This window comes from Benincasa hispida, chromosome 11, assembly GCF_027475165.1.
Source record: "Benincasa hispida cultivar pf3 chromosome 11, pf3_genome.v1.1, whole genome shotgun sequence".
Lineage (NCBI taxonomy): Eukaryota > Viridiplantae > Streptophyta > Magnoliopsida > Cucurbitales > Cucurbitaceae > Benincasa > Benincasa hispida.
In genome coordinates, this window is record NC_143488.1 from 37,914,897 (window position 1) to 37,986,985 (window position 72,089).

The 72,089-nt window shown below is 34.4% G+C and overlaps 3 protein-coding genes across 15 annotated transcripts in view; all 3 read left to right on the forward strand.

Annotated features, from left to right (window-relative positions):
- Positions 1–20,624: 20,624 nt before the first annotated feature.
- On the forward strand, positions 20,625–21,095 carry LOC120090663 (uncharacterized). Its single transcript, XM_039048381.2, has one exon. It carries the CDS (start codon positions 20,625–20,627, stop codon positions 21,093–21,095), a length of 471 nt encoding a protein of 156 aa, XP_038904309.2.
- Positions 21,096–32,411: 11,316 nt separating this feature from the next.
- Positions 32,412–49,711, forward strand: LOC120090056 (uncharacterized). 11 transcript variants are annotated; one of them, XM_090306570.1, is made up of 5 exons: positions 32,433–32,658; positions 33,050–33,063; positions 34,464–34,580; positions 45,133–45,834; positions 45,972–47,316. In XM_090306570.1, exons 4-5 carry the CDS (start codon positions 45,625–45,627, stop codon positions 46,110–46,112), a joined length of 351 nt encoding a protein of 116 aa, XP_090162696.1. In that variant the 5' UTR covers positions 32,433–32,658; positions 33,050–33,063; positions 34,464–34,580; positions 45,133–45,624; the 3' UTR covers positions 46,113–47,316. The 11 variants fall into 11 exon arrangements, 4 of the variants coding, with proteins under 4 accessions (XP_090162696.1, XP_090162694.1, XP_090162693.1 ...); XR_016524270.1 differs by lacking the exons at positions 33,050–33,063; positions 45,972–47,316 and adding an exon at positions 49,376–49,711 and having other exon boundaries at positions 34,483–34,580; positions 45,133–45,207; XM_090306568.1 differs by lacking the exon at positions 33,050–33,063.
- Positions 49,712–71,373: 21,662 nt separating this feature from the next.
- LOC120091286 (Magnesium transporter CorA-like family protein) overlaps positions 71,374–72,089 on the forward strand; it is a 4,385-nt gene continuing 3,669 nt past the window's right edge. Inside the window, exons 1-2 of one of the 3 annotated variants that reach the window (XM_039049253.2) lie at positions 71,374–71,561; positions 71,714–71,946. Coding sequence is in view for 1 of the 3 variants with exons in the window: in XM_039049252.2 (XP_038905180.1) it covers positions 71,804–71,827 (24 nt within the window). In the remaining 2 variants the exon portion in view is untranslated. Of the gene's footprint in view, positions 71,562–71,636; positions 71,947–72,089 lie in introns of those variants that run through there. The other 2 variants (XM_039049252.2, XM_039049254.2) reach the window with 2 other exon arrangements.

Genomic DNA, 72,089 nt, shown 5'->3' on the forward strand with positions numbered 1-72,089 from the left:
AACAAGAAGTTTTGGTAAATGGATGTCAAGACTACTTTTCTAAATGGCAATCTTGAGGAGACCATTTATCTGAAGCAACCTATGGGATTCATATCCCAAGGTTAAGAGTAAAAGGTTTGCAGGCTTAATCGATCCATCTATGGATTGAAGCAAGTTTCTCAATCTTAGAATATAATATTTGATACTGTGATCAAATCTTATGGCTTTGATCAAAATGTTGATGAGCCTTGTGTTTACAAGAGAATCATCAATAGTTCAGTAGCTTTTCTAGTGATGTATATAGATGATATCCTACTCATTGGGAATGATGTAGGTCTACTGACTGAAATTAAGAATTGGCTAGCGAACTAATTCCAAATGAAAGTTTTGGGAGAGGCGCAGTTTGTTTTGGACATTCAGATCTTTAGAGATCGAAAGAACAAAATGCTAGCTCTGTCTCAGGCATCGTATATTGACAAAATGCTTGTCAAGTTTTTGATGTAGAATTCCAAGAGGGGTTTACTCTCTTTCAGGCATGAAGTTATATTGTTTAAGGAACAGTATCCTAAGACACCTAAAGAAGTTGAGGAAATGAGACGAATCCCCTATGCATCGGTTGTTGGCAGCCTGATGTATATGATGTTATGTATTAGACCTAACATCTACTATGCGGTAGGGATAATTAGTAGATATCAATCTAATATAGGATATGATCATTGGATCGTTGTTAAGAACATTCTCAAGTATCTATGGAGAACGAGGGACTACATACTTGTGTATGGTTCTAAGGATTTGATCCTTACTGGATACACAGACTTTGATTTCTAGACTGATAAGGATTCTAGGAAATTCACTTCAAGATCAGTATTCACTCTTAATGGAGGGGCAGTAGTTTGGAGGAGCACCAAGCAAGGGTGCATTGCTTACTCCACCATGAAGGCTGAGTACCTAGCGGCTTATGAAGTTGTATAGCTGGGGAAATTCCTGACTGATCTAAAAGTGGTTCCAGACATGTCAAGGCCCATCACCCTTTATTGTGATAATAGTGGTGTTGTGGCTAATTCTCGAGAGCCTCCGGTCACAAACGCGAGAAACACATAACACGGAAATATCATCTCATATGAGAGATTGTACATCGAGGGGATGTGATCGTCATGCATATAGCTTCAGAGCACAACGTTGCTAATCCATTTACAAAGGCCCTCACGACTAGGGTGTTTGAGGGTCACCTGCAGAGTATGGGTCTACAGAACAAGCCACATATAGTCTAGGAGAAGTAGGAGATTTTGTACTAGGTACATTTTATGCCCTAGTTTTTTTTTTTTTTTTGTGCTTATATATTAGTGTAAATTGTATATTGTACACCCCACTAGCTTTAGGACAAATAGGAGATTGTTGGAGTTAATGCCCTAAATCTCACAAAGTTCTGTAATTTGTAATTGTATTGTCCAAACATTTTATTTATTTAATAAAATATGAAATGTTTTATTTGACATTTAGTAGCATTAAATCCACAAACCAATAAACTAACATCCAAGGTTATCTTTTGTAGCATAAACATGTATTTAGAGTCATACAGATGGATCATATTTAAGTGATAACCTAAATGGTTTGTAGTTGATGGATAACGTTGTATACCTTGTTCTAGTGAGACTACGACTACAACTCGCTTTGTAGATGTTATAATTATTTTAAAGTGCTACAAATTTTCTGACCCTAATCATTCATGTGAAGACATATTAGTGGGGGTATTCTATAAAAAAGAGTTTGTATAAGACCGGACCACGAAATGACTAGTCTCATTCTATAACACTGTTCATAATAGAGACTTATATTTCACCAGGATGACCATAGGTGGCATGACCTGATCTTGAATGAGCTGTGAATTCATGCCTATGAAGGTGATCCTTTGATTGGTATGGATGAGAGTGGCTAGATCGCTGACTCAAACAAGCCTACCATTTTGAAGATTCATCTGATTGGGGAGCTGGGAATGCAGCTACAGAAAACGAAATTCACTTATTCCCCAAGGTTGGGGTAAGTAGATAAATTACCCTCTTAAGGTTTGATTCCAGGGCTTGAACAATGTGGTGTCACACTCTCTTCTGGCCCGAGAGGGTTTGGTCATAGTTGGACTATGACTTATTATTCATTAGAGGGCTAAGTGGTACTTAAGGAGTTAGATGTAACTATAGGGGTAAAATGGTAGTTTTGGCCTAGCTGTACATACGAGCAATTTATGAAGGGTCATCGCGTTGTTGACTGGTTATATCCAATGGACATAGAAATATATCTATAGTGCGAAGAATGTAGCTGTCAATCGTTAGTGGAGTGCCCGACAGCTAATGGATGTTGAATAATATAATTTAAGAAGTTTAATTAATTATTCAAGTACCATTGGAGCTTCAAGCTACAAGTCCATAAGGTCCCCTCTGTAGCTCAACGGGGATTGAATGAGAATCGATTTTGGATTAATTTAGATTGTTCAAATTAATTGAGCGAATTTATTATATGTGATATAATTAATTTATTTTAATTATATATGATATAATTACTATAATGTATTTGATACATTATAATATAAAGTTTATTTGAGAGAGAATAAATATTTGAATATGATTCAAATATTAATTATATGAATTTGATTCATATAATTAAATTTAATATAAATGGGATTTATATTAATGTCATTGGTAAGAGAATTGAAACTATAGGTTATATGTTATATGTGATATAACATATAGTTATGTATATATGTATAATAAATTATATATATATATATATATATATATATATACTAACTAATTAAGATTAAATTAATTATAATTTTATTTTATTTTATTTAAATTAATGGGACGGAAATAATTTCCCTCCCCTATTCTCTCTCAACCCACGTATTGTGAGTGGGTGGTTTTTTAGGGTTTTTTTTTTTTTTATTCTTCTTCTTCGTTTGAGAGATTAAGAATACACAAAAAAGTTTTATAGAAATTTGCTCTCCATATCTCTCATCTCCTCTCTCTCAATTTTTTCCTTTCCCTCTCCAAAAATCACAAAGCCCACAAAACTCCTGTGATCCTCATCCCAGAGAATACAGAGGAAATCAAGTGATGGTGGCCATTTGGAGATCATGTTTGTTCATAACCATTCTTGGAGAGGAAATACGTGAAGAAGGATTCTTTAAAGGTAATGATCTCTTGAAATCCTAAATTTCTCTTTTCTAATTTATTTAAGCATGTTGTATTTTTTGTGATTAAATGCATAATGTTCTGCTCATTTCTCTAAACTGTTTGATTCTATAAAATTTGGGATTTGGGTCTGATCCCCATTTTCGCTCAAGGACCTTCACCGGATCCTTCAAAATCATGCAGTCAGATACGGTGAGCTTGTTAGCCACCCTGATGGCTACCGTCAGTTCCCTTCTACAGACCATAGCCATAAATCAAGGTGCTTTGAACAAGAACATTGCTCAGCTTAACATCATGACTCAGGTTGTGGCGGTAAGTTGTTTACAATACAAAGAACCTCACTCTGTTGAAGTCTGCCCACATGACACTCAGGTTGTTTTCTCCATTCATAATAACCCGTTTAGCAATATGTATAATCTTGGTTGGAAGAATCACCCCAACTTCTCTTAGGGAGGAAATAAAGAATAGTCTGGACAGAAAAATGTACATCAATAGCAAGCACATAGAGGCCATCCACCTGGATTCAATCAGCACAATCAGGGCTTCCAACATAATCAAAATCGTTCTCATTATAATCACAACCATGCATCAAGTTCTAACGCATCATCATCGTTAGATATGTTTCTAAAAGAATACATTTATAAGAACGATGCATTGATCCAATCTCAAGCTTCCTCAATTAGGAACCTAAAAGTTTAAGTAGGGTAGATTGCTAATGATCTAAAGAACAAGCAACCAGGCACCATGCCTATAACACTGAAGCTCCGTGCGGAAATGGTAAGGAGTAGCGTTAAGCTATGACATTGCGCAACGGAAGAAAAATGACCAATCCGACAGCTGAAACTCGAGAAGCTAGACCAGCGAAACCACAGACTCCAACAAGACAAGAATTGAAACTTCAACTACTACAAACAGACCCATTAACCATGAATCAGCTATCCCTGAATCAATGAGAAATCTTCTAACTACTTCTTCTCAACCCTCTGACCAAACTCCAACAAATATGAACTTTCATGATAAAAACTCCTCTCAAACAACAAATCCAGAACCTTTGTCACGGACACTAGATGTGGCAAAAGAGAAAAACCAAGCAAGCAAAGTCTTGCATGTGCCGCCTCCTTTTCCAAGCAAACTAAGAAAGAAGGATGATAGTCGGCAATTCAAGAGATTCTTGGATGTATTAAAACAGCTTCACATCAACATTCCCCTGGGTAGAAGCTCTTGAAAAAATGTCGAGCTATGTGAAGTTCCTGAAGGACATTCTATTGAATAAACGCAGATTGGGCGAATTTGAAACCGTTGCACTAATACATGAGTGCAGCGCATTGTTCAAGAATAACATTCTTGCGTAAATGAAGGATCCAAGAAGCTTCACTCTACCCTGTTCTATTAGAGGCAAGAAATTCGGCCATGTGTTATGTGATTTGGGCCCAAGCATCAACCTGATGCCTTTATCTATTTTTAAAAAGTTGGGAATTGGTAAGGCCAGGCCCACCACAGTGACCCAACAGCTCGTCGATAGATCCATAACGTACCCTGAAGGGAAAATTGAGAACGTGCTTGTTTAAGTTGATAATTTCATCTTCCCTACCGATTTCATTATCCTAGACTATCAGGCTGACATTGAAATTTCCATCATCCTTAAACGCCCATTCCTGTCCACTGGGCGTGCGTGATCAACGTGCAAAAAGGTAAACTGACCATCCACATGGATGATCAACAAGTTAATTTCAATGTGTTTAACATATTGAATTACCCAGATGAGCTGGAAACATGTCAGCGCATAATTGATATGGGAGTTGGTTGTTGGGAAGTGTTGAAAGAGGAATTGAAAGAAGAATAAGGAAGTGACTTGGTTGTGGAGGAAGTCCATGTCGTGACGAAACCGGATTCTGGTTTTGAATCCTTGAATCTAAACGAAAAGGAAACTACAAAAATTAAACTGTCCTTAGAAGAGCCCCTATCTTAAAGCTAAAGGCTTTACCTGCACACCTAAAGTATGCATACTTAAGTGATAATGACACCATGCTTGTCATTATCTCTGTGGCGTTAAAAACGGAGGATGAGGTGGCTCTGTTGCAAGTGTTGAAGAAGTATATGAAGGCCATTGGTTGGACTCTAGCAGAGATACAGGGGATTAGTTGTTCGTATTGCATGCCCAAGATTAGGCTAGAGGAGGGAAAAAAGGCTTTATTGAGAGGCAACGCAGGTTCAACCCAGCTATGTGCGAAGTGGTGAAGAAAGAGATAATTAAATGGCTCGATTCTGGAGTCATTCATTCGATCTCTGATAGCAGTTGGGTGAGCCAGTACAATACGTGCCTAAGAAAGGTGGTATGACTATTGTGGCTAACAATAAAAAAGAATTGATCCCCACTAAAACTGTCACCGAGTGGTGGATCTGTACGGATTATCACAAGTTGAATTAGGCGACTAAGAAGGATCATTTCCCTCTTCCCTTTATTGATCAGATGTTAGATAGACTTACGAGGAATGAATTTTTCTGCTTTCTGGATGAGTACTCTAGGTATAACCAGACTGCGATAGTGCTTAAAGATTAGGAAAAGACAACATTCACGTCTCTTTGGCATGTTTGCCTTCCGACGCATGCCCTTTGGGCTCTACAATGCATCTAAGACTTTCCAACGATGTATGATGACTATATTTTTGGATTTTTTTAATAGTCTGTGGAGGTTTTTATGGATGAATTCTTTGTCTTTGGTAATTCATACAATGGCTATCTCTCCAACTTGGAAAACGTACTGAAGAGATGTAAGGAAACCAACCTTGTCTTGAAAATGCCATTTTATGGTGACTGAGGGCATTGTGTTGGGACACAAAATTTCCAAGGCAGGATTAGAAATGGATTAGGCGAAGATTGACACAATCTCTAAGCTACTAGAACCTGTGAATATCAAAACATTAAGAAGTTTTTTGGGATACTTCGGGTTCTATCGGAGATTCATTAAAAGTTTCTCCCAAATTGCCAAACCTTTGAGTGCACTTTTGGAAACCGACAGACCTACATGTTTAATGATGCTTGCACCCAAGCATTCAACATGCTTAGGAATGTGTTCATCTCTGTGCCTATCCTGGTGGTACCAGATTGGTCGTAGCCTTTTGAGTTGATGTGTGATGCAAGCAATTATACGGTAGGAGCTATGTTAGGTCAGCGCAAGAAAGAATCCTGCATCCAATCTTTTATGCCAGTAAAACTTTGAATGATTCCCATGAGAATTATAGAACTACGAAGAAAGAGATGGTTGTCGTTGTCTTTGTGATTGATAAAATCAGACAATATCTGGTGGGATCAAAGATAGTGATATATACTTATCATTCTGCGATCAGATATCTTATGGAAAATTAGGATGCAAAACCTAGATTGATCAAATGAGTGTTGTTGCTGCAAGAATTTAACCTTAAGATTAAGGGCAGAAAAGGGATAAAGAATCATGTGGCTGACCATCTATCACGGAGAGAGTAAAAAAATTTAGAGAAAAGAGAAGAAGATTGAAGACTGCTTAACGGATGAGAAGCTGATGAGTTTGAGTGATAAATAACCGTGGTATGGGACATTGTTAATTATTTGGTTTGCACTCAAACACCGGAAGACTATACATATCAATAGAAGAAGAAGAAGCTTATGCATGAGACTAAATTTTAACATTGGGATGGCCCATTCTTATACAGACTTCGACCAATCATATTTTGAGAAGATGCATTCCCGAGACGAAAGTTCAACACATCATTGAGCAATGTCATGAATCCCCTTATGATGGACATTTTGGGGGGCATAGGACCGCTACTAAGGTTCTCCATTGCGCTTACTTTTGGCCCACTTTGTTCAAAGATGCCCACAACCATGTTATCAGTTACAATCGGTGTCAAAGAACAGTCAACATATCAAACAAAAATGAGATGTCACTGACTTTAATCCTAGAAGTAGAACTGTTTGATGTGTATGGCGTTGACTTCATGGGTCCCTTCCTAGCTTCTTCTGGTCATCAGTACATCTTGGTGGTAGTTGATTACGTCTTTAAATGGGTGGAAGCAATCTCTTGTTTGAAGAATGATGCGGTCATGATGGTCTAGTTTTTTAAGAAGAAAATATTTTCCCACTTCGGGATGCCCCATGCATTAATTAGTGATGAAGGTACGTATTTCATTAATCGCATCATTTCTAACATGTTGCCTAAATTTAATGTCAAACATAGAGTAGTGACTGCATACCACCGGCAGAACAACGATCAAGTGAAAGTTTCAAACCGGGAGATCAAGTCCATATTGGAAAAGGTGGTCAACACCTCTCGAAAGGATTAGACGCAAAGGTTGGATGAAGCCCTCTAGGCCTACTAAACTACATATAAGATGCCCATTGGCATGTACCCCTATGTTTTGGTATTTGAGAATGCATGCCATCTCCCATTGAAACTTGAGCATAAGACATACTCGGCCCTGAAGAAGTTGAACCTTAACTTGAAAAGCTCAAGGGAGGCAAGAAAACTTCAACTAAATAAATTGAGAGAATGGCGAATCACCACATATGAAAATGTCGGGCTTTACAAAGAAAATACCAAGCAATGGCATGATAGTTAGATCTATAAGAAAGATCTTATTGTTGGGCAAAGAGTGTTTCTTTTTAACTCTCATCTTCGTCTTTTTTCAGGAAAGCTAAAGCCCAATGGTACAACCATTCATCGTGCGAGAACTTTTCTCTCATAAAGTCGTGGATCTGGTGAATGAAGATGGCAGCAATGCCTTTAAGGTCAATGGTCAACATGTGAAGCCTTACTATGGAGGCTCAATTGATCGAGATAAGAAAACCATTAACCTAAGCGGGCAAGCTTGATCGTCCGTGTTGGGGGCTCCCTGTGGTGATCTCACTCCAATCTTTTCAGGGATGTCTTCTCTATCTTTGTTATGTTTTTTAGGTAACTACTTGATTTTATTTGTTTGACTTTTGCTATTTTGGATTTTTTTTTCCTGATATCTTAACTTGACTATATTTGAAATTGAATTCTTGTCCATGCGATAATTGATGAATGTTGCGATTGCTTGGCATATGCGATAATCTTGAACATTATGCGATAGTTTTAAGATCAGTCAAGCTAAACTCATGGAATGTGCAAGGTTTTTAGGTTAAGTTCCTAAGGGCCATTAAGAACGACCCCAGACGAAACATCCTTTTGTCTGTCCTACATTTAATGGGATGTTAGTAATTGACATCATTACCCTCATCGTTTGTGTTTTCCAAGTCCAACATCTATAAAAACCCTACCCATTCCTCATTTCAATATTTTATCACCTTCATCTAAACCCTAAACCCTTCAACCTCTTCGAGCACTCACCTTCTCCATAAATTTCGATCACCTTATTCTTAAGTTCTTTACCTTTTCTTGTCGGATTTTATGGCTTCCCAAAAACCCAACAATACTAGTCGGATAGGAACAAATGCCTAGCTACCTAGTTACAAGAAGACCCAAAGTCCATCTTTGAAAGCGTTGGAAGCCAATTCGGCCAGCCAGGCTTTTCAACACCACCAACAAGCTGATGGAACGAACACATGCACAGCAAAAGAAATAAAGGATCGAAAGTACTCTAATTAGGTTAATTTCAAAGAATAAGCGTGCAATTAAATTAATTACAATTGAGTACTTTAAACATGCTCTGATACCAATTGATGGAACGAGCACATGTGCAACGGAAGAAAAATGGATCTAAAGTAATCTAATTAGGTTAGTTTCAAAGAATAAGCATGCAATCTAATTAGGTTAGGGAAAAAAGAAATACAACCTTTATAGCCTCGAAACTTCTCCAAATTAGCTCCAATCTCCTCACAAATGGTTCGTAGACTACCACCACGAGTCTTTCCAACTATTCTCCAACCTTAGAACGGGATGGTGGGATCCGGTGAGTGACTAATTTGGAGAGGAAAAGGCTAAGTATTTTAGAGAAAATAAAGGTTGAGATTATCAAATAATCTCATAAAATCTCACTTGGCCAAGAGTCTTAAAAATAAAAAATCGACCAAGAGTCTTAAAAATAAAAAATCTCTTATTTTTATAGGTCATCTCATGTAAAACATGCAACTTTAAGTTTGATGCGAATTTGACTCTAAAAATACACTAACTCAAAGTGGGATTAGTGGGGCAAGTGTCTTTATATGAAGACAACACTTAGCAATGTAAATGTTAGAATTTCCCACTCACAATTATTGGTATTTCCACTAACTTGATCAAAGGTCAAAGTTTGGCTCTCAAAGTCCAAAGCAACAATTGACTTTTTGACTTTCAAAGTCAAAAGTCAACATCTTGACTTTCATTGTATTTTGACACAAATCAATAATTTTGACTTTTGATGCAATTTTGACCTAGTCAACTATTTTGACTTTTATTGTAATTTTGACCAATTCCATTTAATTTCATAATTAAGTATAATAATTAATTTTTAAATTAAATAATTAATTAAATAATTTAATTAATTTAATTTAATATTATATCCAACACTAATTTAATATTATATTCAACACTAATCCCAATCAATATGAATCCCTATTCGTAATCTTGATATTTAAATCTTATTTAAATATCTCCTATTTTTTCACTTTTTATATTTACTTCACTATTAAGCATTAGGTTAAATATATCGTATATATTTAACGCTTTGCTCCAAAAACCAAATTTGAACACTTCAAATTTATTCATCACATTGTTGTAAGGTTTAACCCGATATAAGCTAGTAGGGGGATCTCATACACCTGCAGATCATGGGCTCTAACGATCTGAGATTAACCGGCTAAACTCTTTAACCTAATTAACCATCATTCGTTAACTATCGGATCACTCCACTAAAGCTCAGTAGTTTCACTTCCCTCACTGTAGATATATTGTGTCCACTCGATATAATCATGATTAGTAAGTTAACCCTTCACAAGTTGTTCGTAATAACGGCTAGGTCAAAATCTATTTTACCCCTGAGATTACATCTTGCTCCTTAAGTCCCACTGATCCCCTAATGGACAATTGGTTTGTGATCCAATCACTAAACTGAGTCCCTCTCAGGTCAATGAGAGGGTAGGGCCCCTTGTTTGAGATCTAGAGTCATCACTTAAGGGAATAACCTTTCTATTATCCCTAAAAGCGGGTATGAGTGAATTCTGTCTTGTACCCTATGTTCTTAGTTATCTATCCGATCTTATCCCTAAAATGGGAGGCTTATTAAGCCAGTGTTATTGAGTCAACCCTCACCCATGCAAATTTAAAGATAACTCCAAATAAACAGGAGTTCATAGTTAGCTCAGAATTAAGGTCAAGTTACCTAGGTCATCACTTTTAAATAGTCACTCTTAAATAGTAAACAACGTTATAAAATAAGAGTGACTTATTTCTTGGTCTGATCTTATGAAAACTCATTGCATAGGACGCCATCACTCCTCATTTCAATACATGAATGAATTAGGATCATTTTTTTGTAGCACTTTACAACAAATTGTAACAACTACAAAGTGGGTCGCATCCGATAGTGTTACCAGAATAAAACACCCAACCTTATTCATATACTATAGACCATTTTGGCTATTTACTCAAACTTGATTCATCTTTATATCGCCACATAAAGTTCAAGTATTCATATAATAGCCATGGATTTTTAGTTTATTGGATTTAGATTCTTTCTAAAATAAAATGAGCAATGCATACATTCAATAACAACTTTATTAAATAAAACATCAATAACATCTTTATTGATAACAAAATAAGTTTATTGTTTACAAACCACGAGTTTTAGGACATAAAACCCAATACACGCAACCCCATTTTGATGAAGGAAGCAACGTTCTTGGCTACAAGCCAGTAAGCTCTCACCCAACCTAAACTTCCCCACCACCCATCCGTCTAAAAAACATCACCCGAAAACCAAATTCATCTCCTACTGCTTCATCATCTTCTGCCAGTCGTGAGGAACCGCGCAAGAAAAGAGTTCCTGCCATCAGACTTAAGGTGGTCGCACCCAATCTTCCCACTGCAAGTGAAATGCAAAGAAATGATGATATGGAGGTTTTTGGGAGCATTCTGAGCAACATGAAGAAGGATAGGGGATTGACTAAAGTCGGAGTAGTTAACCAGCCTATGTGGCAAGAAGAAAGCTAGGCTGGAGTGATGGTGGTATCGTAAAGGGAAACCCTTGCAATCATGGATCCTAAGAAGAAAGCACCAGTGGACTACAATGAGGGTTTCATTAAATACGTGATAGATGAGGTGGCTACAAAGAAAAAAGAAGAGCGGGAGAAAGCTAAGAAAGAAAGAGAAAGAAAGAAAGAGAAGCAAATAAGAGAGAGGAGAAAGAAAAGAGGAAAAAATAGAAGAAACAAAGAAAAAAAGAAGAAAAAAGGATGAGGAAGGAGAAACGATGTTGGCACAGAGCTGAGTGCCTGGCGATTGAGGGATAGTCCACCACCACTAGGGTGGAAAACCCATTGGCGATGAAGCCATCTGAGCCAACAGAACAACAAGAGGTAGAGCTCCCTGGCAAATGGGTGGCCGCATCTGTGGCCACACTTAGGGACATAGAAGAAGGCAATGATGCGAAAAATGAACTTTTAGTTCGTCAGTCAAGAAGTTAAGGAAAGAAGCGATTGACTGCTGGATTAACGATCAATGAGCAAGTGACTAGTCCTATGGTCACCTTGCTCAAGTCTTTTGTGGATTGGGCATAAGTGCTATTGGTAAAGCACCAAGAAAATGAGAAGAAGAGGAAGGTTGAGTTGATGGAAAAGGCTTGCCAAATTATTGCCTCCGATGAGTTAGCTAGGAGGATGCATGAAGAAGAGGTCCGTCGTGATTCTACGGCTAAAAAAGTGGAGATGAAAAGGAAACAAGAAGAAGATGAGCGCATCCCAGCGTTCGCTGATTCGATGGTCAGAGAATTGGAGGAAGAAAAAGAGGGAGAGAGGAGGAAAAATGAAGAAGAAGAAGCGCGAAGGAGAGAGAAAATTAGGCAAAACAAAGAGCTAAAAAGATTAGATATAGAACAATGGAAGAAAGAGAAAGAAAAAGAGCAAGAAGAAAAGGGGAAGAAGAGACAGCATGTCAGACTCATAGCGGCTTAAGGCAAAGGAAAAGAGAAGGTGGTTGAGTCATCTCCCACAAAAGGGGCACCCAAGGCAGGAAAGAAAAAGAATGATGGCCTACTGATGGAGATGGGATTCTTTCCAGCACCCGCACCTCTGCCTGACTTTGTGACAAGCATCATCTTAGAGCTAAGATGGGAAGCATTTTGTCAATATTCATCCATAGTTATGCCCAGTGTTGTGCAGACCTTCTATCATGACAACCTACACGAGATTGAAGATGCAGTGACAATTGAGGGTCGTGTTGTGCCGTTCAGTGCCCATGACATCAACGAGCTCTACTAGTTAAAAGATGATCCTAATGTAATGGGCAACAGGCTGATCAAGGTTTCAGACGAAGAACACCTAGTGGATGCATTAAGAGTTCTAGCAAGGCTAAACTCTCAGTGGAAAATTTCTGTCACTGGCCTCTGGACCTTGGCATCTAATCATCTACTTCTAGAGGCAAGATTATGGGTATACTTGGTTGAGAAGCGATTGATCCCAACAACACATGATATGACCATCTCAAGGGAACGTTTGATGGCTGCCTATTGCATTGCAAGAGGCATTCCTATGGATGTTGGACGCATCATCGTAAAGCAGATCAGGGGGATTGTTGGCAAGCCTCGAGGTTAGCTCTTCTTTCTGTGGACCGTTACTAGCTTTTGCCTTTGCACAAGCATTGGCGTTGATGATAAGCCCCATGGCAGAAGTGCACAGGGTGATCATAAACAAGATACCACTGATTCTACTGTGAAATTCCTCACACTGCACCGAACCAGTGCAAGCCCCATCCTAATTAACCTCAATTCTCCACAGCATCCAAGAGCCAAATAGCATAGAAACTTTGTATTCGCAGACCGATCTTACGTAAACTCATTGCATAGGATACCCCATTCGCGTGTCACCTACACGAGTGCGTTGGATCATTGCGTTTGTATCAAATACATGTTGGGAATGTCGACGAACTCGTAGTTCGTGTTAAACATTCTATTTTATCAATAATAATGACTTGTTGATTTTGCATCTTATTATGAAAATCCAATAAACGCATGCTTGACTATAGTCTGAATATTGTAACTTTATGTTGTGACATAAATAGGATCAAGTTGATAGTACATAGCCTAAATGGTCTAATAAGTATATGGATGAAATTGGGTATCTCATCCTGGTAACACTATTGGATGTGGCCCACTCTATAGTTGTTACAAGAAGTTGTAAGGTGCTACAAACGATGTGATCCACAAATCGTTCATGTTGAGACATGAGAGTGGGGACATCAAATGCAATGAGTTTGCATATAGACTAGACTATGAAAATAGTTACTTTTCTTTACAATGACCGTTTACTGTTAAAACTAACTATTTCATTTATTATATAACGTAGGTTAACTCGATCTTAATCCTGAGCTAGCTATGAACTTCTGTTTGTTCGGGATTATCCTTTGATCTGAAAACGGTGAGAGTAATCCAACAGCACTGCTTAATAAACTTACCATTTTGGGGATAAGACCGGATGAATAATTGGGAACATAGTCTTGCAAGATGGAATTCACTCCTACCCTATTTATGGTTAGTAGATAGGTTGTTCTCTTAAGTACTGACTCCAGGTCTCGAACAATCGGGGCCCCACCTTCTCATGATAGAGAAAGGATTTGCTTCATAGAGATTATGAAACAAAATTTTTCATTAGAGGATCGGTAGGAACTTAAGGAACAAGATGTATTCACAGGGATAAAACGGTATTTTTGACCTAACTATGATTACGAACAACCTGTGAAGAATCGACTTACTGATTATGGTTATTAAGTAGACACAATATATCTACAGTGAGGAGAGTTCAACTATGGGCTATAGTGGAGTGTCTCATTAGTTAACGAACGAAGGTTAGATCGGACTAATGAGTCTAGCCTATTAATCTCGAATCGTTGGAGCCCATGATCTGTAGGTCCGCGAGGTCCCCCTACTAGCTCGTAAATGGATAAGCTTTAGGGTAGCTTGAGAAATTAACTTGAAACATTTAAATTAAACGGAACAAGAGAATATATATTTAAATATGATTTAAATATATGAAGATGATTATTGTACAAAAATTAATTTAATATTTGATATTAAATTAATTTAAGAAAATCAATTTTCAATTAAAATGGTTTTGAAATCATTTATGTTTTAAAGGAAAAATGGAAATTCATTTTGCATGTTGCACAAAATGGAGATTGAATTTTCTTCCATTACCTCTATCTTCATGCTCACACAAAGGCCATTATTTTCTCTTCATTGATTCACCAAGCATGAGCTGCAAGCCATGCACTTCACTTCTTTGCATGTTCATCTGCAATATATAAAGAAGATTGGAGTCATTTGAGAAGAATTACTACATAATTTTCTAGAGAAAAATTATTGTGAGAAGAAACTGTTCTTCTTATCGGCTGTTGTGAGTTCTTCTTTGTTATTCACCTTTTCAAGCTGTTCTTGAGTCCCACAACTCTGCCTAAAGCTCCAAGAGCATAGTAGGGAAGGTTTTGAGGTGGTTCACGGTGATATCAAGTGAAGACTGTTGTTGTACACTCGGTTTCTTGGAGAGTTCATCAAAGGTATGATCTTAAAACCCTGTTTTTAGAAAAGCATACTTTAGTTTTTATCAAAATTAATGAATTTGAATGCTTATGGATCCTTGATACTCCCGCTGCATGTTATTTAACTCTTCCAATACAAATTAGATTGTATCCATAGTATCACCAAGATAAGGTACCCAACCTTATCCCTAGACTATAGACCCTTTAAGTTGTATCTTGAACATTGATCTCTATATATCTCCACATACAGTTCAAGACTCATAAGACAACCTTGAATGTTAGTTTATTAGATTTAGGGTTATTAAGACAAAATGGAATACAACACAATCGATAACATTTATTGAATTAACATCGATAACTCTTTATTGATGACGGTCAATTAGTAACATTTACTATCTATGAGTTTTAGGACATAAAACCCAAAAACATTTACTTTGAACTTTAGGAGACATATCACAAAACACTAATAATAACTTTTTTACGTTCAATCATGCTATAGTACTTTTTATTTTTCAATTTTATTTCCACTTTTTCTCCTAAAATGTAAGAATTCTCCTTTATAATGTAAATAAGTGAAAAAGAAGTAAAAATTTCATTGGTTATTGAAAATTTTCTTTAAAAAGTAATTCTTTGACTCCATTTTGCCGACATTCTAAAAAAATAAAAGACTATTTTTCAACATACTAGTCTCTTCTGGAACTCTAAAAAATGAAAGAAATTGTTCCTCTGAACTTGAGACCCTCTAAAAAGGATTATTCCTCTAAAGTTAGGACCCTTTGAAAAGGATTACTCCTTTGAAGTTGGGATTCTCACATACAGCATTTCTATATTGAAAACAAAATGTGAAACTGAAGAGTGAAGTTTCTAATTTAAGATATGTGAGTTAGGTAAGTTTGGTGATTTCATATTAAAAACAATTGAATGACCATTTATTGAGGGGCAAAATTGTATTTTTACGTGATGGATCCCTCAACTTAAAGTCTGAAAAATTGGAAAAGAGATTAAAAAAATTCATTTTATCAATAGGTTGCTTTTGAATAGGAAAAACTCTTTAGGTCAAAACTAACCATTTTCCAAGATGTAACTAGCCTTTGTCAAGACAAAATTGCCAAATATTGGGTCTTAGCCAAACACGAAGTTTACTGCAAAGAATAAGCAACTAATTAGATATCCATAAATATACTAAAATTGATCATATTTTTACGGTAAATTAAGATATAATATTAAATTTCTAAACTTTTTTAGTCCATTAGTAATTTTTTAGTCAATAATAATTTGACATCATAATTTTGTTGTTAGTTTTATATTTTTGAAACTTGATTTTTATTTTTTTTATTTTTTTTATTTTTATTTTTTTTAATTTTTACATTTCTTAAAGAAAATATATGAACTCGATCAAATTCTAAAAACAAAAACTACTTCTTTTTAGTTTTCAAAACTTTTTTTACTTGATTCTTAAAAGCAAGTAGAAAATGGACAACAAATGGAAACGTATAGGATGAAATTAGTATTTATAACCTACATTTTCAAATACAAAAAATCAAATAGTTAACAAAAACAAAACCTAAATTATACAAAATACTAGTAAACTTTTGGCTAAGTTTCAACTATACATTTTTTTAATTGAACACATTACAAAGTTAAGCCAAAGCAAACATATTAGAGAAAACCAAATCAGAAATAAAATTGGGTACAAATTCAAGCCAAACTTCTTCCAATTGATTTGCAACCTATGAAGTACAGACACAGATACGGCTATATAATACGAATACGATCGGATACGGCGATTCGTCAATTTCTAAAAAACTAAGATACGGATACGTCTAACGATGCGTCATTTTTTTATATATTTTTTTAATATATATATATATATATATTCTAAAAAAAGAGGATACTAATACGTTGAAGATATATTTTTTTTCTTTAAAAAATATAGGATATAGATAAATTTAGCATACAAGTTAATAGCAATACACAAAATAGAATACAAACACCGAAATATAATGCAAACAAAGCAACATCTAAGATGTTGAAGTACAATAGTTAACAAAATGCAATAGAAAAGTGACTCATATTGCAAAGAAGAAGAAGAAGATTAGAGGGAGAAGTATGAAGATAAACGAAGAACTTATTGTTGAAGATATCCAAATGGTTTATATTTTGGTGGACTTTGTGGGGACTCAAATGTGAAGATGAAGAATGAATGATTCTAGTCTAGGGTTTGGTTCATTGTATGTTTTTTTCTTTCAGTTTTGGACTCGAGTAGTGAGCTTTTTAAATAGGTTGCCTAAATTTAGATTGAGAAAGATTAGATGAGTTACTTGTCTTTTTTCTTTAAAAAAAAAGTACGCATAAAAATAGATACGTCAAATCATCTGTCAGATACGTATCTGGGAAGTATCTGGAAGTATAGATATGTCAAATCGTGTGTCAAATACGTATCTAGAAAGTATTTGGAAGTATCGGTATCCGATACGTGTCTGATACTGATTCTTTGTCTCATATGAAGTATCTGTGCTTCATAGTTTGCAACCGTCATTGTAGCGAGTCAATGAACCACAACATTTTCTTCACGACAAGAGAAGCAAAATTGCACTGTTGAAGTAGAAGACAACACTAACTATTTTAGAAATTTCTTGAAGTATCTACCATATGAGTAAACATGTAAATTGAGCTTTTCTAGAATTATGTTGAAGTATGCAATTACGGAAATAAATATCTTAAAGAAAAGATCTAGAAATATCCTAGGTTTTCTTTAGGCTCCAAGGAATTCTAAAATTCCTTTAGATAAGAATAAACCAATAAATATCTTAGAATATTTAGAATCCAAGAACAACCTAGAGAGGTCCTTTACTTAAGCTCCAAGGATCTCGTGCCTATGAATAAGAGGTGTGGCCACATATGTGAGCCAAGCAAAAAGCAAGAAACCAAAGCAAGAGAGTTAGAGAGAAACTTAGTGTGAAAAGTGAGTGGTATTGAGATAGTAAAAACGTATTCTCTCAAAAGTGTCCATCTCCATACATTTTTAATAAAAGTTCGTTCTTCCAAGAGATTGTCTCCCTTCGTTTTGTGTCAATTTCTTTGACCTTTCAACAATATGCAAAAATTTCATTCGCACAAATTGGTGTGACATTTAATGTATATAAATTGATCATGTAAATGATTTTAGTGATATCTTTTGAGATGAAACAGAGTAACAATGACCCTAATCTCCTACATAGTTATAAATAATACTGTATTTTCATTTAAATTTTACCCATAAGCTACCATCTCAATTTTCATAGTTTATTCTAACAAAAATATATTATTGTAATAATTTTAAAATTCAAAAGTAATAACAAATTTCGAAGTTCAAACACATAAGTAAATAAAAAAAATAAAATTTATTATTATTGAAGAGTGGATTTTGGCCTAACGAAATAAAACAAAAAGATCAAGATAATATGAGATTTGATCTTAGCTAGATAAAATCGTGGATGAAATCCCCTATGAATAGACCGTTCTGATTTAACATGAGGTAACTTAAACTTCTAATTCTTCATTCTATAATTCTCTTACTAACTTAGGCATCAGAGTCATTTTTTTTTTAGAAATCTTCTCTTTTTTGAATCACAAATTCAATTGCTCATATCAAGTGTGCATTCTCGTGTTCCAGATTTTGCATCAACAATTATTGTTTTATATAATTATATATATATAAAGTCCGCATTAATTCCATGAAAGTGAGAAGCTTGATATTTCAATACATTAATGAAGAAAAAGAAAAGGACGATAGTAGGAGTTGAGAAAGGAGGTGTTATGAATGAAGTTGCATAATCCTCCAAAGTCAAGAGTTTCAAAGTTAAGAGTTGCATAATCCCATTATTATCCCGTGACTATAGGCTCTCTCTCGCTTATTCCATTTTTTTAATACGTAAGGTGGGACCCAACTTTGTATCTGGAGATTAATAGTATAAATTTATGCTTTATATCGCAGTTTATTCCAATCTTTGTTAAGTAAATATCATAAGAGTAGTATTAAACACACATAATATTGCTAATATGAACATTATTTTATTAACATAAAACTTGTATTATTGACCTTTAGGTCAAAAGTTTGATTCTCCCTATCCATATATATTTATTTTTAAGTCGAATTGATATAACCTATTGGATTTTTTTTTTTAATTTTAAATTTTTGAAAATTAAGCTTATAAACAATATTTTCATAAGTTTCAACCGGTTTAGGTTTTGAAAACTTAAAAAAGTAATTTATACTTTTAACATTTAAATACAAATTTATGTGTTTATTTGACAAAGATGAAAGTTATAATTGAAAATTTGAGAAGAAATAAGTATAAATATAAAAATACAAAAACTAAAAAACCAATTATTATCCAATGGAATTTTAATTTTAAATATAAATTTAGGGTTTTAAATGTAAAACGTGTGAGTTGGTGACATATGATTTAAAAGTTAACCAAATTTGAATATATTCAGTTTCACACAAGTTATATTATCAATTTAGTTTTTATAATTTAAGCGTAACCCTATATTTCAAAAGTTTTAATTTGAGTACTTCTATGATTTGAGCTAATTTAAGTTTTCTTTGATTTCTGTGAATTGGTCAGATTTCATCAATCATTTTTATCAATAACATGTCATGTTTGTCATTTTCCTAAAAATTGATGTGACAATGAATTAATATTATCTATTGAACTAATTATGCTACTTGATTGTTTTTTTGACTTAGAGAGAGAAAAAAAATGGTGGGCACAACGTAAGGAAATGATGATTTGTGAGGTTGGACTAAATCATGAGAGTATTGACTAACAAAATTGTGTACATTTTCATCTCATTTATTATTATTATTATTATTATTATTTTGGTAGTTCAACTTTATACTGACTCGACATAACTCAATTGTATACCTTTTTCCTAAAAAAAAAAAAAAGAATGGCCACTTGTAGAAAAACCAATAGAAAGTGGCTTCTCTGCTGACGTCATCCATGTTTGATTTTATTGTTTTGCCCCTGAGATGTATCCCGCACGCCTGTCAACTCAATCCTTGATGACTTGTCATTCGACCCTTGTTTGCTCGTCACACAATCCTCGATGCACAGTTACTTGATATCCAGATGCATGGTCACTCGATACGGTTGCAATCGACACGTATATACTCAATTATAGCCACGCCATACTCGATACTCGATTAATGTATACTCGATCATTTTGAAACTTTTGAATTCTTAACCTATTTGAAGTCCATTAATTCACCACTTTAACTTGTTTCTCAGACTATTCTATCTTGTCTTTTGATTTTATACCCCTCGACGACTGCACCTTTACACTCGAAACTCTTTGTGCATCAAGTAACATTATTCTCATTATTTATATTTTGGCATCATTCATCTCTTTGTTTGTTATATTTTGGCATCATATTCCTATATGCTCGACTGGTACAGTTTTCATTTCGGTTTTCATATCTTGCATGTTTGGCTAGAGCTCAAATTTTTTTCATTTCCATTTTCATATTTTTCGCATTTCAGATTGTGTCTAGAGTTTAAGGTTTGAGTAGGATAAGTCATGAAGGCAGAAAATCAAACTAAATGCTCGATAATCAACCATCTAGTCACATGTGATGTAGCGAGTAAGGGACAATATGTAGCATGTATAGTGTATTTGGTATCGAGCAATCGTGTATCGTGTATCGAGTATCGAGTATCATGTATCGTGCATCGAGTATTGAGTATTGAACAAAATGCTTACTTTCTGGTATTTTTGTTATTTTGTGCAGTATGGCTAGACAATTCAAGATTCCTCCCCAGTATCATTTCCCAGGCCAAGCGACCAACTTATCCTCTCACATTAGCATGGCTAACAAGATAGTGAAAGAGAAGCTTACTCCCATTCAGCTTGCCCTCTTCAAAAAGATGGTATTTGGGCGATTCATCGACACGAACATTATCTTCAACAGTCCATTGGTCCACTACATTCTATTGAGGGAGGTTGTAGACGATAGGAAGGATGCAATGACCTTCAATTTGAATGGTACGGTTGTAACATTCTCCAAAGAAGACTTCTTGTTAGTGATGGGATTGTGGCGATCACCTAATCCAATAGTTGTGAAGAGGGTTGAAGCACTTGGATCACTGCATGGTAGGTACTTCAAGAATGATTTTGCGGGAGATATTTACATTGGTACCTTAGAGACAGTGTATAAAGAGATGGAGTTTGAGAACGACATGGATGCTGTGAAGATGATATAGGTCTATTACATTGAATTGGGTATGATGGGGTGGGAGAAAACGAGGGCCAATGTCGACAAGACCTCATTAATTGATGTGGAGGATTTGGATGACCTCAATTCCATGGATTGGGGAAACGTGCTATGGGAGAAGACATTACTTGGACTACAAATAGGATTGAGTGGTAAGACAGATAACTACAAAAAAAAAAGTCCAAGAACAATAAGACTACATTGTTAAGTACAATCTACCGGGGTTTCTTCATCCATTCCAACTAATATCCATTCATTGGCCATACGAGATCTACTTATTTTAGTTACAATATCACTTACTATTTATTCTTATTCTATAATCGTTTATGAATTATGGTAGGTGTGGGCATAAGAGATCATATCAACAGTTGTCAGAAAAGTTGCAATCCGACTAAATAGACATGTTGTACCTCGATTCCTAAGGTGGGAGTGTACATATTCACTACCGACCAGAACAATACAGCGAGACATGTTTGAGTCCAGCGAGATTAGTGTATTACATCAATATTTACTCGGATTTAAGGTGAATGTCAAATATAAATAACAAATTCTTCGTTGTTTTATACTGACAAGGATCACACCACTGATCATGTCAGATAGGGAGAGGCGGTATAGGGACACTAGGGTTGATGAATGACCTATATACAAGCGCATTGATGCTAAAACGAGCTTCTTAGAAACACATAGATCATACCATGATGAGGATGCTCATAGTCACTCCAGTGACTACGAGAGTCACGAGTATCGATCCCACGATCAAAACTTGATGAGCATTAATCTCACGAGCTCCCTACTAACGAGCGTGAGACTCACCCTCCTCATAATGAGTCTCACGAGCTCCCTACTGATGAGCATATGCCTCTAATTGAGAAGCAAGTGTTGCCTCGTCTGAATATATCCCATTCGGAGCCCATGAGGAGTGTGTACATTCGTAAATCACTCTGTGACATAGACCAAAAAGTGTCTATGGTGGAGATTAAATTGGACGATTTGTAGTCAGACTTAAAAGATGTGAAGTCTAACTTGAGTGTCCTTCTTATATTTCAGACTTGAAAGATCATAGTGTCAAATCTTATATTCTAGGATCGAGATGCTTGTTTCAATCCATAAATGGATCATTTGAGCTTGCAAACCTTTTGCTTTTGACCCTATTCAATGAATCCCTATGGTTGAGACGTATAGATACTCTCTTCAAGATAGTCATTTAGAAAGATTGTCTTGACATCCATTTTTCAATTTCATAACCACAAAGGCAGCAATGGACAAGAGTATTCTAATTGACTTGATCATGGTAACCAGAAAAAAGGTTTCTTCATAGTCCACCCCCCTTCTCTTTAGATAAGCCCTTTTGCCATGAATCGTGCTTTGTAGGTCTGTACCTTAACAGTTTGGTCTCGTTTTCTCTTGTAGATCCATTTGCAACCAATAGGTTTACCCCATCAGGTTGATCTACAAGTTCCCAAATAGAATTGAAGTACATAGACTCCATTTCGAGGTTCATGGCTTTTATCCACTGGTTCAATCAACATCTTTCATTTCCTGTTTAAAGGCCAATGGATCCACTAAGCCATCATCAGGTATGATGACCTGAGTTTCTGTTAAACCCATGTAACGGTCAAGCTGTTGAACAACCCTCCCATGATGTCGAGGCACTCTTAACTCTTGAAAAGGACGTGATTGACCAAACATATCAGTTTCATCAACAACCCTTATTGAAGGATCAGCTTGATCAATAACCCTTGTTGATCCATTTGTAGCCTCTATAGAAATTTCATTCTATACTAGCTTACTGCGAGGTTGATGATTTCTTACATGGTTCTCCTCTAAGAATATAGCATTTGTCGATATAAATACTTTGTCATCTTGAAGATCATAAAATAAACCACCTTTTGTTTCTTTGGGGTATCCTACAAATAGGCATACTTTTGAACAGTGTTCGAACTTCTTTGGATTATGTGCCAAAACAGGTGTCAGGTATCCTCAAATCTTTAAGTGACATAAACTACCTTTATATCCTCTCTATAACTCATAAGGTATTTTAGAAATACTTTTTTAAGGAACCATGTTCAAAATATAAACAGTAGTCTCTAGTGCATGTCCCCAAAATGAATTAGACAATTAAGCATAACTCATCATTGAACGAACCATGTCTAACAGGGTTCTATTTCTTCATCTACTACCATTCTGTTGGGGTGTATTGGGTGCTGTGAGTTGAGACTGAATTTTGTGTTTTATCAAATAGTCCTGGAATCTCAAGTCTATATACTTTTTACCTCGATCTGATCGAAGTGTTTTAATCTTTTTACCTAACTGGTTCTCAACCTCTGCCTTATACTCCTTGAAATTTCAAGGGTTTCAGACTTATAATGCATTAGGTAAATATAGTCATATCTAGAATAATCATCAATAAAACTGATGAAATATTCATACTCTCCTTATGTCTTGACATTCATCGAATCACAAAGGTCTGAATGTACAAGCTCTAAGACCTATTAAGATCTTTTGGTTAACCTTACTTTTAGTTCAAGACTCACACGGAGGTAAAGAGTTGTCTTCTAACTGATTTAGGAGTCCACTCTTAACCAATCTCCCAATCCTATTGAGGTTTATGTGGCCAAGTCTAAAATGTCAAAGATACACATTAGGAAATATGCATTAGGAGAAATTTTTCGCTTCTTATTTTGTGTTTCGGCTGTTTTAAACATCTCTATGTTCAAAACAGTTTTTTAATCAGTTGGTTTTAACACATATAAGTTGTTTTCTAGTTTTGCATAACATATTTTAATAATTTTGAAATAATGAACAATTCATTAACTTTAAAAGAAACTTTAAACTTTTGTTCTAGCAAACATGAGATAGATATTAAATCCCCCTAGTAGCAAGAACATAAAATACATTTTTAAGCAAAATGAATCTATCTTCAACAAACAGCTTCATATCTCCCACTACTTTAGTTGAGACAATCTCTCCGGTCCCAACCTTAAAGGTTGTCTCACCTTATGTAAGCTGTCTCCAGGAACTGATTTCCTGTGCGAAAGCGCAAATATGATTAGTGACCTCTGAATCTAATATCCAGGTTAATTTATTATTTTCCACTAAACATTCAACAACGAGTAAATCATATTTTCTTTGTTATGTTTTCTCAGCTTTCTCATCTATGACAGTACTGTTTACTTTCAACATATCTAGATCATTTTTTCTAATAGAGGTTCCATCCTTTATAAAGTAGTCATAAACATTATGGAGAATATCGTTCCTGACAGATTGACCAAACGACGTCTGTAGCTAGTATATCGGATATACTTGTTAAGATATGGATTTAGGTCTTATCATTTGCCTTAATCCATCTGTCATAAGCAGTCCAAACATTTTGGTTTGCGTATGAGCTGGAAGTTAGAGGACATTCCTCTGTTAAAACAAACTTTAAACCATTATTTGCTAGTATTGTGTTTATATTCGATTTCCATGTTGAATAATTATGACTATTAAACTTATCGAAGAAGAGTATTTGTATAGAAGAGTTCGACATGCTAAAAATATAAACAATTTCTATTAGTAAATTGCTTTTAAATGCAATCAAAATTTTAGCAAAAGTAAGTAATAATGCACCCAGATTTCATTATTTATTTGCAACGATATTTTACTGAATCAGAATAGATGCTACCGAGGAGCAGTCAAATACTCTTTTGCTGAAGCAAGACAATCTTGACTAAATACTAGTACCAGAATAACTCTTTATTCCTATAGTCATTTAGTTGCCGTTTTAGGTCAAGAACTTACTAACGGTTAGTAACTCTTGTAAGTGTAACCTTCGATTTTTATATCCCAGAAATTAGTATCAACAAGCTCCCGGATTGGAAGACAATTGTTGATAATAGACCTAAGAGATCCTATGCATTTCTGAAGTTTGAGGTGTTCTAATCCCCACGAAACAACACTCTGAATGGGTGGTCACTCTTAGGGCAACTCACAGATAATAAAATCTCACGATGCAACCTCATGGAAGAAACCGTAGGATACATTGACACACATTCTTCACCTACTTACTATGAACTACTTCCCCTATTCACCTTGCTATTGACCCATGAAAACACTTTTCAATTGGAGGTCACTCCCAGAGTGACTTGAAGTCGATTATGAATCTCACAGTGTGATTTCTTAGAGACATGAGAGCCAAAAATAATATATCGTATATATTATTAATCTCCCAATAAAGTGTTCTATTTATTTTAGATAAATATTTACTTAGGTATATTCCGGCTAATAAATACAATATAAGTCTAGGTGTTTATCCAAGTATAACGTTTATATTTGGATTTAACGTATAATGTCTAAGTGATAAACCAATTTATTACCTCATGTCGCTCACGCATGCTCCTAAAATCGGGTTAACAACACTCAAGGAAGGCTAAAATCCCTAAGTAGCAGGTGTTCTGTAAACCGTCAACTTAAGTATCTCTAGCCTTAGACAAGATTTAACCCAGGTGAATTTATAACCAAATTTTTACAAGATAACGACCTATTTTATTCATTTAAAATAAGTTGTCATTTGTTAACCCTAGGTGAGCATGCATGTTATCTTTGTTATAGATTTTTAAAAGTCTAATTGATTTTATAACTTTTAGCATTCATCCATAACATATATCATGCATTTCATAATTTAATACAACAACTTATATTAGAACTCATGAAATTCTAAGCATGCAAATTATATTATAACAACGTACAACATACTTTCCATATATTAATATAACAACTTATATTAATACTCGTGAAATTCTAAGCATGCAAATTATATTATAACACTTATAACATATTTTTTTAATGTATGCAACATGTTTGGTTTTAAATCTACATGGCATACTTTATGCACAATGAAGATTAATATAATTAATACATACATTCATAATGCATAATAATTAAAAACACACTAAAGTTGATCGATTTTGGCATCTTTAGCAAATAAACAACTCAATTATTACAATAATAATTCAAAATTAGCTCTGAACCACTCCCGAACATTTTGAACCAGCTCGAACCAGCTTAAAAAACCTTGAACTGGACCTTCAAAGCTTGAAACCAAGCTGAACCGGTCGAAAAAATCGAACCGGTCCAAATCGATCTGCATAGTCCAAAAAACAGCTTGCGTCTTGCTCTGATTTCTTCAAATTATAGCCTAATATAAACTCTAATGACTCTGACAAAATTACAGACTTTTCTTCACACATTAAAACCCATAAACAATTGGAAAATTATAATAATTACAACCAAGTCGAAGCTTTAAAAAATGTCAAACCCGTAATATATCCACTTTAGCCACCATACTTTCATCTCATGAAATAATACCCACCAAGCTAATATTAATGCAAATTGAGTATTTAAAACCTGGCTCTGATATTAATTGTAAGAATAAACAACGTGGTGAAAATTTTTTGGATCTTAAGCATTCTACATTTCATTCATTTTAAAGATAAAACATGCATGCAAATAACTTCGAAATTAGGGTTTGAGTTACAACCTTTGTAACTCCAAATTGACCACCAATTTTGCTTCAATCTTCTCACAAACCGACTGTGAACCACACGAGGGTCTTTCCAACTATTCCCCAGCCTTAAAACGAGATGGTGGAATTCGGTGAGTGACTAAACTAGGGATGAATTTAGAATAGAAATTGAGAGAGAATTAAAAAGTTAAATTCTAAAACTCTTTTAGAATCTCTAAATGGCCCAGAAGAATTTGTTTTTCAACTAACTTGAAAATAATCAAAATGGCCAAGAAGTTTAATCTTTATCAAAGCATCCTATTTATAGAGAAATTATATGCAATTCATGCAAAATTGGGTTAACCAAAATTTGATACTTCAAAATATACTCAATTTAGTGGGATAAGTGGCATTTTGTGGAATCAATACTTTGCCAAATGAATTACTCACTAATTCACTAAAAGTTGGATTTTTCCACTAAAAATCATTTTTAGATCTTTCTATGAAGTGAAGTCAACATTTTGACTTTTGACTATCGAAGTCAAGATTTGTCTTTAGTCAAATTTTTAATTAAATACAATTTTAATTCAAAATTAATTCAAAATTAATTTTGAAATTTCCCACTCAGTGAAGTTAACGTTTGATCTTTAACCTTCAAAGCTTTAGAGATTATATATGAAGTTCTATCAAACCATAGGAATTAGAATCTAAATTTTAAAACCATATGGATTAATTTTTAACTTTATCCTAACTATAGGGCCAAATTTGAAATTTAACCTGATTTATAATATATTACCTAATAAATATTTAAACTTTTTTAAAATTGAATTTGAGTTTATAACATGAAATATACTATATTTCTAAATGTTTTTAATATTATTTAATATAATATGCATTTTAAATTTTAAAATTCAAATTCTGGATACAATGAAAATATAAAAATATTATTTTCAAAACTTACACCATTTGGATCACAGAATTCAGAAACAATTTTCAAAAACAGAATTCGGATTGTCTGTCAAACACATATTCACTTGATTCAGTAAATCTAAAAAATATAAAACAGAATTTCGACTACCAATCAAATAGGTCCTAAAGTTTTTGGTCACACCTCCATTACAAAGAATTACGCAAATAAATGATGAAATACAATTGAATTTAAGAACAGTCACCTTTAATATGTGGATTGTGCACTATCCAAAAATTGGAAATACAAAGTAAATTCCGATGTATACTTATTGGAAGTTTGTGTCGTGGTACTCCATCTCAAGAATTACCTGGGCCCTGTTTAATAATTATATCATTTTTTTTAGTTTTTGAAAATTAATTCTATTTTTTTTCAATTTTTACAATGATTTCAGAATCAAATTTTTAACCAATTTTCAAAACAGAATTAAGTTTTTAAAAATTATATATATATTTTTTAGCTTTCATGATTTAGCTAAGCTTTTTAAAAAAACAATGAAAATAAGAAAACAAATTGAGAAATTGAGAAGTACAAAGAGTATTTATAAGCTTAGTTTTTAAAAATCAAAACTAAAAAATTGATTACCAAATAGGATCATAACTTTGTCCGTGTTTAATCGTTAAATACATTTAGGGGCTATTTGGGACGCTAAGTTGAGATAAGATGTCTAAAGTTCATATATCTGTGAGTTCATATGCCTATGTTTGGAATACAGAGTTATTTAGTCTAAGTTATATATCTGTGTTTGGGGTGAAGAGTTGAGTTCATATATCTGATATCTGATACAGTTTTTTGAACTTTAAATAATATGCTTTTAATAATTACTATTTTTGTTTTGAAACTTTTTTATTCAATAATTCTCATATTTGTTTTAATAAAATATGGATTGCAAATTTTTCTTTTAATTTTTAAAATTTTTCTTACTTTTTTTTTCTTTTTTGGACAATGAATGACAATTAACCTATTACATTTCTTATATTTCTTAAATAAAATGAGAAACTAAAATGAAATCAAAACATTTGATTCTAGCTAATTTTTTTTCCATGAATTTCATTATTATCTTCTTTTTTTCTTCATCTTTCTATTGTTGCTCTATATTTTTACTATGTCGTAATTTTTTTTAATTAAATCTCCCCCATCATCGTAATAGCCAATAGAATGTCACCACATTTTTTCAACAGTTTCACTTTCATTTCTTCTAAATTTGGAGGATCATCAAAGAACAAATCTCTATTTTTTACTAGTTCATGCTGAAAAATGTTCTAGAAAAAAAATTTCATTTTATAGTTTTTTTTGTTATATGTTACATACTTTTCAACTACATACATACTCTTTGTCTAAATATTCTCAATACTCATTTGATATGTGAATTCATTACGTATAAATATTGCATTTATTATAGACAAAATAATACTTTTTATATAATCAACAACCATACAATATACTTTAACAGTCATCAGTCTTATAGTAGTCGAAAATGATTGTCGAAGTTGATTATCGAAGATGATTTTTGCTAGAGTTTGTAGTCAGAGATGGTTGTCAGAGCCTGAAGTTGGTCACATGAAAGTGTATTGGAGTTGGTTGTCAAAGTTTTTCATCAAAGGTGGTTTTTAGATCTCAGAGTTTGTCGGGCAAAAGTGGTCATCGAAGTTGATCATCAAATATGATTTTCGCTGGAGATTGTAGTCGGAGGTGACTGTCGGAGCCCAAAGTTAGTCGCATGAAGGTGGTATTAGAGTTGGTTGTCGGAGTTTGTCGTCAACGGTGGTTGTCGAAGCTTTGAGTTGGTCGTCGGAGTTGCTTGTTCAAAGGTGATCATTGAAGGTAGTTTTCATCAGAGTTTGTAGTCGGAGGTGGTTGTCGGAGCCTACGAAGGTGATTGTCGGAGTTGGTCATCGGAGTTTATTGTCAGAGCCAATTGGTTGTTTGGAGTTGGTAGACGCGAAGGTGGTTGTTGGAGTTGGGTCACCAGAGGTGGTTTTCAGAGGCTAGAATGGGTTGTCAGAGTTGGTTGTCGGAGCAGTCATCGAAGGTAGTTTTTGAAGTCCAGATTTCATTGTCATAATTGTTATCGAAGATGGTTGTTGAAGCCCGGAGTTGGTCGCCGGAGTTGTCATCGAAGGTGGTTGTCGGAGTCCGGAGTTAGTTCTTGGAGTGTGACAGTGGCCGATGGGTGGTGCCATTGAAAACATGGGAAAAAGGGAGAGTTGATGTGAGTTGGAGTGAGTTGGTAAAATATATCAACTCAACTCCACCAATATTTAAAGTTGGTGAGCCAAATAATGAGTTGGTATATTATACCAACTCAACTCAACTCATGTTAGTGAGCCAAACACCCCCTCTAGGTCAGTGCATGTTTGAATATCATGTCTTATTTTATACAAAGAGAAAGAGAGAATCTAGTATGTAATATGAGATAAAGCAACATACAAAAACTAAAAAATAGAAAGTATACACATTTTAATATGTTAGAGATAATGATCGATTTGAAAATTAAACGAAATTAGGAGATTTAATCGGTTGATTTTAGATACATCTTCCTCGAGTTTAGGGAATATAACCAAAATAATAAGCTCTGGCAGCAAAATGGTAAGAAACTAAGATTAAACAAATTAGATCAATGAGAAAGTAGAACTTGTTCTTATCACGAAGATTTTGAATTCTTCTTGATCTAATTAATTAAACTAGATTGAAAGTTCTAAACACAAGAATACAAAGTAATCATAAAAGTTGGGAGAGATTTAAACTTAATGAGAAATTCAATCAAATTCAACTCTATATCAAATGAGAAAAATACAACACTAAGTATACCAAATAAAAGGTTACCATGAAAAGACATAACCTTTCATCTATATTGTCTAAATTCAACCACACTCCAAAAAGTTCGTACATGAATTTTCAATAAGTGCAAATACATGAAATCATTAAGGAACTATTTGGGGCACTGAGTTAAGATGGGATGTCTGGAGTTTATATATTTGTGGAGTTCATATATATGTGGAACTCATATGTCTATGTTTGGGGTATAGAGTTATTTGGTCTGAATTCGTATGTCTATGATTGGGGTGCATAGTTAAGTTTATATATTTGGGGTATATGGTGTAGTTTTTTTAACTCTAAATAATCTTTTTTATGATTACTATTTTTGTTTTAAAACTTTTTTATTCAATAATTCTATCTATCTTTGTTTGAATAAAATATGGATTGCAATTTGTTTTCTTTTACTTTTCAAGCTTTTCTTTCTTTCTTTTTTTTTATTTTTTATTTTTTGTAATGAACAACAATTAACCTATTACATTTTCTTGTAGAAATCTGATTAAATAAAATTAGAAACCAAAGAGAAATCAAAATTTTTTTATTCCTAATTTTAGTTCATGAATTCATTATCACCTTCTTCTTTTTCTTTTCTTTCTGTTGTTGCTCTGTATTTTTACTCAGTCATGATTTTTTTTTAAATTGAATCTCCCACATCTTAGCAGTCAATGGAATGTCACCGCATTTCTTCAACAATTTCATTTTCAATTCCTCCAAATTTGGAGGATCATCAGAGAACAAATCTCTATTTTTCACTCATTTTTGCTAGAAAATGTTCTAGGAAAAAAAAATTTCATTTTATGGTTTTTTTTTTCTTTTTTGTTATATGTTACATACTTTTCATCTAAATATTCTAAGCACTCATTTAATATGTGAATTCAAGTAAACAAAAATATATGGTACAAATTTTTATGTATAAATATTGCACTTAATGTAGACAAAATACTATTATTTATATAATAAACAACCCTACAACATATTTTAATAGTCACCGGTCTTATAATAATTGAAAGTGGTTGTTGAAGTTGATTATCGAAGATGGTTTACACTAGAGTTTGTAGACGAAGGTGGTTGTCAGAGTCTGAAGTTGGTTGCATGAAAGTGGTATTAGAGTTGGTTATTAGAGTTTTTCATCGAAGGTGGTTTTCGAAGCACGAAGAAGGTCACACAAAGGTGGTCGTCGAAGTTGATCATCGAAGATGATTTTCGCTAGAGTTTGTAGTCAGAGGTGGGTCAAGCCCGAAGCTGGTTCCATGAAAGTAGTACTAGAGTTGATTGCCATAGTTTGTCGTCAGAGATGGTTGTCGAAGCTTCGAGTTGGTCGTAAGAGTTGCTCGCTCGAAGGTGGTCATCGAAGATGATTTTCGCTAGATTGTGTAGTCGAAGGTAGTTATTGAAGCCTTGTTGGTTGCGTGAAGGTGGTATTGGAGTTTATCATTGGAGTTTGTCGTCGAAGGTGGTTTTTAGACCCCGGAGTTGGATACGCAAAGGTGGTTATCGAAGTTAATCATTGAAGATGATTTTCGCTGGAATTTGTAGTCAGAGATGATTATTGGAGATTGAAGTTGGCTGCATGAAGGTAGTATTAGAGTTGGTTGTCGGAGTTTTTCATTGGAGATGGTTATTGAAGCCCCGAGTTGGTCGTCAAAGTTGCTTGGTCGAAGATGGTCATCGAAGGTGATTTTTGCTAGAGTTTGTAGTCGGAGGTAGTTGTCGAAGCCTGAAGTTGGTTGCATGAAGGTAGTATTGGAGTTGGTCATCGAAATTTGTTGTCGGAGGTGTTGTTAGAATTGGTCATCGGAGGTGGTTGTTAGAGTCTGAAATTGATCGTCGGAATTGGACGAGCGAAAGTGGAGTTGTCATTGGAGGTGCATTACAACAATTTTGACTTTATATATCAGTTAATATTTTATAAATGATGACAGATAGAATCTATGATGACATTTTTGGGAAAATGCACCTTTTTTAATGAAAATGTAGGGATTTTAACGTAAATTTTACTTTTGATGGCGCTTTAAACCTGCCATCGAAAAGTGGGTTATGATGGCAGTTTTAAACCGCCATCAAAAGTAATGAAAAATAAAATGCTTTCGGATTTAAGGCAGATTTTCCTTTCCTCCTTCACGATTTTCCCCCCCTCCTTCCACGTTTTTTTCATTCCTTCTCCTTCACGATTTCTCCATCCTCAAGGGCCCTCACCGATTTGATCTCTCTGTAATCTGCCTCACTCATCGTTGTCACTCCTCAGAATCTCCCTCCTCCTTTGGCTTTCACTTCTAGTTCTCGTCGGTAAGTTTATTTTCCTTTCTTATTTTTTTTCAATTTCTCTCTGGCGTCAGTCCTTGTTCTCGTTGGTACTCTATATGCTACTACTGATGTTTTTTTGTCATTTAAGATGGGATGGTATCTAATGGGTTGAATGGAATGAAATTAAATGTTTAGGGATTTTGATTTTGGTTGTGAAGATCAAGGGTTGTTTCTATGGTTTATTTTCTTTTCACTGCTTTCTTGATAGATTATGTATATGATAGCTTTCTTGTGCTTTGGGATGGAATATTGTTTTCCTAATTGATCGTTTTGGTATAAAATTTTCATTTTGGAAATCCATGCCCATCGAATCTGTTTCATTTTTGTTTGTCTCTTGGAAAATCTGCTTCCTCGACATCGACGTTGGTACCAGATGCGCTCGCGCAGGTTTCTTCCATGTCCTTGCTCCTCTTTATTTGACTTACCAATCGATATTGTTGTCTTCTGATTTTATTGCATTTGTGGATCTGAATTGGGATGCATTGGAAGCGTGTGTTATATTGTAGCCATTTTTCACTTAATGATTAATTGATTTTCTATTTTGGTTATATGTACTAACAAATGTAAAAGGGTGTTGGATAGTAGGATAGAGTTTTATACTTGTGTAGGTGTTCAATTGGAGATTAGTTAGCATCTAAGAAGCACACACTTTAGTTTAGCTAGCATGTCCGTGTTCGATATGTCTAATATTTGTTCTACACATATTCGACACTTTTTAGAACAATATGTGTGTTAAATACTAGTTGTTATATAGATCCAATGTTTGTTAAATATGTATCAAACACTTGACTTTGAATAAATTTTAGGAACAAAATGCATGAAACTCCTTTTTTAGCTATATAAATGCATTCACTTATTGACTATGGATAAATTTTGAGAGTAAAAGGCATTAAACTCCTTTTTTAAACATATAAATGCATTAACCTATCGACTTTGCATAAATTTTGAGAGCAAAATGCATCTAACTCCTTTTTTAAGCATATAGTGGGAGATACTGTTATATGTAGAGAATTTAGTTTTGGGCCAGATGTGTTATCCATTGACTCCATTGTTTGCTTGGTTGGGGGACTCAATTTGATGCTTTTTAACCGTTGAAAAAGTATTTAAAAAGACTTTGTTGGCTTGTTTTGACAGTTAGCTTCAAAGGTGGTTATGTAATAGGCACATGAGCTTAGGTAGTTTTTTCCTAGCAAAGTTTAGCGGGAAGAGAGCGTATCACACATATAGATGATTAGGGAGTTTGGATAGAAAGTATATTTTGGGATTAGTTTGTGGAAGAGCTAATCGTCTTGAATGCTTTATGTATATTTTGTTTTCAATGAACAACAAAAACGTCCATGTTTTGTTAATCTTTCTGTCCAAATTTGGTGGCTCATATTGCCCTCTGCGACTGTTAAAATACACATTTTGCTATTGAAGCTGATACATTTTTTTTTATCTACAATGAAGTTTATACAAGTAATTAAAATGCAACTTTTCTTTTTTCTTTTTTCATATATTTTACTTGAAAGAAAGTGGTGTAAGTATATCTTGCTAAGAATTTGTCATTTGTCACAAATTTGATTTTTACAAAAGGTTCACAAGTCACATTCTCTGCCATTCTAGGAGATAATTCTTAACCAAGTTGTATGTTCAAAAGTATATTTTGCATAATTATGATTATTAGTTAAATTTTGTTTTTCTATTTTAAAAGTTACGTTATATCTATCTTTGATATCTAATTCAATCGGCAATTATTTGACTATTTACATAAGATTTAGATTATATCCCTTCAGTTTCTAACTTAGGTACCTGATGCATGATCAGAGTTGAATCACAACAAGCCACAATTGAAAAACTCTTGAGACGGTTGACAAGTCAAGAATGTCCATAAAGATCAAGAACAGTCTAATGGCAATTAAAAGGTAATATTTATAAGAGTTTCAAATTAATTAAAACTCTATTATTTATGTTGTCTCGGTGTAACTGAATTTCTACGACTATCATGTACTTATTATGGTAGTCATAGATTGATTATTGATAAAGTTTAGTTGCTTGGATTGATTGCTTGTTTATAGCTTCTCTTCAAAATATATATATATATATATATTTTTTGGTCAATGTTCTTGTTGATAAGTTATTAACACTAATAGAAACTTGTCTCACTTAACTGCACACCTTCGGGTTACTTCAAATTCGTGGTGAAATCTTGGACTTTTGACATTCAATAGATCTTAGTAAGGTTAGAAAAGTGAATAATATTAAAGTACATGTGAAGTGTAGTGTGTTTACAGCTGCTGGGGGATTTGATGAAACTAAAATTATTTTGCACGTAATGGGCTTTCGGTTGTAATTTTGTTAAAGTGCTTTATTTAATAGATGTATCTTACCTTTCGATATTGTTTAGGGACTTCATACTGCTGAGGTTTTTTTTTTTTTTCCTGTTAATTCGTTTTGTTTAAGTCTTTTGTGTTGTATAACTTTATTTCAGCATTTGTGTGTTTGGATAAATTATATTACAATGTACGGAGTTGTTATTTGTCTTTTCTATTCCTTTTTGACGATCTTGATTTCTTGTGTTGATAAGTTAATTGTTATGGTTTCTACTAAACTCATTATAGTTCATGAGTTTTATTAACTTGTTGAATTTATTTTTTTGAGTTTATGTTGATAAGTTTAGTTTATGTAACTTCTTCCTATTTTAATTATTAATTCTCATGTGCTTACACATTTCATGTTTTTGTTTTCTTTCAGATGTTATGTCACGATAGTTTTCAGTATAAAGTTTCAAACTACATTGGATTAGATTGTGTTATGTGACGACATATATTGTTTGGCTTCACTCTAAACATTTGATAGTCCTTAAGTATTTTATGTAGGTTTGAAACATATCGTGCAATAATTTTGTTTGGTTGTTAGGCCATTTATTGTAACTCTGCTAGATTTGAAATATGTTTTATAGCTATTCTCAGAGTATTGTATTGAAACTGGAATTGATCAATATTGAAATGAAATGCCAAATTGTGTTTTGGAAGTATGTCACTATTTTGCTGAACATTTTTGTGAAGAAACCGTTATTAAACTTCATTTAAACAAAACAATTTGGATCAGAATCAATGTACATTTACAATTGTCATCAATGTATATACAATGTCGGTTACAAAATGACATCATAACAAACTGTCATCATATATGTAATGATCGCATGGGTATGATGTCAATTTCTAACTGACATCATAGCGAACTGCCATCAAATTTCTATGATAGGATCCGTTATTAAACTTCATTTAAACAAAACAATTTGGATCAGAATCAATGTACATTTACAATTGTCATCCAATGTATATACAATGTCGGTTACAAAATGATATCATAACAAACTGTCATCGTATATGTAATGATGGCATGGGTATGATGTCAATTTCTAACTGACATCATAGCGAACTGCCATCAAATTTCTATGATAGGATATCACTTCATAACCATCATCCTAAACAATCGTTATCGTACATATATGATAACAAAAGGGTTGATGGCAGATCAAAATCATAGGTGAGAAAATATGCATGGGGTAGAGAAGTATGCATGGAGGAGAAATACATAAATAAATATATATATATATAACATAGGTGAATGTTAAATTGTAAATAGCCACTGATATTAGTGAAAATATAGAGGTCAATAGATTTTTTTATATAAAAAAAATGAAATGTCTAAGATGAGTATGGATTTAATGAGTAGAAACTCACTCTTGGGTTTTAATGGAAACCTTAATGAACTAGTATATAAAGAGACTTTAAGGTTATGGTCCCAAGATACCAAAACAATAAGCACTCAATCTCTCTTTAATCTCATTTAGAGAGAGATCCCACTTAGGGCATTTAAAGTTTGGTTGAGGAAGACAATTGACGACAATTTTGCAATTGAGGAAGACAATAGCCGTCTTATAATTACCGTCAATTTTACAATGGAATCCGATATATTATTCTTGAAAATTTAGTATAAATGATCATAGGGTTATATCTATTCAATATAGAGTTAAAGTATTTATGCTAATAATTGGTACTAGAGCATGAATTCATGTTGGATTGTTGGTTTATATTTGTTTTCCATTGGTATTGTGATTCAATTTGATTTCGGTAAAGATGTTTAAAGAATTTAAAGATTAAAAAAAGAAAATCTAATTCTTCACTACCCCTCCAATGGAAAACTCTGTTTCCGGTGAATTATGAGTTCAATACGAAATCATTGAGGAATTTTATCATGGAGAATGTTTGAGATACAAAGGAAATTGATCTCTGTTTTGGACAAGGCGGCAGCTTCATAGGCTGAAATAGAGTGGGTTTTGGATTTGTCGGATGTTTTAGAACGATTTGCGTTTGATAATGCTTGTAAATTGTCTTTTGATTTCGACTCTGTTATCTTGTCGAAAAGGACAATGTCGGTGTTTCTTGTTTCATCTTGCCGATATTTCTTGATTTTGATTCATAATTCTTAAATTGAAATCTAAATTTGATTGAAGATCTTTGTATTTTCGAGAATTAATCAATCAATTAATTAATCGTATAGGCAATTCTTGATTAAACTAGGAATTGATTGATAATTTTGTTATTTTAAATTGAAATTTTGATTGATGATTTTGTGCATTTAAGCTTAAATTTGATTAATCATTTGTGAATTTAAGTTTAAATTTGCTTAAGCATTTGTGAATTTAGGTTTAAATTTGACTATCATTTATGAATTTAAGATTAAAATTGATTAGTCATGTTGTGGATTCAAGATTAATTGACCATGTTGTGGATTAAATTTAATTTTGATTGATAATGTGGCAAATTTAAATTTAAATTGTATTAATATTTTGGTGAATTTAAATTTAAATATGATTAATGATATTTGGTGATATTCACATGTTTATGTTGCTTTAATTGTATTATATATATGTAATTACTGAGTGAATTTTAGTAAAGACTATTTGGTGTTCTTTTTCCATTATTTTTGTACAATAATATTGTTATATTATTGTGTCTTATATTTTAGATTGATTTGGTGAAAATAATATGTTACCAAAGTAGCCTCTATTATCTAGATTAGTCGAATTCTAAAATATAAGATGTGCATATTCGTAGATTATGCGGATAATTATCGGCCCAAAGGAATATAATTATTTGGCCAAATTGTAGGTATACATGTGGTATTGAGTATGTGCAATTATAAGAATTGCTAACGTGAAAAAATAGTCTATCCAAAGAAAGGTTATTTTTTTAATAGAGTTTATTGTCAGAATTATGATTACTACGTTTAAGAGTACCATTTACAATTGGTGTTTTTGCCCAAAGGTTGGATATCAATGTTGTGCTAGATATCTTATTAAAAGAGCCCACCACATATGTGAAATTATTTTGTTACATTTCAATTGTGAGTATATGTTTTGTTGTTTATTGTTTCCATTGGTCTTACTCAAATTTCTGAAAATCTGAGTTCAATCCCTAATTTGAATGGATCAAACTTCAAGATTTGGAAGGAAAGCCTAAAGATACTTCTCGGGTGGATGGATTTGAACCTTGCATTAAGGACCGATAAACCTACTTCTAGTTAGGAACAGCCCAATACATCTGATATTGAGAAGTGGAAATGGTTAAATCGCATGTGTCTGATGATCATTAGGCACTTCATTTCGGAGTCTTTTCGGAGCTCTATCATGAAAAGTGAAAATGTCAATAAGTTCATTGCTCAAATTAAGAAATATTTTGCTAAAAATGAAAAAAGGGAAGCAAGTGTTCTTTTGGCTTCTTTAACTTCCATGAGGTATAAGGGTAATGGGAACATAAGGGAGTACATTATGGAAATGTCCAATCTCGTAGGTAAATTAAAGGCACTTGATATCGAGATAAATGAAAATTTACTCGTACATCTGGTACTTATCTCTCTTCTTGTACAATTCACTCAGTTTAAGATAAGTTATAATATTCAAAAGAATAAAGGAATATTAATGAACTTATTTCACAATATGTGTAAGAAGAAGATAGGATTAAAAGAGAAAGGACAGCAAGTGCTCATTTAGCAACTGACTCTCGTGATAAGAAGAAAAAGAAATCTACAGATATTGCAGAAGGGACATCTAATAAGAGAAAGAAACATGTTACTAAAAATCCTTATTCTTTCTGCAAAAAGGAAGGTCGCTTCAAGAAATATTGTCCCAAGTACGCCAAGTGGCATGTAAAGAAGGGTAAACTTTTTACTTTGGTTTGTTCTGAAGTTAATTTTGCTTCTGTACCTACAGATACTTGGTTGGTAGATCCTGGTGCTATTACTCACATAAGTATTGTTGGGGTTGATGCCCTAAATCTCATGGGACCTGTAGTTTGTAATTGTAATGTATAAACAATTTATTTATCTAATAAAATCATAGGCATTTTATTTGACATTTCGTAGCATTAACCCACAAAACCAATACATAAGATCCAAGGTTGTCTTCTATAACTCAAACATGTATGTGGAGACATACAGATCGATCATGTTTAAGAGATAACCTAAATGGTCTGTAATAGATGGATAAGGCTGGGTACCTTATCCTTGTGACGCTACGAACACGACCCGCTTTGTAGCTATTACAATTGTTGTAAAGTGCTACAAATGATCTGATCCTGATCATTCACGTGGAGATATGTGAGTGCAGGTGTTCTATACAAAGAGTTTATATAAGACCCAACCACGAAATGAATAGTCTCGCTATATAACACCGTTAATAGAAGAGACTTACATTTCACCAAGATGACCACAAGTGACTTGATCTAAATCCTGAGTGAGTTGTGAAATCTTATTTATGAAGGCAGACCTTTGATCTACATGGGTGAAAGTGGCCAGCAACGCTGACTCAATATCCTTCCATTTTGGGGATTCGTCTAATTGGGGAGTTGGAACGCAGCTTCACAAGAAGGAATTCACTCCTTTCCTATTGTTAGGGTAAGTAGAGAAATTGCTCCCTTATGAGCTGATTTCGTGGCTTGAACAATGTGGCGCTACACCTTTTCCTGACCCGAGAGAGGTTTGGTTATAGTTGGACTATGACTTATTGTTCATTAAAAGGATCAGTGGTACTTAAGGAGTTAGATGTAACTATAGGGACAGAACGGTAATTTTGGCCTAGCTATATTTACGAGCAATTTGTGAAATGTCAATGCACCGTTGATTGGTTATATCTAATAGATATAGAAATATATCTGTAGTGCGAAGAGTGCAGCTGTCGGTTGTTAGTGGAATGACCGACAGTTAATGGAAGTTGGTTAATTTAATTAAAGAGTTTAATTAATTAATCAAGTACCATTGGAGCTTTAATCTGTAGGTCCATAAGGTCCATTCGATAGCTCAAATGGGATTATTGAGAATCGAATTAATTTTGGATTAATTTGAATTGTTCAAATTAATTATATATGATATAGTTAATATAAATTAATTATATGAGCCATAATTAATATAATGTATTTGATACATTATAAGATAAATTTTTATTTGAGAGAAAATAAATAAATATTTGAATTTGATTTAAATATTAATTATATGAATGTGATTCATATAAATACTGTAAGTTAATTTTAATGTGAATTTGATAATATTAAATACTATAGGTTAAATTAGAGAATATCAAACTATAGGTTATATTATATATGATATGGTAAGATATGTACTATAGGTTACATGTTATATTGATATAACATATAGCATAATAAATGTTACATATATACATATATGTGTGTGTGTGTGTGTGTGTGAATATTTAACGTAAAAAGTTGGTTTTTAATTTTATTTTTTGAATTAATTAAAGGGAGAGAGTTATGGAAATAACTTCCCCCTTATTCTCTCATCAAAAGACATGCAAGTGGAGTTGGTTAAGATAAGTTCAGTTTTCTTCTTTACCTCACACAAAAGAGAATAGAGATTGATCCCCAGTCGTTTTCTCAGAAAATCTTTTCCTCTCAAAATAATTGCTCCATTTTCCTCTACAAAAATTATATGAAGCCCACGCACTCTTATGATTTCTTACCCTAAAGAGAATATCGAGGTTACACTGTGGTGGTGTCCAACTAATTGACCTTTTCAAGATCGTGGGAGATTCTTGCATTCGTGACTAAGAAAGGAATTACGAGAGGAATTTTGGGTTAGTAATTTCTAATCTTTAATTCCTCTTGTTTTGAGTTGAAAAAACATATTGTGATTTAGAATGTATATCAATTGTTTTCGTCTTCTGAATTTATTGCTTCTGTAAAATTAAAAATTGGGATATGATCCACTTCCGCTTGGGTGTTCATGCATCCTTCAAGTATATCAGTGCATGGTTGTCTATGGAGTCGGCCACCAAGTGATGCTGAAAGATTCATCTATGTGGCCAATGGCAAAGCAATTCCAGTTGAAGCTATTAGAAATTTTAGATTACATTTAAAAACTGGTTGTTATTGGATTTGATTGAGACTTTTGTTGTACTGTCATTTAGACGGAATTTAGTTTCTATTTTCAATTTGGACAAATTTGGTTTTACTTGTTCTTTTGGAAAAAATAAAGTTGGTTTTTTAAGATTCCAAACTTATTGGTACAAGTTCTTTAATTGATAATTTGTATATGCTTGATTCTTTTGCTTCATTTAACAAGATCTTGCTATTCAATTTATGTGGTACAAAGTGTAAATTAGATGAGAATTTCACTATGTTATGGCACAAGCGTTTAGGTCACATCTCTAAATAGAGAATCCATAGACTTGTGTCAGATAGAATTCTTGATTCCCTTGATTTAAGTAACTTTGACATTTGTGTGGAATGTATTAAGGAAAAATAGACAAACATAAGAAACTTAGGTGCCAACAAATGCTCAGACATCTTAAAACTAATACATACGACATTTGTGGTCCATTCCCTACGGCTTCTTGGAATGGATAACAATATTTTATTATGTTCATAGACGACTAGTCAAGATATGGGTACCTATATGGTCTCAATCTTTGGACGTTTTCAAGTCTTTCAAAGCTGAAGTTGAATTTCAACTTGGAAAGAAAATTAAGGCTATCAAATCTGATCGTGGTGGTGAATACTATGGAAGATATGACAGATCAGGTGAGCAACTTCTAGGGCCCTTTGCCAAATATCTAGAGGAATGTGGAATCATTCTACAATACACTACGTTGAATGGTGTAGTGGAAAGGGGAAATAGAACACTTAAGAATATGGTAAGAAGTATGATTAGTCATTCTTCTCGACCAAAATCCTTCTGCGGCCAGGCACTAAAGACTGTTACTACAGCATATATCCTTACTAGGATACTTAGTAATAGTAGCTAAAACCCCTTATGAGTTGTGGACAGGAAAGAGGCCTATTATTAGGCATCTTCACATATGAGGTTGTTCTGCTGAGGCTAGGGCTTACAAGCCTAATAAAAGAAAATTGGATTAAAGAACTATTAGTTGTCATTTTGTTGTGTATTCTGAGCGCTCTCAGAGTTTCAAGTTTTATGATCCCACTTCTAAATCATTGTCTGAGATGGAAAATGCTAGATTTTTTAGGATGTTGAGTTTAGGGGGATTAACATAAGGAGAGTTGTCTTTGAAGAGGAATTAGTTTCTTTTCCTAATATGGCTATAAATGATGTTCAGCCTCCAATTTCTGATTTCACTATTGAACCAATTATAGAACAAGACAACAATGAAGTCCCTGTTGTTGAACCTGAAGTTCAAACTCAACAACTTCAAAAAGTGTCACTAAGGAGATCCACTAGAGAAAAAAGAAGTGCAATTCCAGATGATTATATTGTATTTCTTTAGGAACATCAAAATGATATAGGCATAATGGAAGATGATCACAACTTCCAACAAGCTCTACAAAGTTCTAACTTTTAAAAGTAGATAAATGCTATGGAAGTGGAAATAAAATCCATAAAAGACAATGATGTTTAGGAACTTATCGAATTGCCATCAGGAGTGAAATCCATAGGTTGTAAATGGATATTTAAAACCAAAAGGGATTCACATGGCAATCTTAAAAGATATAAGACTCGTATTGTTGCAAAGTGTTGTACTCAAAAGAAAGGCATTGATTACAAAGAGACTTTCTCTCAGGTTTCATTGAAAGACTCTTCCAAGGTAATCATGGCACTGGTAGCACACTTTGATTTGGAGCTACACTAGATGGATGTAAACAATGTGTTTCTTAATGGGAATATTTATGATATGATTTATATGGTGCAACCTGAAAACTTAAAGTGGAAGATTGTGTATATCACAAGTTCAGTGGGAGTGAATCAATCTTTCTGGTGTTATATGTCGATGACATACTCATAGCAAGTAATGATGTAGGTTTATTGCATGACACTCAAGATTTCTCAAAATGAATTTTGAGATGAAGGATCTTGGTGATGTTTCTTTTGTGTTAGGAATTGAAATACTATGAGATCGTTCTCAAGGTATTTTGAGATCATCACAAAAGAAGTACATCAAAAAGATTTTCAGTAGATTTGGCATGAAAGATTGTGCACCAGGAAATTCCCCGATCACTAAATATGATAAATTTTATTTAAGCCAATGCCCAAGACCACACTCGAGATTAAGGAGATGTAGAAGGTTCCCTATGCATTGGCTATTGGAAGTCTAATGTACGCTCAAGTGTGTACGCGTCCAGATATTGTGTTCATAGTTGAAGTGTTAGACAGATATTTGAGTAACCTGGGGATAGATCATTGAAAAGCATCTAAAAAGTGTTTTTATTACCTTCAAATTTAGAACTACTATTGCTAGTTTTGTTTAGTTTGATGTGGTTTATTGAGTAATTTCAGGAAACTAAGCATCAGGAACAATTTGTGCGAAAACGATCAAAAACTCGGGGCAAAAATCCAAATTTGAGCAATTACGGGTTGGCTGTGGAATTAGGAAGAAACCAAGAACCCAAGATCAAGAAAAAAGGAAATTTAGGAAGACAATTCAAGGGAGCCAACGTCGGACAAGCGTTGTAACGCTGCTCCTTGATGCTGCAAACTTGAGAGCAATTGGAAATAGGGCAGCGTTGCAATGCTACTTGCTACAACTTCTACGCGTGATTGGCATGACACCAACATTGCAACACTGCGAGGGCATTATAAATAATTTGTTGCGCCGCCAGGTCTAAGAAAAAAGCAATTCATAGACGTTGCAACACATAAAAATTCAAGTCCGTACAAAGGCGAAACAAAGCGATTTTGAACTGTTCCGGCTGAAGACTCAAGATTTTGATTGAGGGTTGATATGAGAACGGTTCTAGGCTGATTGTGATGGGAAGAATTGATCGAGAACGTGCATTTTGTTGAAGACTAATCCGAAATTCGTGGTGAGAGTCAAGGAGATTGTGATTGGGATTCGGTTTTATTGAGGGGATATTATTCTTCTACATTTATATTATTGTTTTGTCATGATGACTGATTATTTGTTGGTTATTTTTGTTAGAATCATGTGTGGCTAAACTCTATTTCTAGGGTGTTTGTGGATTTTAGGGATGTTACTTTGAGTATTTTAATTTACAATTGATTGATTTTGCATAGATTTCTAAATTGTTTGTGCTTAATGCTTTTGATTAACTAGCCATTAATTGAATGAACTTAAGTTAATTAGATATCTCAAGAGAGAATTTAATTCGCTGGACCCAATAATTTAGATTGTTATTCGAAATTACATGAAAACGAATTTAGAATAATAAGGGGTACGATTGAAGGATCTTAATGTTGTAACTAATCAAGCGATAGAAGAGATTCGGGTCGATAGTTAGTTATTTGGAAGGTTTAAGCTCGAGAGAGGATTTCCTAATTTTAGAACTTCTAGCCTCAGTCTATCGATTTTAATCAATTGCATGTCATTACTCATTGCACTCCTTAAATGAAATAATACCCTAGTTAAGTTTGCTCTGAATTCTATTTGTGTGTGTTTGAATTGTTGTTCTTTTTAGTCATCGATTAAAATCCTCTTTTGGTTGCCTAGATAAAATTGACAAAGAACTGCGATAGCTAAGCTGAGGAATAATTGCTTATGCTAGTCACTGAGGACTTTGGGATTTATTACTTCAATACGTACGCTTGTGTCAACGCATTAAGTTTTTGGCGCCGTTGCCAGGGATTGGCAAGAGAAAAAAAAATTCCAAGCTTAATATTGTAAAGGACTAAGTTGATCTTAATTTGGGCCTTTTTTCTTTTTTTTTTCTTTTTTTTTTTTTTTAGTTGTTACAAAATCCTGTGTATGCGAAGAAGTCAACAGGCTAAAGTTGTTCCTTGTGATCCAGAACTTAAACGAACTTTGAGAAGAGTAAGAAGGAACAAGAGAGTTGAGTTTGATGCCATAAGAGATCAAGGAGAACTGTTAGAACTATCAGAGATTATTTCAAATCAGTTATCCCTAAAATCTAAACGGGCATTGCTAAGGCCCTAATTAATGCCAATAATTTTTAGCTAAAAATTGGTTTAATGCAAATGGCACAGGACCTCGCATTCAGGGGAAATCCATGTGAAGATCCGCATAAGCACATCCGCTCTTTCTTGGAAATTAGCAAGAAGGTAAAAATAAACGGAGCCTCTTCTGATGCTATGTGATTGAGATTGTTTCCTTTTTTTTTTCTTTTTTGTATAGGACAAGGCGAAAGATTGGCTGGAGTCACTTGCAACGAAAGCATAACCACATGGGATGAGTTGGCCCAAGCCTTTCTGAAAAAATTCCTCCCTCCTACGAAAACGAGCAGACTGAGAACAAAAATTGGCACATTCAGATAGAAAGAGGACGAGCAGTTATTCTCGACATGGGAGCGCTATAAGGAGTTGCTTGGGAAGTGTCCCCAGCATGGATATCCTGTCTAGTTACAAATCTAGTCGTTCTACAATGGGTTGACTAGTACAAGGAAATCCATCTTGGATGCTACTATAGGTGGCTCAATTTTTGCAAAAATTGCTGATGCTGCTTAGGCATTATTGGAGGACATGGCTTCCATGAGCTATAATTGGCCCTCAGAACGATCTCCATCTAGAGTGGCTAGGATTTATGAACTCGACAAGGTAAATGCTTTAAAGGCACAGATGGCTACTTTAACTAATGTCATTAATCTTTTGTCCACAGGTACTCAACCATCAATTGCATCGATGGTGGCTTGTAATGCACTTACATCATGGGAAGTACCTAACCCTGAGCAGGTAAATTATATTGGCCAAGTGAACCAATTTTAAAAGCCCATCAAAACTATTATCAAATGAACTAACCCCCTCATTATCATTTAAGTTCGCGCAATCGTGAGAATTTTTCATATGCTAAAAATAAGAATATTTTGTAGGCACCTCCAGATTTTTCTGAAAAGAAACCAACTGTGGAAGCTTTGCTTGGGGATTTCATAAAGGAGTCAAGGAACAGAACCAATTTCTTGGAGAGCACAGTAATGAGTCATGGGAAAGCTATCCAAAACCTTGAGGTTTAGGTTAGCCAGATTGTTGCTACATTGAATACTATGAACAAAGGAGATTTCCCTAGGTGTACGGAAAAAAACCCAAGGGAAGAGTGAAAAACAATAACCTTGAAAAGTGGAAAAAATATTGTGCATCCTGTGATAGACCAGACAGAAAAACATGTGGTATTGAGTCCTACAGCTGGTAATGTGAATCAAGGGAAAAAGGGTGATGTTGTTGTATCATCCAAATCAGGGAGTAGTTCTGAACCTTCACTTGTTGTGTTAAATAAAATCCCTTATCCCTAGTGCTTTTAGAAAAAGAAATTGAATGATCAGTTTGTTAAAAATTTAGATATTTTTAAGAAGCTTCACATAAATATTTCTTTTACAGATGCTTTGTAACAAATACCAAATTATGTGAAGTTCATGAAGAAAATGTTGTCTTCAAAGAAGAAGTTTGAAAAGTATGAGATGGTTAGCTTAAATGAGGAATGTAGTACTATATTGTAGAAGAAGCTACCACAAAAACTGAAGGATTCTGGGAGTTTTACGATCCCCTGCACTATAGGAAATCTGACGGTAAACAAAGCTTTATGTGATTTAGGAGCCTCAATTAATTTGATGCCTTTATCTTTGTACAGGAAACTGGACATAGGAGAGGTACAGCTAACGATGATATCATTGCAATAAGTAGATCATTCTCTCATTTATCCCCGTGGTGTAGAAGAGGATGTTTTGGTTAAAGTCGGTGATTTCATCTTTCCAGTAGATTTTGTGGTCCTAGATATGGAAGAAGACTCTGAAATTCCCATCATCCTTGGAAGGCCATTCCTAGCCACAGGTAGAGGATTGATTGATGTATATGATGGCAAGCTTATGTTAGCTTACAGAAATATGGAGCGGAAGAAAACATGATCATTAAGCATTCTAATTCCTTAATTTTGACATCAAAATAAGTATGTTCACAAAGAGTTAAGAGGGTTTCAACACATACCTTTGAAGATCCTCTTCTTCAACGAAATACAGCTGCAATCTTCTCCAATTCAAGTCGTAGACAACCACTAGAGCTTTCCTACTATTCTCTAGGAGCCTTAGATTGAGTTGTAGGACTCAAACAAGTGTGAACTTAGGAAATTAGAGGAGAGAATTTCTGGTTTTTCAGCTTGTTGAAGAATAACTTCTTAAACCTTCAAAAACTCAGCAATTCAGCAATTGCATCAGCTTTTCCACTCAATCAAGAGTAGTTTTATTACATGACTCTCATGCAAACTGATCACTTCAAGTGATTCTAGCTCCTCCTTGAATTTGGCAGTAGAATTATGTGTAAGAAAGTGACTAACCTTCTTATGTGAAAGTGGAAAAATCTCACATTCCCCTTTTGATTTTGAATTTGATTTTCAAAATTAAAACTTTTTCCAATTTTAATTCGTTAATTAGAATTGAAATTTTATCAATTTTACAAAAATTAATTCAATAATCAATTTTTCTAAAAAAATTAATAATTAATAACTAATTAAATAATTAAATAATTCTATTAATTCTATTAATTTAATATCAAATATTAAATTAATTTGTCACCAAATCTATCATCATGAATCTTTATTCATGAAATTAATATTTAAATCATATTTATATATTAATCCATTCTCCAATTACATTTGATTCCAAAATTAAACGTATAATTATATCACATATAATTACTAATTTCCTTAATTCGAATTTGAACATTTCAAATCAACTTATCACGCTATTCTAAGACCTAATGGACCTACAGAACATGGGCTCCAACGATCCGAGATTAATTGGCTAAACTTTTTACACCGAATTAACCTCCATTTGTTAACTACGAGTCACTCCACTAAAGCCCAGTAGTTGCACTCCCTTCACTATAAATATATTGTGTCCACTCGATATAACCATAATTAGTAAGTTAACCTTCACAAGTTGTTCATAATAACGGCTGGGTCATAAGGATGTTTTACCCCCAAGATTACCTCTTCTTCCTTAAGTCCCACTAGTCCTCTAATGAAAAATTGGTTTCTTAACCGATCATCAAATCGAGTCCCTCTCAGGCCAATGAGAGGGTGGGGCCCCTTATTCAAGACCCGAAGTCAGCACTTAAAGAAACAACCTTTCTACTATCCCTAAAAGTGGGTAGGAGTGAATTCTGTCTTACACCCTATGTCCCCAGCTATCTACCCGATCTTACCCCTAAAATGGGAGGCGACATTGACGAGCCAACCCTCACCCATGAAAATCTAAGAATAATCTCGAATAAACAGGAGTTCATAGTTAGCTCAGGATTAAGGTCAAGTTACCTAGGTCATCGTTATGAAATAGTCAGTCTTAAACAGTAAACCGCATTATAAAGTAACAGTGGCTTATTTCTTCGTCCGATATTATGCAAACTCATTGCATAGGACACCCCCACTCCTCATGTCACCACATGAACGAATAAAGATCAGTTCGTTTGCAGCACTTTACAACTACAGAGTGGGCCGCATCCGATAATGTTACCAAAATAAGGCACCCAACCTTATTTGTATACTATAGATCATTTTGACTATTTACTCGAGTCTGATCCACTCTTATGTCTCCACATAAAGTTTAAGAACTCATGTAATAGTCATGGATCTTTTAGTTTATTGGATTTATTTCTAAAACGAAATAAGAATTCATATATTCAATAACAACTTTATCAATTTACAGAATGAGTTTATTGTTTACAAACCACGAGTTTTATGACATAAAATCCAACAGCTTACACTTCAGGTGAATGATGAGGAGATGAAGTTCAACATTTTTCATTCTTCTAAGACCACGGAGCTTGTAAGTTCGTGCTAAGAGATAAGTTGTTTGTGAAAATTCTGGACAGTCTCTTGGTAAAGGAAAGGGCAAGGAAAATGTAAGTAGTCCTTAACAATCTTCCAAGGAAGGTAAGGTAAATTTTCTAGATTATATTTGAAGGGAGATATAGAACTCATAGACAAAAGGAGAAAGGATTATACATTTTCTGGTGATTGTTATTCGACTAATCTTCTCTGTGAATGCCAGTGTGGAAGAAAATTGTTCATCTCAGGTGCTTCAATGCATGGAAAGATGAAGCCACCTTGAAAGTTTGATTGAATTGGAGACCTTATCTGGCTAAGGACGCTAAACTAAGCCCTTCTTGGGCAACCCAAGTGTTCCAATTTTATATCAGTTTTATTTCATTTGTTATTTGTTTATTTTTTTTTTTTAGGATAAAGAACTACCTCATGATTTTTTTTTTTTTTTTTTTTTTTGATCCCTAGGTTGGAGATGATGCTCAAGTATTTTTCAAGCACCAGATCACCATCCAGATTTGTGGATCCCTGCTCATGCCTAGGCTTGTATCACTCATCTGTTGTGTGATTGTTTAGATGTTATGCATTGGGGACAATGCATCTTTTTAAGTTTTGGGTGAGGGGCGTACTTTGTGCTTGAGATTTAAGCTATTATGCATGTTGTTTTTTAGTTGATTGATATATGCATATTATTGTTGATTTTGAGGAAAATTTGAAAATTTTTGAAATTTGGTTCGAATTTGATTAGGAAGAATGCTAAGACTGATTGATTTGTATTTTTTGGTTGTTTTCTCTTATGATGATGGTTGATGAGTCACTCATGATGTATGGCATGCTTTAAAGTATAAATTGGATAACATAGTCATGTCTTGAGTGTTCTTTGTTCTGAATCCCTCTTTGTATCCTCTGTTATCTTAAGCAAAAACCACTTTAATTTGGAACCTCTAGATGAACAAAGCGTTAATTTAAGTCAAGTTGGTTGTCACCTCAAAAGGCCCCATTGGTTAGAGAGTATCTTGCATGATGGTTTGTAATGTTAGACTAAGAGGAAAGAAAAGAATACTAGTATTACCTTTGAAAAAATAGAATGTGCACTCATGTGCTTAAAAGAAATATCTTTTTATTATTTTAAACTTGTAATATGTATGCATGGATAGGAGTAAAAAGAGTTGCCTTTGTTGTGATTAGTTAGGACACCTGGGAATTGACTAGGTATGTTTTCCTGCAGTGGATGTGTGAAAGCTAATGCCCCTAGGTAAAATGATGCAAGTTTAAAGCCCTTTTGTTATTGAAAATAAAAACAAAAATAAGGCACCTTAGTGGACATATTACTTCCTTGAGTGTGGTGATGCTTGATGATTGGTGCTTGAGCTAGATTAGGGGAGAAACTGATGAAGCTTAATTAAATCCTAAGTCAGTTGTTGAGTTTTGAATTAAAGGAGGAGTCACACACAAAATCAGGAGATAAAAAGTTTTGGCTTTAGAAACTCTCAATGTTTAGGATGTGTATGATTTTTTCTACGGAAGAGTGTTGTATATGCTAAGAAGCTGATGAAACCGGAATAAGAGAATGCATGCCTAGAACCTTTTCATTTCAATATTCATTATTTCTCCTATTTTGTGTTTCTTTCTTTACTTTGCTCGGGACTAGCAAAGTTTTAAGTTGGAGGTGGTGAAAAGCATCTAAAAAGTGCTTTTATTACCTTCAAATTTAGAACTAGTATTGTTAGTTTTGTTTAGTTTGATGTGGTTTATTAAGTAATTTTAGGAAACTAAGCATCAGGAGAAATTTGTGCGAAAATGATCAAAAACCCAGGACAAAACTCCAAATTTGAGCAATTACGGGTTGGCTATGGAATTAGGAAGAAACCAAGGACCCAATATCAAGAAAAGAGGCAATTTTGGAAGACAATTCGGGGGAGCCAGCATTAGACGAACGTTGCAACGCTGCTCCCTGACGCTGCAGATCCGAGAGCAACTGGAAACAGGGCAGCGTTGCAACGCTACAACTTCTACGAGCGGCTGCCATGACACTAGTGTTTTAATGTTGATTTGCAGTGTTGCAATGCTACGAAGGCATTATAAATAATTTGTTGCGCTGCCAGGTCTGAGAAAAAAGCAATTTATAGAGTTTTACACAAAAAATCAAGTCCGTACAAAGGCGAAACAGAGCAATTCTAAACTGTTTCAGCTGAAGACTCGAGATTTTGATTGAGGGATGATCTGAGAGCGGTTCTGGGCTAATTGTGACAGGAAGAATTGATCGAGAACGTGCGTTTATTGAGGACCAATCCGAAATTCGTGGCAAGAGTCAAGGAGATCGTGATTGGAATTCGATCCTATTAAGATGAGATTGTTCTTCTACTTTTACATTATTGTTTTGCCATGATGACTGATTATTTGTTGGTTAATGTTGTTAGAATCATGTGTGGCTAAACTCTGTTTCTAGGGTGTTTGTGGATTTTAAGGATGTTACTTTGAGTATTTTAATTTACAATTGATTCATAGATTTCTAAATTGTTTGTGCTTAATGATTTTGATGAATTGGCCATTAATTGAATGAACTTAAGTTAATTAGATGTCTCGAGAGAGAATTTAATTCGCTGGACCCAATAATTTAGATTGTTATTTAAAATTGCATGAGAATGAATTTAGAATAATAAGGGGTGTGATTGAAGAGTCATAATGTTGTAACTATTCAAACGATAGAAGAGATTCGGGTCGATGGTTAGTTATTAGAAAGGTTTAAGCTCGAGAGAGGATTTCTTGATTTTAGAACTTCTAGCCTCAGTTTATCGATGTCAATCAATTGCATGTCATTACTCATTGTACTCCCTAAATGAAACAACACCCTGGATAAGTTTTCTTTGAATTTTATTTGCGTGTGATTGAATTTTTGTTCTTTTTAGTCATCGATAAAAATCCTTTTGGTTGCCTAGATAAATTGATAAAGAATTGCGATAGCTAAGCTGAGGAATAATTGCTCATGCCGGTCTATGAGGACGATACCCTATTTTGGGATTTATTAATTGACCGTCATCAATAAAGCGTTTGTGTAGGTGACATGTGAGTGGGGGTTTGCGAAAGCAATTAAGGATCTAAGCACTCTAACTACATCAATTTTAGTAAAAAAAAAACATGCATGTTCATGGTATTCAATATATTAGGGTTTCAAGTGAATACCTTTGATGATTCCTCTGAATTGCTTGAATTCACCACATTTCTTCTTCAATCTATACAGTAGACCACCACAAGAGTCTTCTCTACTAATCTCAGACCTTTGATTGAGTGGTGGAACTCAAATTGAGAAGGAATTTGGTGTGATTTGGGAGTTGGAATGAAGAGAGAAAACCAGAAAATTTTCATGTTTTCAATTTCATATTGCATGCCCCATTTCAGTCAAATAGATCTCTATTTATTCAACATTAACATGCAAATTAGTGGGTAATGGAGATTGATAGTTAGTAGAAATACAAGTTATTGTAGCCTTTTATTTAGAATTATAAGGGCTAACAAGTAGAATATGCGGTGATTATACTAAGAATTCATGTGAAAAGTAAGCTTGCGTCAATCAACATTGAAAATCTCGGCTAACCCAATATTATGTGTTATTCGGTGTCAAAATGTCTATTTTTGTAGCTATCGTAGGAATCGGTCGCATGCAGTGAATCCCAGACCATTGCAAGGGTGATCGCATACGTTCATTGCATGGATGTTGTGGCTATTAATCGTATGCGTTCATCACATGGAGGTTGTGGCTACAAAGTAATAACCATGATAGAAGGGTGATCGCAAGGTTGGTGGAATGCGATGGTACTTCGGCAAAAACAAGCATGAATGTATACCTTGGGAGTACCGAAAAGATGATATTGACATTTCACCTACCGCGCCGTTAGTGGCAGAGATTCAGAGCAGGACCATCGCGTCTTTAGTGGTAGTGATTCGAAGCAGGATCAATGCTATCGGCGATTGAGCTCTACAAATAAAGCCTAAAGCCCAAATTTAAAGGATCTGAGCTTCTGCCTAAAGGCAGATCCTTGTGATCACAGATGAGAGCGTGAGAAGACATTCTTTGAGAGTTCTTCATTCTGTCAACCCATTTCGAGTGATGACCGGAGCTTTTCTGGAGATAGATCTCGAGAGAGACTACTCCACCGCCCATCCATGGCACCACCGACAGCCTTGATACACATCTGATGAGAGCAAGAGATTGCCTACATCTAGCCCTCCATCTCTCTTCTTATCTCTATATTGTATTACATTTTAGCTTAAGACATTAATACATTTTGTAATCAATGCATTTCTTTATTTCCTTCGACTCCATCTTCATTAACTTCTTCTTTATCATCCCTTACTTTCATTACAACGAACTAAGTAAGATTGCAAGAGTATCGCATACTCAATTATGTGACATAGACATATGAAGCATGTAGCAAACCATCGAGAGGTGTGCGTTGCGCGAGTATAGTGAGTAAATCCTCTTTGCTTAGTGTGAGGCTATAGCAACGCTTGTCTATGAGCGGTCGCAATGATTGTCTATGAGCTGATCAGCGGCGACTAACTGCCCGAAAGGGTAAGTAGTGGAACGCACTAAGCAAAGTAAGCAGTGTTCCTAGAGATAAGAATAATCTTATGTTTAGCACAACCATGCTTTATGTGATCATCATGTCTTATGAATGCATCATTCATCATTTGAATATACTTGGGAGAGTAGTTTAAAGACAGAATCTAGGCTTGGGAGAGTCAGATTAGATCGCATAAGCAAGAGTAGAAACTTAGGAATAAGTTTTATCTGCTATTTACACATTGCATGCACCCTAGAAATAGGAAATGGTGGTATGCGGTCATCTTGTCTTATGTGCGCATAAGCAAGAATAGAAACTTAGAAATAAGTTCTCTCGACTATTTCGCATATGCATCGCATGCGTATATTTGTGTATAGCATGATCGCATAACTTGTGCTGATTGGGATTACCCTTGTGATCAAGCTTAGTGATGCGGTGAATTTATCCCCTCCACCATTTTATCTATTGTTCCATGAATCTTATTACGCATTAATAGTTGTCGCGTCTCTACCAATTCTCATAGTCATACTTCCATTGCTCAATCTGTTTAGTTAGGAGTAGGAGTAGCGCATAGTCCTTTAACTTCATTATTCTTTTATTCAACGTCGCAAACACATTACTTCGCAACATTTAGTTACAAGTCCCTGAGTTCGACCTCGGATCACCCCGAGAAACTTGCGTTCTCGTTATACTTGGCGAGAAAGCAAGAAAACTTGTGGCAAGAATGCATGGTCATCGCATATATTCTTAAACACATCTTGCATATTTCTTAGTCCAATGCATGACCATCGACGCATGGAGATCAACGCATATCATAAGATGCACACATATTTAAGCTCCATTTTCCACCCATCAAGTTTTTTATGGCAGTGGTCGGGGCAAATGCGTCCATCACATTGCGATGCTCGATAAAAAAAAATGGTAATAAAAACTCCACTGTCAGCACAAAGGGGAAACCCAAGCTGATAAGAGTTAAAGTTGTGAAAGGCACTTACCCGTAGTTGGATACCTCGTATGACAACCGTGCAGGTAAGCCAAAATGAAAGTAAGTGGCCAAGATCAACGCATAGGAACAACTCCTCTGTCTGGCACAAGCCCAAATTAAGCTAAGGCAAAAGTTGAGTTGAATATGGCACGCAACCGAAGTTGGATGTCTGCATGAAACCCGTGGGGGCAAGCCAAAACGAAGAGTATAACCAGGTTCAACGCCTCAAACTAATAATGTATCGCAGAGCTCTAAATTTTATTAAACGAATGCATTGTAAAAAGTTAAAAGCAAAGTTGCTTGAAATGAGTAAAAAGTTTTTGAATAGAGGCTTGCCAGATTTAAACTTAGAAAGGATCTCTTTGAAGAAATAGCCAAAGTTGAGGAGAGCATTGCTACCAAGGTTAGAGGTACAAGTGAACTATATTTTGAAAAGCTGGTCATCACAAAGGTAGCAGGCGGACAAAAGAGAATTTCAGAAGGATAATGCATAAAAGATAACAAGAAGAGAACCTTTGAGTAGAATAACACTTACGACCATACTTTAGAATTCATGCGGTCATAACCATGCGTTGAATGATGGAGAGGATTCTTCCATTGAAACTACGCACTGAGGAAAATTATTATCGCACCTACAAGGAGATATCGCACCTACAAGGAGAGAACGCACCCCACATCCAAGAAAGCAGCCGCAAATCCAAAATGACAATAATCAAATAAATAAACTAAAATAGGAAAGCAAGGTAAAGATAGAGTAGAAGATGTCCCTGAAGAAATTGGAGTGAAGCCACCACAAGGAGTCTTCCATGTAAAAGATTGATCTCAACTGCTTAGGTCAAGAGGCTCGTCCTGACCATCGGAACTTCTAGCAATTGTTGGCCGCATGTTGGTTGACACACGCCTAAGACTACTTTCAGCTCATGCGACAGATGACCTTTCTATCTCGGGGTCAATATTGGCTCTCGGTGCATTTCCTTCGCACAAATATTGTTTGCAACTTGGTCGCACAAGCTACAATACGCCCAAGACTAAAAGGGTGCCTGCGATAACACAAAACTTAACAAACTATTAGCTGCCAAGTCCCCGGCAATGGTGCCAAAAATTTGATGGGTGAAAAATGGAGCATAAATATGCATGCATCTTATGATATGCGTTGATCTCCATGCGTCAATGGTCATGCGTTGGACTAAGAAATATGCAAGATGCGTTTAAGAATATATGCGATGACCATGCATTCTTACCACAAGTTTTCTTGCTTTCTTGCCAAGTATAACGAGAACGCAAGTTTCTCGGGGTGATCCGAGGTCGAACTCAGGTACTTGTAACTAAATGTTGTGAAGTAATGTGTTTGCGGCGATGAATAAAAGAATAATGAAGTTAAATGACTATGCGTTACTCTTACTCCTAACTAAACAGATTGAGCAATGGAAGTATGACTATGAGAATTAGTAGAGACGCGGCAACTGTTAACGTGTAATAAGATGCATGGAATAATAGATAAAATGGTGGAGGGGATAAATTCACTGCATCACTAAGCTTGATCACAGGGTAATCCCAGCCAGCACAAGTTATGCGATCATACTATACATAAATATACGCATGCGATGCATATGCGAAATAGTCGAGAGAACTTATTTCTAAGTTTTTATTCTTGCTTATGCGCACATAAGACAAGGTGACCGCATACCACCATTTCTTATTTCTAAGGCGCATGCAATGTGTAAATAGCATATAGAATTTATTACTAAGTTTCTACTCTTGCTGATGTGATCTAATCTGACTCTCCCAAGCCTAGATTTTGTCTTTAAACTACTCTCTCAAGTATGTCCAAATGATTAATGATGCACTCATAAGACAAGATGATCACATAAAGCATGGTTGGGCTGAACATAAGATCATTCTTATCTCTAAGAACACTGCTTACTTCGCTTAATGCGTTCCACTACTTACCATCTCGGGCAGTTAGTCGCCGCTGATCAGCTCATAGACAAGCATTGCGACCACTCATAGACAAGCATTGCTACATTGCTACAGCCTCATACTAAGAAAAGAGGATTTACTCACTATACTCGTGCAACGCACACCTCTCGGTGGTTTGCTACATACTTCATATGTCTATGCCACATGATTGAGTATGTGATACTCTTGCAATCTTACTTAGTTCGTTGTAATGAAAGTAAGGGATGATAAAGAAGAAGTTAGTGAAGATGGAGTCGAAGGAAATAAAGAGATGCATTGATTACAAAATGTATTAATGTCTTAAGCCAAAATGTAATACAATATAGAGATAAGAAGAGAGATGGAAGGCTAGATGTAGGCAATCTCTTGCTTCCATCTGATGTGCGTCAAGGTCGGTGCCATGGATGGGCAGTGGAGTAGTCTCTCTCGAGATCTATCTTTGGCAAATCTCCATTCGCCACTCGGAATGGGTTGAAGGAATGAAGAACTCTTAAAGAATGTCTTCTCATGCTCTTATCTGTGATCACAAGGATCTGCCTTCAGGCAGAAGCTCTGATCCTTTGAATTTGGGCTCTACGACTCTATTTATAGAACTCAATCGCCGACAGCATTGATGATCCCACTCTGAATCACTTCCACTAACGGTGGAATGGTCCAGCTCTGAATCTCTGCCACTAACGGCGCGGTAGGTGAAATGTCAATATCATCTTTTCGATACTCCCAAAGGATGCGTTCATGCTCGTTTTTGTCGAAGTATCATCACATTCCACCAACTTTGCGATCAACCTTCTATCATGGTTATTACTTTGCAGTCGCAACCTCCATGCGATGAACGCATGCGATTAATAGCCGCAACATTCACGCGATGAACATATGTGATCACCCTTGCGATGGTCTGGGATTCACCGCATGCGACCGATTCCTGCGATAGCTATAAAAATAGACATTTTGACGTAGAATAACATATAATATTAGGTTAGCCGAGATTTTCAATGCTAATCGATGCAATCTCACATTTCACATGAATTCTTAGTATAATCACCGCATATTCTACTTATTAGCCCTCATAATTCTAAATAAAAGGCTACAATAACTTGTATTTCTACCAGCTATCAGAGATTGACACTCAATCTTCCACTCAATTGGGTGGATTAGGTGTAGAAAACTTGAAAAGGTTGGAAAAATCCACTTTCCAAAACTTTTTAAATAATTTTTCTTTTAAATTAATTTCAATTTTCAAAAATCAATATGAAAATAAAACTAATTTGAATTTGAATTTTTAAATTCTAGTTTTATTTTAAATACTTTATTTTAAACAAAATTTAATTAAACAAATTTAATTAATTTTTTAATAACTAATTTAATATTAAATATTAAATTAATAAAACACCTAATCCATACATGAATCATTATTGATGTACTTGATATTTAAATCAAATTTATATATTTCTAACTCTCCAATTTCGTTTAATTTAAAATTAAACGTTTAATTATATCAAATATAACAATCCAAACCCTACACCGTATTTGAACATTTCAAATTCTCTCAACACACTATTCTAAGGTTTAATCCTTTTATTAGCTAAGGGATCTAATGGACCTATAGATCATGAGCTTCAACAATTTGAGATTAATTGGCTAAACTCTTTAAACTGAATTAATTAGCATTCGTTAACTATTGAGACATACCACTATAGCTCAGTAGTTGCGCTCTCCTCACTGTAGATATATTTCTGTCCACTTGATTTAACCATAATCAATAAGTCGATTCTTCACAGGTTGCTCGTTTTAACAGTTAGGTCAAAATTACCATCTTACCCCTATAATACATCTTGCTTCTTAGATCTCCATGATCCTCTAATGAACAATTGGTTTATGGTTCTACCAATAAATCAAGTCCCTCTCAGCCATAAAGAGGGTGGGGCCCCTTGTTCAACACTAGAAGTCAGTACTTAAAGGAACAACCTATCTACTAACCCTAAAATGGGTAGGAGTAAATTTCATCTTGCAGGACTATGTCCCCAACTATCTATCCAGTCTTACCCCTAAAATGGGAGGCCTATTGAGCGGCGATGTTGAGTCACTTTCACCTATGCAGATTAAAGGATAATCCCGAATAAACAGGAATTCATAGTTAGCTTAGGATTAAGATCGAATTACCTTAGGCCATCAAATTGAAATAGTCAGTTTTAACAGTAAGCGGTCATAGTAAAGAAAAGTGACTATTTCGTGGTCCGATCTTATGCAAACATCTTTTGCATATGATGCCCCCACTCGCATGTCTCCACTTGAACGACTTTGGGATCACATCGTTTGTATCAATATACAAAGTGGATCACATCCATAGTGTCTCAAGGATAAGGTGCACAACCCTATCCATATACTTATAGACCATTTAGGCTATATACTAAAACTTGATCCACTTTTATGTCTCTACATAAAGTCTAAGTATTCATGTTATAGCCAAGGATTAGTTTATTGGATTTGGGAATTTAGAAATGCAATTTACAAATTCAATAACACCTTTATTAAAAGAGATCTCAATAACATCATTATTGTAAAATAGAATTTGTTAAAAGATTACAAATTACGAGTTTTAGGACATTTTCGAACAAGTATCCTATGCAATGATTTTGCATATAAGACCAGACCGCAAAATAGTAACCATTAGATGTAATATCGTTGACTAGTTAGTTTTCTATTTCAACATAATGACCTAGGAAACTTAGTCTTAATCCTAAGTATATTATAAACTCTTGTTCACGAGGGATTGTCCTTTGATTTGTATGGATGAGAATGGCTAGTTCCCTGAGTCAATAAACCTACCATTTTGGGTACAAAACCGGGTAGGGAGCTGGAAACATAATATTATAAGATAGAATTCACTCTTTCCCAACTTAAGGGTAAGTAGATGAGTGTTCCCTTTAGTGGTGTCTTCGAGACTTAAACAAAGGGCTCTACCCTCTCGTTAGCCTGAGAGGGTTTCTATTTAATTATTGGACCATAAACAGATTGTTAGTCAGAGGAGCACTGTTACTTAATGATATAGATGTAACCCAAGGATAAAATGATAATTTGACTCAGTTGGTATTACAAACACTCGTGAAGGACTAACTTGTTATTAGTCTATATCCATGAACATAGAAATATATCTAAAATGAGAAGAGTGCAGTTGTAGGTCTTTAGTGGAGTGTACCACAGTTAACAAATATTGATTAATTTGGTTAATAAGTTTAGCCAATTAATCTCATATAGTTAGAGCTTTTGATCTGTAGATCCATAAGGTCCCCTTGTTAACTCGCTAAAGGGTATTAATGAGGAATGATTTGAATAGTTCAAATCAATTGAGGAAATTGTATATTAATGTGATTAACATATAATTAATTATAGATATGATCTATAATTCACATTATGTGAGAGAGAGATATTTGAATGAGATTTAAATATCAGATTTATGGGAATTACATTCCTAAAGAGTTGTATTCATATAAATATGTGACATTTATATGTTAATTAACTCTATATTAAATATGATTTAATATAATTACTTAATTGATTAAGAAATTTTATAGAGAGGTGGGTGCATATAAACATGTTATATTTATATTTATTTATTTATTATGTATATATATTAGATTGGATTTAATGTATATGATTATTTAATGTGCTAATTAATTAATTTAGCACAAGGGTAAAAAAGGAAAGACTTGGAGAAGGGATTAACTCTTCTCCATATATATTCTTCCTTATGCCCCTTTTTAGGACAAGTTTTCAGTTAGTGAGATTTTAACCTAGCCACCAAAAGGAAAAACCTCTCTTCACTCTCTCAGAGATCTTTCTCTACCTCTTCTTCTTCCAATTGTTGGATACCACTCATCCAATGATTAGAATTCCTAATAGAATAATAAGGTTATTCTTGTGGTCATGTTCGAGATTGATTGAAGAGATGTTCGTTTAAAAAGCTAGAGGAAGGTTCAAGAGGCACAAAAGTCTACAAAAGTAAGAATGGTTATTTTCCTTTGTTTCTCATTCATTAAATCATGCTTTTATGATGTTTATCCTATTTATTATGCTCTGTTCAACTTGTTGTTTTTGTTTCTTATAAATGCAAAATCCAAATACAATACGGTCCACATGCTTCTGCTTGAAATTCGATTTCCATCACATTGGAAAGTAGCCAAACATGTTATGAAGTATTTATAGAGAATAAAGATTATATGCTCACTTATCAGAGATCATAAATTTTGAAGATCATTGGGTATTCTGATTTCAATTATGTTGGATGCTAAGACACGATCCACTTCAGGCTATATCTTCATGTTGACTGGAGGATTTGTATCCTGGAAAAGTGTTAAACAAACACTTATGGCTTCTTCTACCATGGTTAAAGAGTTTATAGCATGTAATGAGGCGTCCAATCATGGAATATGGTTGCGAAAATTTTTCACTGACCTGCCAATAATGGTTGGCATAGAAATACCACTAAAATTATTTTGTGACAATAAATTGATAGCGATGTATTCCAATAACAACAAAAGCGATACGAAGTCAAAGCATGTAGACGTGAAGTTTCTTTGTGTTAAAGAAAGAGTTCATAATGGTCAAATTTTGACAAAAACACATAGGAATAAACTCTATGGTGACAAATCTATTGTTTAAAGGTTTACCACCTAAAGTTTTTTATGAGCATGTTGCTCACATAAGTGTGAATCACTTTTCTGATTCTATGGTTTAGTAAGAATTTTTTATTGAGGATGTTCTTTAACCTTATGTTGTTTACTATATAGAATAAAGTTGATGGTTTATGTTTTATTATTTGAACTTGTTTATTATGCATGCAGTTTAGCAAATGCGGTTTAGCATAAACTTTTTAAGAACGAACTCACTAAGGAATTTAGACCAATTGGAAACAGACATGATCTAGATCACTTTGCATGTAGTTTCCATGCTATCCATCCATACTTGATCTATGTCATTGAATGTATTTGAATTGGTGATCAAGGAAGGTTTAGTTATAAGGGTAGTGACGAAAGTCGCCTTGATTATGTGCTAATACAGGAGATGGACCAGATTGAACTAAAGGGAATTCTATTATTGAAATAACCTGTTTATGCACACTTAAGGTTTATGTGATTTAATTACATTAAGTACACAGACATAGCCCAAGTGGGAGATTGTTAAACGTATTTAAACAATAATAAGTATAATTAAAGTATGGGCTATGTATGTAGATTGATATTTTATTAGATTTGACTCTATTATGTGATCTAATTAATTAAGCCCCTAGATTCCTAATTGAGTATGCACTTAACAGGTAGAAGCTCATTCCTAGTTGTTAGAGTTTAATGGGTGTTGGAATTGATGCTCTAAATATCGTAGGGTCCCGTAGTTTGTAATTGTATTGTACAAACATTTTATTTACTTAATAAAATATAAGATATTTTATTTGACATTTAGTAGCATTAAACCCACAAACCAATAAACTAACATCCAAGGTTATCATCTATAGCTTAAACATGTATGTAGAGACATATAGGTAGATCATGTTTATAAGAGTTATAATAGGCATAGACTTAGATAGATTGATTAGCCGGAATTTAACTAAGTGTAACAAAATCCTAAGATGATTAGAATATTTTAGTGGGAGAAAAATGGTATATATGATATATCATTTTTAGGCTCTCACGTCCCTAAGAGTTCACACCGTGAGATCCATGCTCGGCTTCGTGTCGCCCTGGACGCGACCTCCCTTCGAAAAGTGTTTGCAGAGGTCAATATCAAGGTGAATAGGGAAAATACTCATAGTAAGTGTGAGAAGGACACGTGTCAATGTATCCTATGGTCTTCTTCATTAGGTTGCACCATGAGATTCTTATGATCCGCTTATGTGTCGTCCTAGAGCTACCATCCCTTCGGAGGGCCTAATCATAGGTTTTGGAACAACGCAAACTCTAGAAATGGATAGGATTTCTTAGGTTAATTTTCAATAGTTGTCTTTCCTAACGATGGCCTATTGAAACGTACCTCTAAAATTCAAAAATGAAAGGGTCACACTTACAGGATGAATTAAACGAGTTAATGAATCCTTGGCCAAACTAACGGTAGTTAAGAGCTATTAGAATAAGAGTTATTCTGGAATTAGTTATTAGCTGAGATAGTCTCAGTTCAGGGGAAGGATAGCTGATCATCCTTCGATGGCTGTTGTTTTAAACCTCTGAAGTATCGTTGCAAAAACCAAATCAATAGTTGATTTAGGGTTCTATGATTGCTTTTTCTTGCTAAACTGATTGAATGTTTTATGCAATAGGTTAAGACAAAGATAACTAAAATGGTCATTTGTTTGCTTGGTTTTTAGCATGTCTTCTTCAATTATCGTTTTACTTAAAAATGACAAATTAACCGACGAAAATTATGCGTTGTGGAAATCGAATTTGAATATGATTCTTGTTATCGATGATCTGCAATTTGTCTTAACTGAGGAGTGTCCTCAAGTCCCCGCTCGAAATGCATCCCTAAATGTTAGGTATGCATATGACCGTTGGACAATGGCCAATGAAAAGGCCCGAGTCTATATCTTGGCGAGTCTATCTGATGTACTCAACAGGAAGCATGAGGTCATGCTCAATGCTCGTGAAATCATGGAGTCCCTTCAGAGTATGTTTGGGCAACCGTCCATTTAGATCCAGCACGAGGCGCTCAAATACGTTTATAATGCACGTATGAAGGAAGGCCAGTTAGTTAGAGAACATGTTCTCTACCTGATGATCCAGTTCAACGTGGCTGAAATGAACGGGGCAGTCATTGACGAGCAAAGTCAGGTGTCTTTTATTCTGGAATCTTTTTCGAAGAGCTTTCTTCAATTCCACAGCAATGCAGTTATGAATAAAATCCAGTACACCATAACAACTCTTCTGAATGAGTTACAGACCTACCAGTCTCTTATGAAAGGTAAAGGACTAGTAGAAAGAGATGCAAATGTTGCCCATTCTAGAAAGTTTCATAAGGGCTCATCCTCAGGAACTAAGTTTGTACCCTCATCTTCTGGTCTTAAGAAGGTCCAAAAGAAGAAAGGAAGAAAGAGGAAGGCTCCCCTGCTGGGAAGAGTAAGGGAAAGGCCAAGGTGGCCGACAAGGGCAAGTGCTTCCACTACAATGTGGAAGGTCACTGGAAGCGGAACTGCCCAAAGTACCTTGTTGAGAAGAAGAAGGAAAGGGAAGGTAAATGTGATTTACTTGTTTTTTAAACTTGTTTAGCGGAAAATGACCACAATGGCTGGATACTTGATTTAGGAGCCACTGATCATGTTTGTTCTTTTTTACAGGAAACTAGTTCCTTCCAGCAGCTTGTTGAGGGTGAAACAACGCTCAATGTTGGAACTGGAGATGCCATTTCAACTCGTGTAGTGGGAGCTACAAAGTTGTTCTTTTGGAAGTAGATTTCTTTTCTTAGAAAGTCTATATATTGTTCCTAAAATGAAAAGGAACTTAGTATCTATTTCCTGCTTAATCGAACATATGTATTCGATATTTTTTACAAGTAATGAGGCGTTCATTTCAAAAAATGGGGTACATATTTGTTCGTCTAAATTAGAAAATAATTTGTATGTGTTAAGACCAATTGAAATAAAAGCACTTTTAAATCATGAGACGTTTAAAACTGCTAATACTCAAACTAAAAGGCAAAGAATTTCTTCAAGTAACAATAATACTTATCTTTGGCACTTAAGATTAGGTCACATTAATCTCTATAGGATCGGAAAATTGGTAAAGAATGGACTTCTAAGTGAGTTAGAAGATGATTCATTACCTCCATGTGAATCTTGTCTTGAGGGTAAGATGACTAAAAGACATTTTAATGGAAAAGGTTATAGAGCCAAATAGCCCTTAGAGCTTATACATTTGGAACTTTGTGGTCCAATGAATATAAAAGCTTGAAGAGCGTACGAATAATTCATCTCTTTTATAGATGATTACTCGAGGTATGGTTACTTATACCTAATGGAACATAAGTCTGAAGCCCTCGAAAACTTCAAGGAGTATAAGACAGAAGTTGAAAATCTATTAGGTAAGACTATTTAAGGCAAAAGTTGAAAATCTATTAGGTAAGACTATTAAAACACTTTGATCTGATCGAGGTAGAGAGTATATGGATTTAAGATGTCAAGACTATATGATAGAACATGGAATCCAATCTCAACTCTCAACACTCGGACACCTCGGCAAAACGGTGTATCGGAAAGGAGAAATATAACCTTGTTAGACATGGTTTGTTTTATGATAAGTTATGCTCAATTGCCTAGCTCGTTTTGGGGGTATGTAGTAGAGAATGCAGTTTATATCTTGAACAACGCTCCCTTGAAGAGAGTTTCTGAAACATCTTTTGAGAGTTATGGAGGGGACGTAAACCTAGTTTGCTCTACTTCAGAATCTGGGGTTGTCCAGCATATGTGCTAGTGACAAATCCTAAGAAATTGGAACCTCATTCAAGATTATGCCAATTTGTTGGTTACCCTAAGGAAACGAGAGGTGGTTTATTTTTCGATCCAGAAGAAAATAAAGTGTTTGTATCGACAAATGCTATATTCTTGGAAGAAGACCACATGAGAGATCATACACCACGGAGAAAATTAGTATTAAATGAAGCTACTGAAGAATCAACAAGAGTTGTTGATGATGATGTTGGTCCTTCATCAAGAGTTAATGAAGGGACTAACACTTCAAGTCAGTCTCGTCCTTCCCAATCGTTGAGAGTGCCTCGACGTAATGGAAGGGTTGTAGCACAGCCTAACCGTTACTTAGGTTTAACTGAAACTCAGGTCATCATACCAGATGATGGCATTGAGGATCAATTTTCTTATAGGCAGACAATGAATGACGTAGACAAGAACCAATGGGTCAAAGCCATGGACCTTGGAATGGAGTCAATGTACTTCAATTCAGTATGGGATCTTGTAGATCCACCTGAAGGGGTTAAACTCATAGGGTGTAAATGGATTTATAAAAGAAAGAGAGATGTAGCTGGGAAAGTATAGACCTTCAATGCTAGACTCTTAGCAAAGGGTTATATCCAAAGGGAAGGGGTTGACTATAAGGAAACTTTTTCCCCTATTGTTATGCTTAAGTCTATACAAATTCTCTTATCCATAGCCATATATTATGACTATGAAATATGGCAAATGGATGTCAAGACAGCCTTTCTAAATGGCAATCTTGAAAAGAATATCTTTATGTCTCAGCCCGAGGGGTTAATAGCCCAAGGTCATGAGAAAAAGGTTTGCAGACTGAATCGATCCATTTATAGGTTGAAACAGATATCAAGATCTTGGAATATTAGATTTGATACTGCAATCAAATCTTTTGACTTTGAACAAAATGTTTAATGGGCTTTATGTTTACAAGAAGATCATCAACGATAAAGTAATTTTATTAGTACTTTATATGGACGATATCCTACTTATTAGGAATGATGTAGGATACCTTACTAATGTTAAAAAGTGGCTAGCAGCTCAATTCCAAATGAAAGATTTGGGAGAGGCATAATATGTTCTTAGGATCTAAATAATTAAGGATTGTAAGAACAGAACGCTAGCGATGTCTCAAGTAACTTATATCGACAAGATGTTGATTTGATATTTGATGTAGAACTCTAAGAAGGGTTTGTTGCCTTTCAGGCATGGAGTTCATTTGTCAATGGAACAGTGTCCTAAGACACCTCAAGAAGTTGAGGACATGAGACGTATTCCCTATGCCTCAGTTGTGGGCAGCTTAATGTATGTTATGCTCTACACTAAGCCTAGCATTTGTTATGCATGAGAATAGTGAGTAGGTACAAATCCAATCTAGGGTTAGGCCACTAGACTGCGGTTAAGAATATCCGCAAGTATCTTAGAAGAATGAGGCACTACATATTAGTGTATGGAGTTAAGAATTTGATCCTTACGAGATACACAGACTCTAATTTTCAAATTGACAAGGATTCTAAGAAGTCCACGTCAGGATCAGTGTTCACCTTGAATGTGGGAGCTATAGTATGGCGTAACATCAAGCAAGGATGCATTACAGACTCAACCATCGAGGTTGAGTATGTAGCTCCTTGTGAAGCAGCAAAGGAGGCGGTTTGGCTAAAGAAGTTTCTAAGTGATTTGGAAGTTGTTCCAAACATGAACTTGCCAATCACCTTATATTATGACAACAATGGGGTTGTGGCGAACTTGAGAGGAAGTATCACCTGATACGGGAGATTGTGTAACGAGGAGATATGATCATCACAAAGGTCGCTTTGGAGCACAATGTTGCTGATCCATTTACGAAGGCTCTCTCAGCTAAAGTGTTCGAGAGTCATCTAGAGAATCTAGGTCTACGAGATATGTACATTTTGTAATTTAGGGCAACTGGAAAAGTGTAATGGGTATGAGATGTCTTAGTTTATTGCTTTTTACTTTGTACTTGTAACATCCCCGTTATTCCATGTAATGTACATTTCACTAATTATAGTTTTAGTTAAAGTGGGAGTTTGTTGGGTTTTATGCCCTAAAACTTGTAGATAGTGAATGTAATTGAATGATTGTCATTAATAAATAGTTATTAATGTTTTTTCAATAAGTGTTATTAATATTTTATTTAATTTTGTCATATGAACCCTAAAATCCAATAAACTAACATCCTAGGCTGTATTATGAGTCTAGAATTGTATGTAGAGACATATAGGGATCAATGTTCAAGATACGATCTAAAGGGTCTAATAGTATAGGGGTAAGGTTGGGTACCTTATCCTGGTAACATTATGGATACGGCCCACTTTGTATTTAATACAATCGCAATGATCCAATGCGTTCGTGTAGGAGACACGCGAGTGAGGGAATCCTGGGCAATGAGTTTGCATAAGATCGAACCATAAATAGTAACCACTAGATGTAACTTCGTTGACTAGTTAGGTTTCTATTTCAATAGGATGACCTAGGCAACATAATTTTACTCCTGAGTTTATTATGAACTCTTATTCACTAGGGATTGTCCGTTGATTTGTATGGGTGAAAGTGGCCAGTTCATCGATTCAATATACCTACCATTTTGGGGATAAGACCAAGTGGGTAGCTGGAAACATAATCATACAAGATGGTTTTCACTCATTCCCGACTTCAGGATAAGTAGATGAGTCTTCCCTTAAGTGGTGTCTCCGAGACTTGAACAACGGGCCCTACCCTCTCACTAGCCCGAGAAGGGTTTCTATTTAATGGTTGGACCATAAACAGATTGTTCATTAGAGGAGCACTGATACTTAAGGATGTAGAGGTAACCTAGGGGTAAAACGGTAATTTGACCTAGTTGGTGTTACAAACACTCGTGAAGGACTAACTTGTTGTTATTGGTTTATATCCATGGACACAGAAACATATCTGTAGTGGAAATAGTGCAATTATGCGTCTTTAGTGGAGTGTACCCATAGTTAACAAATATTGATTAATTTGGTTAATAAGTTTAGCCAATTAATCTCACATCCTTAGAGCTTCTAATCTGTAGGTCCATTAGATCTCTTTCTTAGCTTGTTAAGGGTATTGAGGTAATTTGTCATTAAATTGAATTTGACATGTTCAAATTCAAAATTGAAATTTTTTTTAATGTAGGTTGATACATTTTAATATAAATTTTAATTTTAATGTAGGTTGATACATTTTAATTTTAGACTTTATTATTAATTTTTAAATAGGATTCAAAATTAATAAATGAGATAATGAAATATTTGAAATGAGTTCCTCTTTTTTAATGTTAGACTTTATTATTAATTTTTAAATAATGTAGTTGTAACTTTGTTCCCCTTTTTCTCTCTGATGGAAAAACGTGAGGATTTTCAGTTTTTTTACGTATTCATCTTCTTCACAGAAGACTAAAAGAAGTGTTCTATGTAATTTTTCTCCCTGACTCTTTCCCTCTCAAAAAATTAATCTCCCTCTCTCCCAAAATTCCGTGAGCCCACAACTCTTTGGATTCTCATCCCAGAGAATACAAAAAGCTCCAATTCGTGGTGGTCATCTTGGATCAATGGTTTCGAGTTCATGGCAGTATGTGACCAATTTTGGAGAAAAGAAAATACGTGAAGAATTTTGTTCTTCAAATGTAAGGTTTTTTAAACCATATTCTTCCTTTTCTTTTCTTAGAATTGCATGCTGTAAATTTTGTATTATGCATAATTTTTGCATTCTGTAATTTCATTCTGTGTAAAATTGAAATTGGGACCGATCTACGTTTCCGCTCAGGGCCTTCACAGGTTCCTTTAATGGGAACTCTGATTGAACTAGTATATAAAGAGACTTTAGGGCTATGGTCCCTAAGATACCAAAACAACAAGCACTCAGTCTCTCTTAGCTCCCATCTAGAGAGAGATCTCACTTAGGCCATTCAGATTTTTGATTGAGGAAGACAATAGCTGCCTTATAATTGTCGTCAAATTTACAATAGAATCAGGTATGTTATTTTTGACAATTTAGCACAAATGATCCTAAGAATATATCTATTCAATATAGATTTAAAGTATTTATGCTACATTTTCACCTTCTAGCCATTCTCAACACATCCTTATTCAAATATCTCTCATTCGCAAGCTTTGATTTTAGCTCTAGTCCTTATCATTTCCACTTAAATTTTGCCCATTATTGGAAATCTACTCCATGAGCAAATATATTACATGTTAACCCTTTAGTTTTTTTTTTTTTCTTTTTCATTTAAAAAACAAATAGAAAAGAAATGATAATGACAAATGATGGAATAGGGGTGTACATGAGTTGGGTTGGATTTGATTTTTTGGACCAACCCGAAAATTCGGGTTGATGGGGTTGGCAACCTAAATAATATCTCCAACCCAACCCAACCCTTAAAATTTTGGTTGGGTTGGATTAGGTTGTCGGGTTATTTATTCTTTTTCTTTTCTTTTTTATTACATTTTTTATTAACTTTAAATACTTAAATTTGTGTACAACACATACTAATAATTAAAATTTCAATAAACTCAAATGTTAAATATCAAAATCCAAGATATTTATTACAAACTTCATATAAACATCACAAAAATATATATGGGTTATAATATTTACAAGTTCTAATATATATGTATATAACTTGGATTTTTAAAGGTGCAACCCGAACCCTACCCAAAAAAACATTAAAAAAAAAAATTCAACTCAACTCAATCTAAAATTATAACTAATACAAACCAATTCTAAGAATTTAGATTGAATAGTCAGATTGTTCGAATTATCGGGTCATTTGAACAACTCTTAATTGAATGAAAACAAAAAAAAATAGTATATCAAAAAGAAAAAGTATACCTTAGGAGACAGAAAATAATGGTATAAGCTACGTGTGTGGGTTTTTGCCCGACCTTGTTGTGTGGCAGCAATAGCCTCTTGGCACGTGCCTTACGCCTTTTAATTGTTTCCTTTTTTTCTTGGTTTATTACTTTTTTACCATTTTTCATTGTTCTATCACATAACACATGCAACATAAAATTTATAGTTTTATTTTATTATATAGGGAAAAAACTAAAAATATCAATGAAATAGTCTTTTAGATCATTTATTTCAAATAGGTGTAACTATTTACATTTGACCAAGAAAGACTAAAAAGAAATTTACAAGAGCAATAATTAGTTGCAACCTTATGAACTCGCCTTCTTTATACATAAAGAATAATTTTTTAAAAAAAAAATAAAAAGTGCCACGAATATTTCGATCGGGTACTAGTTAGATTGGAGGACTGCATCCAAGGTTTTTTTTTTCCAATTTATAAAAATTTGAAGGACAAAAAAAATTATCAATTTGAAATTACGATTTTAGTTCTTGAACTTTTAAAATGGTTGAATAGGTCTCAAATATTTGATGTTAGTTAAGTTGAACATTTTATAGTTTAAAAGTTAACTCCCTCTAGTAAGTTTGTAAATTTTAAAAAATATTAAAGTTCATAATCAAATTTGTAATTTTGAAATTGAGGATTACATAGAAAAAAATATTAAAATTCAAAGGCTAAATTTAGAATTGATGGATGATTTTTGTGTTGAAATAGTTTTAACAGTTAGTCAATGAGACCTTTTCTTATTGAGGGAGAAAATTAATATTAAAACCTTTAGTATATCAAATGAGTCACGAGTTAGAGAGAGAGATCTAAAGTCAACCAAACACACAACCAACTTAAACTCATGTATTATGATTAAATTGGTGTTTCAAATTATATCCATAAATTTAAAAAAATCCTCAAAAATCCTCATTTTTAACTTTTTGAAGGGTAAAGTTTGTTTCAAAACAACTGACTTTTGACCCCAAATTAATCAGGAAAAAAGTTCGGTTATTTAAAGTAAACAAGTCTAAAATATACTTGTTTGATAACCATTTCATTTTTTATTTTTTATTTTTTAAAATTAAATCTATTTCTTCTTTTTTTTTAACGGTTATCAAATGGGACTATTTTTTTTTCAATCTTTCATTTTAACCTCATGACCCCAATTTTTTATTTTCATTGATGATTTTTTCGTAGCTCTCACTCCCAAATTTACTCCTTGTTTACATTTGTTCACGTAAACCATACCTAAGTAGTCACAAAATTTTTCGTCCATGAATATAATCAAAAAGCTTCCAAATTTTGTTTTTACTTTTGAGATTGAAGAGCTTCACCAAAATCAATCCAATAACTAGGAATATTTGTGATAATTTAAAGTTAATATTACTATTTATCTAAGGAAGTACTCAAAATAAAATTTAAGAAAATGAAGATGTTTTCACTTTAGAATATGAAAAGTTATTTGGTCTAAGAATTTTGTTTAATACCCAAATATTATAGAGTGAGACAGATTGTCCGATAAGATTAATAGATATGTTTAAAATGGTCCGAACACTTATGGATATAAATAAAAAAAGAAAAATTACTTGGTTTGGGTAGGTTATAGATAGTCATTTCATAGTTACCCTTCCTGCCTTTGGCTTTACCAATTTTGTAAACTATATTTTACTATTTTCTGGTATCAATGGGCAATTACCGGCCGCCGAGACCATCAATTTCAAGTCCCTACGAAGAAAAGATTTTAAGTGGATCTAAATTCAAGCGTCATAGATTTGAATTTCAACGTCTTGTCAACAAATTATTCAAAACTGTTCGTGATTGTAAGTGTTCGAATTATTATTCTTATACAGCGCTGCATTCGATTTCAAATAGTTCCAAATCAACTTCCCAAACTTGTCGATGAGAAGGAAGCTTCCTCGAAAGACGACAATCCGAAGAACAAGTATTGTTTAATCTTTTCTGTCTATCACAGGGCATTACATATTGCGGAAAATTCCACGTTGGTGTTGAATCTTCTTTGCGATTTCATGTTTCGTAACCTACGTGGTTGGTTAGTCGTTGAATGGCCTTTGACAAGGCTGTGAAGGTATTCTTTTTCTTCGTTTCTTTTCAAATTTTGGGTGACTCTCTTTTAGATTGTGTTGTTTCTGATGAGGGTTTTCTTGTTGATGCTCTGGGGATAGGGTTTTCGAGTCTTTTCGGGAGGTAATTTTCTTTGATTTTTTATTTTATTACATGTTTTTGTTGCTTTTGTTCTCGGTTGCTTTAGCGATTTCCATTTGCGATTCGTCTTAACTGATTATTATTCCATTGATCCATCTCTGCCCCTTTTAAAATGGTTCTGGAAT

Bases quoted from the DNA above. Each gene is read 5' to 3' on its own strand.
- LOC120090663 (XM_039048381.2), top strand. From the start codon at position 20,625: ATGGCTAGACAATTCAAGATTCCTCCCCAGTATCATTTCCCAGGCCAA.
- LOC120090056 (XM_090306570.1), top strand. From the start codon at position 45,625: ATGGCTTCCATGAGCTATAATTGGCCCTCAGAACGATCTCCATCTAGA. The intron at 45,835-45,971 runs GTAAATTATATT...AATATTTTGTAG, and splicing joins AAGTACCTAACCCTGAGCAG to GCACCTCCAGATTTTTCTGA.